We start from the raw sequence: 52,939 nt of genomic DNA on the forward strand, positions 1-52,939 counted from the left end.
GCTGGGGGAGCGGTGCGTGGCGGGCGCGGTGATGCGGTCCGGAGGCCTCGCTTCTCGAGGGGATTTGCGGTGGGAGAGGCGCTAGACCTGATTGAAGTAACCGGTACAGGCAGAAGGGCCCGGGCACAAGAGCCTTTTCAGCTGGTGCGGTTCTTCAGGGGGATGTCACTTCTCCTTCACTTGCCCGGTGTTCAGCTTTCTCGGTCAGTCCGCTGAATGAAGCACACGCGTGATGAGGAACTAAAGAGTTGACTGAGGCTGCAGAAACCCAGCTGGAGAATAGGAAGGGGCTCTAGTACATCTGAGCCTTTTAATGTCTGTGATGCTTCGACAGGACGTGCCGGTGCTAGTGGACTCTGCTAGGCTTTTGCCCCGCATCCTGTGGGAGATCACGGTGTGTTTATTACTCGTGCTGTGCACAGTAAGACCCAGCCCTCACCAGGATCGGTAGGATTTGGTAGGCATTTTTCTCTGCAATTTGGAGCAAACCTTTGGCCAGTGTAGGTGAGCTTTGGATTACCTACCTGCATAGCTGTCTGTTAGACTCTGAGTCTTCAGTTAGCTGAATATTCATGTAATTGTTTTTGTATCTGATCCCTTGTGCTTCCACACACAGCTGAATGGATGTGCGGATTTAGTAGCTCAGAGCTTGTGTTTTCTAAATGTAGATGAAGAGATAAGGGAGCACGTGGGAGGCACATAAGGGGTTCATGGCTCTAAAGGCCAAGGGAAAATGAAAACTTTTATCTGGGGAGTGATGAGCTGTGCTGCCGATGGTACGGCTGTGACGGGCAGTGTGGATCTCTGGGAGGATATCCAACGAATCATAGTGCTGTCGTTCATCGTGTTTCTCTCTGCTCCTGTGCGAAGGTGTTTTGAGGCAATATGTCTGTGCCTTATTGACAGGCAATACCCCCTCAATAACTTAAAGAAATAATAAAAAAAAGCCAGAAGATGTCTTTGGAGGTGTCAGGGGAGGGCTGTATGTCCTTCCACATGTGGCTCTGCCACCTTTGCTGATCTGCCACAGGAGATATATGCAGTGAAAAGTATTACAATTCAGAGTGCCAAAGAGCAGGGAATAAGCTTGGTGTTACAGACATTGTGATGCTTTAGTTTCATGAGCACCAAATTGTTAAGGTGAATTTAGAACCATGATACAGTTGTAGTATTAATATGCCATGCTTTACTGCTGTCTAATCTGAGGACTGTTTTAAAAAAAATTAAATTACCATTTGACTTGAAGAATTTGTTGGATTTGAGCAGGGATGAGGAAGCAGCTGTGAGCACTTGAGAGCACAAGGGGAACAGTGCACCTTTCGGAAGATGATGTCTCGCATAATGCTCCTTGGGTGCTTTGCTTTTTTCTGTTTTGCCTGAGATCCTAGTTTCAGCATCACTGCATTTGGGTTTTAGGGTTGGATTTTTCTGCTTTTTGGGTTTGTTTTTGCTGAAGATGGTTGACAGTTTTGTGATTTTTAGATAAGTTTTGCTTTTTCTATCTGTTCTGCATTAAACAGCTACACTTTATTTAAATGTGGTTTGTTAAGGCTAAGCTGTCTGCGTTGTGTTTGCTTCCACTGATAGTGTGCTTTTGGTAGTGCCTTGTTTTTACCTGCCCCCCTCTGTTCACTCTTAGAGCAGGATCTCCAGTGTTTGATTTGTAGTATTTTGCATGTTGGTGAGACTTGCAGTCATTTGGCTGCTGCTTGTATTCCAGGTTGTCACACATGAGGCTTGCTGGGTTTCAGAGGGCTTATTTCTCCAGCACTTAAAACAAGGCTAACGGCATCTGGGAAATCTTAGGTCAGTGATGCCAAATGCTGACACTGTTCCTGCCTCTCTCAAATTTGTGGTGGGTGGAAATTCATACTTGTGAATGGCTCATCTCCTTCTCGCCTTGTCTGTAGAAGATGTTGAGAAGGTGGCTGGGTTCATGCCCAAGCTTCAGTAGTGTGGTCAAAGGTCTTGATTAGGGGCAATCCTTACTCTGTTTTATGTAAGAGGAGACGGTGAGATGACTCTTTTATCACTTTTGTGTGTTTTGTTGGGTTTGGTTTTTTTTTTTTTTCTTTAAACAGGGGCTTCAGTATATTTTTCATGGCTAAGAGTAAGCACCCTAAAGTTGCCTGTAGATGCTGTTTTTACAATTAATAACTCTGCTACCTGAAATACTAATGAATATACTCAGCTGTTCATATGTGAGCAGTTCTATGTGGGACTGCTTCGCTAAGACAACTCTAAGCAGGCTGGAACCGTGATACTGTACTCTATAGATTTTATCTTCATTTTTTCAAAGCTTTGTGCTGTTGTACTATAGTTTATACTAATATTTACTTTTTTATTTTAGAGTTGCTACACAAGTTTACAAAACCATCCTGGAATTTAAGCAGTTATGGAGCTGGCTCATAGTTTGTTACTGAACGAGGAAGCATTAGCTCAAATCACAGAAGCAAAGAGACCAGTCTTTATCTTTGAGTGGTTAAGATTTTTGGATAAAGTGCTGGTAGCTGCTAACAAGGTAATTTAATGTTTCTTCCCATCCACTCCCCCCTCTTCCTTTTTTTTTTTCTAAAACATTTGTATTAGTTTCACGCTGGATAAAATTGGCAGGTAGTGGCCAGGTGATAACTGTGTGATTTCAGATTCGGCCTGAAGAGTCTCTGAATTAGTTTGTAGCTTTTAAGTCTTTGATGGGGGGCGGTATGACTGTTATATAACATGTAGCTTGGTTTGAATTCTCCATTTTCATAACTGTTTGGAAGGAAAAACTTTTCCTCTCAGAGTAGGGATTCTGGATGGTAAAGAGAATTAAAAAATGCTCTAGGCAGGTATTACTGTATTTTTAGTAAATATTTTTGAAAAGTAAAAATTAAATAGATGTTAAATGCTCAGAATTAGCTGTTACCCTGCCTCCGCTATTATTGAATGTATCTCAAATCTCTGCGAGACAATTAATTTGCTGAATTACATACAAGTGGGAGAGGTATAAGATTTACTTGACTCTTGTAGGTTTTTTTGTGTGTTGGGTGCAAGACACAGGTTTAAATGACTTTTCTTATTTTATTTATTTTTGGTCTGTTAACAGACAGATGTCAAAGAAAAACAGAAGAAACTTGTAGAACAGCTAACAGGACTCATCAGCAGTTCCCCTGGGCCACCTACACGAAAACTACTAGCAAAAAATCTTGCTGCTCTCTACAGCATTGGAGACACATTTACTGTTTTTCAGACCCTTGACAAGTGTAATGACATCATCAAGAGCAAAGATGATACTGCAGCGTACCTGCCCACAAAACTGTATGTTTAATATTATTACAGAAAAGAAGTTATTTTTAAGCAGAGTGAACCTGGATATTACAGAAGAATCTGCCTGCATATCTGCATGTTATGTTTACTTATATTTTGCATGCTTATTTGGAGTTTACATATGCTTGATATAGCAGAGAAAAGAGCAGGGTTGAAGATTGTGGAGGGCAGGACTGAAAGGGGACACATAGGTGGCAAGGGAGTATCTTACATTTCTTCACATGCTTATGTCATGGAGAGGATAACAGTTGATGAAGTAATGCAATGAAGAAATTCCACCGGTGGGATTATAGCTGATTGCACTCAGGTACCCCATTTAAGATGGAATCTGCAGATTGTCAAACAAGAGCATTATCTATGCCAAGAGAATTTTAATCAAACCTTGAAGTTTTTCTTTCCATTCAAGTATTGCCTGTTTATATTCCCCTACTGTGATACACCACACAGGTTTCTCAAACAGAGTCTGTATAACTGGATGCGTGTGTACATTATGTGGTCCAGTTCATCCTTATATATAGAAAGAGTCTCACTGGTAGGAATTTGGTTAATGCCACAGTGCTGAACTGTTTTTAGGACTCTCCCACACATACTGCTTCACCTGTTCACAGTGTCTAGTGAGCCCCAGTTTGAGCTTGCCTTCAGACATTATCATCACAATAGGACTGTTGAAATAATCACCATTTGGGCAGGTATTGTCCTCCCTTAATTTGAAGCTGTTGGAACTCTGTGAGGAACCTGTGTAAGCGGGAAGGGTTTTGTAGTATAACATGTTCTGAAATTTATGCTGCGTACTCAAGTGGTAGTCCAGAAGGGTTTTTTTACTGTATAATTTCAAACTTCAGTTTCTGACATTTCTGTAGAGGAATTGTGTAGGAGACATGCCCATTAAAGGATAGGCCGTAATGAGCTTGTAGCAAATAGCTTTGCTAAAAAGTCTTTTACCCAGGAATTTCAGATTTAGAAAAATAGCCTTGTTCCTGTGTGATGAAAAAGTGCACGTTTTCAGGAGCAATTTGTGTATAAAACTGCAGTATGATATTACTTCAAATATTTCTAATCTCAAATGGAGGGCAAGGAAAACATGTATGTAACTGTTTGAATCCAGTGATTTTTTACAGTGCGTATACATTTTCTTGTGTTATGCAATAATATATGCATTTTAAGTTCTTAGGCTTGAAAAAAAAAGTTCAGTATCTACAAAAATGGGTCTAGATATATTAAACGGTAGGGGTTGTCTTGCAGAAAAGAGACAGTTTATTGAAACACAAAGCTCTAACCTTGCTGAGATTTCAGCATATACTTATCTTCTCCAGAATTTTTCACTCTCTGTGTGGATCCTCTAATAATACCCATTCAAATACATTTGTGCTCTTAGAAGCTAATAACTTTTCTGTTACTTTTTTTGTAAACCAAGAAGTTATTTAAATACACAGTGTTAAACAGCCAGTGTAACTAGTGGATAATAAATAGATTTTTATTAATCAATGATGATTAAAACATACATTTCTGTTTAAGTGTTTGGCTTCATTTCGATGATACAGGAAAAGTGTACACTGATTAATGCCTTTTTTCATAGGGCTGCTGTGGCATGTGTTGGAGCATTTTATGAAAAAATGGGCAGAATGCTGGGTAGTTCTTTTCCAGAAACAGTGAATAATCTTTTAAAATCTCTGAAAAGTGCAGAGGTAAGTTTCAGATTATTTTATATATGTGGTCTTGATTCCATTTAAACTGAAACCTGCTTCCTCCAGAGGTGTTTCCCAAAATTCCAGGTTTGTTGCTTTCTATGTAGAAAAGTGCATAGTTATTATCTAAACATGTGCATGTATTGTTACTGCAGAGAGTTTATACTTTTGTCATATGAATATTATAGCAGTTATTTCTTTGTGGCATCAATAATTAAAATAATAAAGTGGTTGTATCTACCACTTCTAATACTGTGTCAGGATTTCTGCTCGTGTACCCTGAATAAATGTTCATTTGTTTGAAAATGAATAACAGATACTTAAGTTTTGCAACACAGATGTTACTCTGCATGTGAGCAGAAGACATTGTGCCCTGAAAAAAAGAGTGTGTCATAGTATCAAAAGAATATGTCCTGAGCTGTCAGTGGGTTTGATTGGATGCAAATAGCTCTGTTGTTGGGTTGGTTTGGGGATTTTTTTTGTTTTAGTTTGGTTTTTTTGACATCTGTAACAAGTTAGAAGGAGTACTGATTGTGTGAATCTTGTCCTGGCAGCTCTTCAGCTGTGTCATTGTACCTGTGTGATTTTTTTTTTTATGTTATTTGTTTTTTTTGTGCCCTCCAACTGTAAGTTCCTGCCTGTTAGCAGGCTGTTGACTGCCTGAACTTCCTGTTCCCTCATATCAACTGTTTTTTCTTTTTTCCTGAAGCTGTAACAGATAAATGGTGGGGCAGGACAAAAGTGGCTTGTCTAGGACCAATTTGTTGGATTGCCTGAGTTCATCTTAATTTAGCAACTGAGGCAGTTTTAGTAAATCTGTGTGTAGTGCTTATTGCTATCTATAACCAGCTAGGTTTTGGTTCTGTATTACTTCAGTGAACTATATTATTGGTGTTTCCAAAATATTCCTACACAGTAGCAGGAAAATGCATAATTATGCACCTGGTTCTTGATACAAGTACTGTGTACACATTTTTACTTTTTTTTTGTGTGTGTATGTGCAGTCTCAGGGCCGCAGTGAAATTCTGATGAGTTTACAGAAAGTCCTAAATGGACTTGGAGGAGCAGCAGCTTCTTGTCACCGTGATATTTACAAGAATGCCCGGTCTCTGTTGACGGACAGATCTATGGCTGTACGATGCGCAGTGGCTAAGGTGGGTGTGTTTCTCACTAGTTCTAGAAATTCTTTTGCTGTGACTGTGAAGTACCTATAGATGAACTGTGACCTGTTGATTATGATGGGAAATTTGATAGTTTCTTGGGCAAGGTAAGTCCTTAATAATTTACATGGAAGGCTCAGACATTTGACTTATTTCATGTAAACAGAGGTACAGTAATACTGTCTTCCTCACTTTGTAAACAAATATGAGATTGAATAGATTAACTGTGAGTGTCAGTGGGAGAGGTTTTTGGTAACATAGTTCTTCTGTTGTGCTTCCCTTTTTTGATTTTTATTCATGTGTTAAGCTGGTCCATGAGTCTTCTGGTTGTTTACTCAGCTAAGTTACTGGACTGATAGGAGAGTTGGGCTGAGAAATTAACTCTTAAAATATTAATAATAAAATATGTGCTGAATAAACCTGACAGTTACACTGATACTTAGATAAAAGGTAAGAATGGTCTCCATTGGTGCTCAGCAAGTCTCTTTTTCCTACAGTGTCTGCTGGAATTACAGAATGAAGCGGTGTTTATGTGGACAGCTGAACTAGAGAACGTTGCAACACTGTGCTTTAAAGCTCTGGAAAACTCAAACTATGGTGTGCGAGTTGCAGTGTCAAAGCTTTTGGGGACGGTCATGGCTACAGCACTGATACCAAAACAAGCAACAGGTACAGTCCTGGATTCCATTTTCAAGTGGACAAACTGCACCTTCAGTACCATGACGCATGACAGTGTTGCACGATATATTGTAGTTCTGGTAGATAGAAGCTTGTAGTTGGATTGTTTGGTTTAATAAACTCTAACATAAAAAGAGTCAAGAGCAGAGATTCCTTGTTGTAGTCATACAAAGAAAGAGAGGCAACTATCAAAAATCACTTGGGAAAAGTAGCTTACTTTTTAAGCATGAAAACAAGCTGTTATCTGAAATGTTGGCTAGATTTATGTTGGCAAGACAGTTGTGAATTGATTAAGTCTGACTTCCTGATTTCAAGATCATTGCTTATGTTTGTTGGAACTTTGGGAGTAAATGATTACTTTTCTTTTTGCAAAAGTGATGCGACAGAATGTGAAGAGAGCCACGCTTGAAGAGGTCTTGGAGCTCATGGCCACTGGATTTCTGCGAGGAGGATCTGGTTTCCTAAAGAGTGGTGGAGAGATGTTAAAAGTAGGAGGATCTGTCAACAGGGAAGTGCGAGTTGGTGTTACCCAGGTTTGTGTTAAGCTGTAATTTTTTTAAGTACCATTTATAGATAACTAACCCTTTTAGTAGGAAAAATAGACATGTGTTCATTGTTTACAAGTTTAGTTTGACTCGCCTATTTTGAGATGTATATGTGGTGTTACTCACCTAAGATACTTTCTTTTATTATCAACGTGCAGTAACAGTAGATTAAAATAGGTGCTAAGGAAAGCTTATTTGATCAGTGGATTAGCTCACAAAAATATTTGAAAACTTAATGTATTAAGACTTTAGCTCCCTATTCAAATTTAATTTTTTTTAGAGAGGACACAGTTTTGGCCGTTTGTATGTGCTGGCTCTCTTTGCAGTTGCTGGGTAAGGTTAGCAGCCTTAATTTGTTAAACTACATTTCTTCTCTCCATATCTCTATATAGAGTAGATGAAATCTGCTGAATGTGGAAGCTCCACTTGTCTCATAGAGAAAGGTGGCAGTAACATCTCTTCAAATTCAGGCATTCTCTTTCTGACATATATTTCAATATGCTGCAGTAACTTGCCAGAATGCAGATTTTTTTGATCATAGGTTATTTTGTGAAACCTTTTTATTTTTCTCATCCTTTTTTAGGTGAACTTGTCGAAAATGCCTGGTTTTCATTGTGAATTAGAACACATTCAAGTTGCTGCCGTTATTGTTGTTATATTCTTAAATTTTTTAAGAGGAGACATATTTATAGCAATGCACTGGGTTTCCTTACTCTCATCCAAAGTGTATTTTGCACTTCACAGTATGTGAGGCAGTAGAGGAGCTACTCTTGGCACTGGAAACAGTTTAGCTTCAATGACAAAGACCTGGCTAATGGATTGATTCATCCTGCTTAACCTCAGGGTTGATAGTTACCAACTGGTATTGCTACTATACTGCATTATGCATAAGTATAACTGTAGTCTTTAGTCTTTGGTGACTGAATATAGTCTTCTGTTTTTGTTTTAATTGGATCTGTATGTAACTTCTGAATCTGCAGGCCTACGTTGTCTTTGTTACAACATTAGGAGGTCAGTGGTTGGAGCGCAACTTTGCTACGTTTTTGTCTCATGTACTTGATCTGGTTTCCCATCCTCGTGCGACTCAGACCCACGTGGAGGCAGTTTACTCTCGAAGATGTGTGTCCTTTATCCTGAGAGCAACTGTGGGCAGCTTACTCGGAGAGAAAGCACAGATTGCAGCTGCCAAAGATATATGTCAAGCCATTGGTAAACAAATGAAGGCAGTGGGTGAGAACCATTTTTCTTTGAGACCTGTTGAAAGTTACTGTCATATACTGGGTCAGCTGTTTTTCAGCTTTCTTCTACTGTGAGGAGTAATTTTGTTATTGTAAAATATAAGCTGCTTTCTGTTTGAAATGCAATATCCAAAAATATAAGTTCTACTTGAAAAGTGATTGTGTAAAACTGCCTTGTTATCCTGTGAAGGCTTTTCACATTGCATTTGCTTAGAGTGGAAGGAAGTGAGGAAAAAAGTGTGCATTTTGCAGTCTGTCTTGGGATAGGTTGTACTGAAAGTCGCACAGAGTTCTTTTTTACCAGTGTTGAAGATCCTGTAGATTAGGGTACTTGTGTATCTCTCCATACTGATATCCAGTTTGATTTTTATTGTTGACAAATAAAAGATTTAATCTGAAGACTGGAATTAGAAAATATAAATATGGCCTCTTTGCAGAATCTTGTAGAATAGAATGTGTCATCATTAAGAAGACTGAAAAAACTGTTGGCATTTTTTTTTTTCCTATGGAGTGAGTTAATTTGAGCTCGAGACTGAGAACATAAACTGGAATTGCACAAGAATGCATTTACCAAACATCTGTTTCTTCTCTTCTGCTACCATCTAATTGAGTTTAATGTTTTAACATATGGAAATTGAATTGATTTTGAAACTTTTGAAGGTTCTTCTCATTACTATTTTTTGATAGAGTAGGTATGTTCTGATGGCATAGGTATGGAACCTTAAAAAGGTTCTGATTACAATAAGTATTACTTAATACCCTTAAATATTACTTCCAGGAAAATAAGTCTATTGGAAATACTACTTCTGAGATGAAATTGTTGCAGAAATTCCTTGTCCTGCCACCTTGTCAAAGTTGCAGGAAATTCTGTTATGTATTTAGATGATAGGAAGAACTGTTTCATTTTTGGAGCATTTCTGATAAATTTGAGGATAAATTGAGGGAATTTTTGTTTGGTAATGATTTTCTAAATTTGTAATGTAGACATATTAACATTAAGCTGATATTAAAATCCATTTTCTTTGAAATGACAGTTGCTGCTTCTGAGATTGTGTAGGAGAAGGAACTTACAGTGGGATCTATGAACTTAATTGGGTAACTTTAAGATGATTAAAGCTTGCAATTAATTATTTACTAAGGTCTGATATTTTTTTTTTTTCAGTTTTATTCCATATATATACCTGCAAATTTGTATGCAGAACCTAGATATGTCAAGATTATATTTTTAGTTACTGTGTATACCTAGGTGAAATACACAAATGCTGCATGTGTGTATGTGTATACTTACTTTAGTGTGCTGCCATCCAGAGTAACTGCTGGGCATCTGTTTTTCATGGTCTTTGGATGACTGGTTTTGGCTAGTAGCTGTAAAAATATTTCTCTTCAGAATGCATTTGCTTTGTGATTTCACACTATGACCAAACTTGTTTGTTTTAATATAGAGTTGATGTCAAAACTGTCCCTTTCTATCCTGTATTTATTCAGGTGTGATTCAGTGGTAGTTAAGCAAGATACTTTTGTTTTCTTTTCTGCAGAAGCAGTAGTGAATGATGCTAACAGTGAAAATAAATCAGGAGCTGCTGATGTAGCTGCAAGCCAGCATGTAATGGTGTGTGCCCTCCAGGAGCTGGGTAGTCTGGTTCAGAGTCTGAATGCCACCGCATCTCCTCTTATTCAAGAACCCTCTATTGGTATGCAAATAAATTTAACTAGATTTAAGTGAGACATTTGAGCAATTAATATGAAATACCATTAAATTTAGTTAAATAATAATTTAACTTGTAAGAAATAAATTGACAAAACTGGCCCTCCCTGTAGCACTCCTGATAGCCAAGATAGCTAAGTTTGTCCAGTTCATTGTGTTTAGTACCCTAAATTTAGTTCAAATTTGACAAAGTATTAAGCAACTGTTTTGATGGAAATCTGCCCAAAGCTCTTTTTAGGGTGAATAAAGTTGTGATTTTTAGCATGGATTTGTTTCCAATAATGGTTTTATAGGAAATGCATTGTTTTGGTCTATAAGATCTGAAATATTTGCTCATTGGAAAGCTGTATTGCCTTCAGATACCAAAGTTTTGTGGGGAGGCTAAGGGTATTTGTCAGAAGATGAAGCTGTGGATAGTCCCATTTTAAAAAGCTTGTTATTTGGCTTGAGTTGACTAGGGTTTGTGTGGGATTTACTTCTTGGTTGTTTTAACATCTGAATCTGTATTTGTACTGTAGTGTTGCAATTTTCAGTTTTTCAGTTGTGAGTACCTGTGCTTTTTTTCCAATGGAAGTACAAGCTCCTTTAGACATTTTATGGAGATTGTTGTCTTCATGCATATGACATTCTTCTCATGCTGATTTTGCTCCAACTATGGGGTGGGAAGACTGTGGTCATGTTTATTCCTTCTAGCTGCTACACCCCATAAAAACAGAGGAGACTGTGTCTCGGAGTTGTTTCTGCTAGCTGCTATGAAGTAGGAAGGTAGAGGCTGTTCACTGGCTACAGAGAAAGCAAAAGATTAGGGAGCAGTGGAGGCTTTGCAGTAGGAGTTGGTAAGGTGAGAGTTCTGGACTAAGGAAGGTGTTGATGTGGAGACAGGTTGAACTGCAAAGCTCACAGTTAGAGGTCAGGACTAGCTAGACGTGGAGGTTCAGAAAGTATAGAATAATGCAGGGGGACAGCACTGTGTCAAAAGCAGAGTACAGCAGACATCTGTGGCATGTGCTTGTCTACAATGTGAAGCAAAACTGAAAATCAGTCTTACTGTTGCTGTGTTATTGTCAGTCTGTGTAAAAGATGGGCAGATTGTAGGAATCATCTCATCCAGTGCCTGTTCCCTTATTGGATTTTTGGGTGTTCAAGTAGTAGAAATCAGGTCTGTGGCTTTGGCAGGTACAACTTTGGTGATAAAACCTGATGTGGAGCACCATAATGCTATTAACACTTCTGTCTTTCCTTAAAGAAAAAAGCAAAGTCATAAAATTCAAGTACTTTAATTTTGACTTTCTTAACTTTCATGTTGCCTGCCTAATATTGAATCAGTTCACTTGCCTATTTATATTAAAAAGTGCATAATAACTTTAAGATTGTAACCTCTTTTCTGTAGGTCTGTTGGAGACAGTGACTTCAGTTCTTCTTCATCCCAGCATGGCTGCTCGACTTGCTGCCGCATGGTGCTTGCGGTGTGTAGCTGTGGCATTGCCTTTTCAGTTGACTCCATTTTTAGATAGATGTGCAGAAAGACTCAACAATCTGAAGACCTCCCCTGAAGCTGTTAGTGGCTATAGTTTTGCAATGGCTGCTTTGTTAGGTGGTGTGCATCAGTGTCCCTTAGGTATTCCTCATGCCAAAGGAAAGGTGAGATAATGAATGTTTCGTCTGTGAGTGTCCTAAAAGATACCTTTTTATTTAGAAGTAATAACTTTGCAAAATGTGACATGGTAACAAGTTAAAGCATTATTGAAATTGAACTTGTGCCTAGCAGGAGAGCAATGACTAGAGCCTGTGCTTATAATATTTCAGTTGTAATATTTACCAGCTTTTTTCCACTCTCTCTTTCGAACTTACATTCTTGTTTGGCATATTAATAAATACTTGCTGAAGAGAATATCACTGTCTGTTGCCATACATATAACGCTAATCATCTGCATTAAATGTAATCTGCATTCATTCTTTATAGAAGGTCAATTTAAATTATTTGAGAACATCTTTATATATGATCTGTAAGGGTGAATGTGTAGCAGTAGCTTGCAGTGGCTTAATTTATATTTTTAAAATCCATTGTTTATTGTCACTGGTGCAGATGGTGGTCAGTATTGCTGAGGATCTGTTACGAACTGCTGCACAAAACAGCAGACTCTCCTTGCAGCGGACTCAAGCTGGATGGCTTTTGCTTGGAGCACTTATGACTTTAGGTTTGTTAAAACAGTTGCTTTTTGTTTTGTTTTAATGCCTCTCTGACATTTCTGATTATCCACTGAGGCAAATGTTCTTCACGTATAATCAATCCAGTATCTAGTATGAGAGTATTTGTATCAAGGGAAACGGTGTTAGTTTGTTTCAGCAGTGTTGTTTATGTGAGGAGACATGAATTATTAATGTTTATGTAAGCTGAAAGATAGTAGAAGGTGTCCTACCTAAAAAAAAATAAATCTGCTCTATTTTTGGAAACTCAGCCTTTAGTAATTTTACAAAAAGGGCAAAATTGCCCATAATCTTCCTTCTTTAATGCTGTGGTATAGAAGAAATGGACTGTAAATAAAATGTCATGAGCATTCCAACAAGTTGCATGTGTGCCTCAGGATAGGCAAGAGTACTGATTATAAATGTTTAAAAACCATTCAGTTGTCTCTTAAAAAACCTGCCTCATGTATAATTGTTTGGATCTGCCATCACAGAAATATCAGTAGCCATATTTTGAGCAAGGTTGTAAGTATACTCTTGAATTTTGCAGCAGTAGTGCTTTTTTGTTTGAAGTGTTTTATACTGGAAAATATGATAAAGTTCTGATGCATTCTGCAGTATTTTGATCTCTCAGCAAATGCCAAATACCATTTTGTTTTTCATTTTGCTTCTTTAAATTGTCTCTTTTTTTTACCAGCTTGTTGTCGTGTTTTTCTGACATTGTAGCACTATTTTGGTTGTCCTACTCCAGAATATTTTTAATGCACTTGCACTGGATCTTCTGGAGCTTTTTCAGATGTTTTCTTTAAACTTGACCATTAAACTAGTTACGTTATCGGTAACTCTCAGTTATTTTTCTACTCATTGTATGAACAAGTTAGGATAGGCTAAAGAGCTTGCAGTCAAAATAGTAATATAAAAAAATTAGAAGTCAGAAAAAAAGAATAGTAAAAAGACAGTTGGCAGTAGTATAGAATTTCCTATTTTTAGTACTGATATCAACAAACAAACTTAAGTATACTATTTATTTGCCACACTTTCAATCTTGAAATGAGAGAGAATTTCCTTTGTTTTTCATTGGTCAGGTAGGGAGAAAAGGAAGAGAAGTGATGTAAGAGAAAAATAGCTGAAAGAGCAAAAGCCTTCATGGCAGATTTTTCACACTTAATTAAATACAAGTTTTTATTATATTGTCACTTTATTTTTTTGCACAGGTCCTTCTGTTGTTCGCTATCATCTGCCTAAGATGCTGCTGCTATGGCGAAATGTGTTTCCACGTTCTCTGAAGGAGCTGGAGGCAGAGAAGGCAAGAGGAGATTCTTTTACCTGGCAAGTAACACTGGAAGGCCGCGCTGGAGCTCTGTGTGGTAAGAATCTCGAACTTCGAGATTACAGGTGTGCAGTAAACCAAAACGTGATGCCAGGTGTTGCAGAGAGAACTTCTGTAACTTCCCTGCTTTCTTTGAAAATAAGTAACATGTGTCAGATGTTCATCAGTATGACCTGGTTTTGGTATATAATTTTATGAGCATGTCACAGTCTTTGAAAAAACATTTTCATTTGCTGCTTTTTTCATATTCTTTTAGGATCTGTATCTTGCTTATGCTTTATATTTGTTTGTCTCAGTAAAATTTTAATTTAAACTATTTTGTTATTAGCTATGAGAAGTTTTGTTGCTCACTGTCCTGAGCTGCTTACTGAGGATGTGATCAGGAAATTGATGACACCCATAGAATGTGCCATGACAATGATGTCACAGTAAGTAGGCAGTTTTTGCTTTTTATTTGCTTTTGTTTTTTCACAGACCTGAAATACTAAAATTAATTTGTTTTAATTCATGTTCTGATTTAGTACTGCACTGTCAGTGCTTGTTCATGTTGAAAAAAACTTTTATGAGTATTGTGTTTATGGTTGTTAACTTTGTAAAAGTAATATATTGCATAGCCTGTGCTGAAGGGCCTACCATGGTAACTTTTGTTAACTGTGCTTTGGATTTCCCATTCAGTGAGCTTTTGACTTCATGATTTGCTTAGCTTTGTGCAAGAAACGAGAAAATTAAGATACTGGTATAATAGGCGTTAATCAATAAACTCTGCTCTTACGAAGTGTACTAATGAAAAAGCTGGAAATGTTTTACAGAATAAAACTAAAACCACAGTTTTGGGTTGGGTTTTGTGGTTTGATCTCTCCCTTCCTCCCCTGCCTTGCCCTGATTAAAGGTAGGCAATACATGTTTGGTTTACAGCAGTGTAAAAAAGTTTGCTCCATACAACTACTTCTGAAAATGTACTGATAATTTAGTAATGCAGCTCAGAGTAGTTCTCTGAACACTGTTTTCTTGTCTTACAGGCTAGAGACATATCTTGTGAAAAGAAATCTGAAAATACTCTTTTCAATAACTGCAATATTTCTGGCTATCTCTTTCTCTTTTGATTCCATAGCATTCCATCAGTAATTAAAGCCCATGGAGCTCATCTCAAAGCTAGTGCAGCTATGGTCCGTTTAAGACTTTATGATATATTGGCTTTATTACCTCCGAAGACATATGAAGGTATATAAATTTTTTTAAAATGTTATTAAAGTAAAAATTTATTTACTCCTTTTGATGTGTTTCAGGTGTTTGCCTTTGAAGCAGATCTAAGATTCAAAATAGAATACTAGAAATCTACAAGAGTCTTGTACTGTATTCCTCATCTTTGTGTCATCTTAAGAGTATAACTACAGGGAATGACTATTGCAAAATATTAGAGTAACACTTAAAGTATAATAAGTTACAGTCGTGTTTATAGGATTGAGAGGTATGGAGGTCATCCTGAAATCCAATTTAGGTGTTTTATGTCATTGTTACTTAAAAAATAGAGAACATAATTTCTTAGTGTTCTCAAAGGGCAGATGTGAGAATAAAGATTTAGTTTTGGTTTCTGGTGGTGTCTTTTAAAAAAAAAAATCTGATTTGATCTATTAGAGAGATTTATGCTGTTATTATTATTAAACTGCCAGGCACTGTCACATGATCTGACAGATTAGCTTTTTGGTTTTTGTTTGTTTGTTCTCTGTTCATTCATTAAATTTACATGATCACGTGGTTGAGCAAATTTTTGCAAAATCTGGATTGTCATCCTGTAAGGGATGGCCTGATCTGTTGTTTAGAACATTGGTTTGGGAATTGGGAGTCCAGGGTTCTGTTTGAAGCTTTGCTCTTAATTCTGGTCTTGTCAGGTTTGCTTCTCTGTTTGCTACCTTTTAAATCAAGGTAATGGTGCATACTTTGATTTGTAACTTCTGATCTCTAGCTGAAATCTTTTGGATAAGAAGTAGAAATGATTCTTTTTAATGCCCATCCTTTCAGGATCATTTAATGCACTTCTTCGAGAGTTGGTTGCAGAATTTACATTGACAGACAACTCTGCTAATACAACCACATCACTCCTAAGGTCTCTTTGTCATTATGATGATAGTGTTCTTCTTGGCTCTTGGCTGCAGGAAACGGATCATAAGTCAATTGAAGACCAGGTAATTCATTGTTCTTCTGTTTTTGTATTATCTATACTATCTGTCTGTGTGATGTGCATCTGGGGGAGAAGCCTTCTAAAACTCGAGCTTCATGCCTTGTTTTTAGTCTTATTTTGGAGCTTTGTTAGGTGTAAGTCCTTCCATCTACAGTCTACCATTTTGCTGAAAAACTGCCTGCAGCTGAGATGAGTAGTGTTATGCAATTTATATGGTTGTGGTTAGTGAACCAACTTTATTTCCTTAAAACAAAACAACACTTTCCCCTGCCCCCCTGATCTTCCTAGTCTAGCATTTGTTCTCATATATTCTTTTGAACCAGGAGAAATGTAATTTCAACTTAATATTAAATAATTAACAAGTTGTGAAAATAAGTTTTTCTTCAGGGAAAATAGATGATTGTTTAATTGTGTTTCCTGAAAGAATGATGGTTAGCAAGTATTTTCATGATGATAGGAATGTTAGTAATTTTAGTACTGTTTCTAAATCTTTCTGTGCAGGGAATCATTACAGCCAAAACTGATAATTTACTGTACTATGTTATAACCCAATGCTCAAACAGAGAGTGAATGAATAATCTTTTCTCAGAAATGTCACTTTATAGTTAGTGATTCAGAAGCTACTCTTAGTACCAGAATTAATCTGCTTTTCTTCAATTTCTCCTTCTTGCTACCAGGAGTGATAGTTTGTGCATTTATCCAGCTGTTAACTGCTTTGACCCTCTGGGATTTAGTGAGCCCTGTAAAGGCCAGTGTGCGTATGCAGGGGGACACTGCAGTTTCATTCAGGTGTTTGGTAGCTATTTTGTTATTCTAAGCTACCGCACACTTGTTTTGGTTATCTCTAGTTCCAAATTTTATATGTGAAAGTATATTCAGAGGTATTCATATTATGTGGCATTTTGCAGCTTCAGCCAAACAGTGCGTCTGGAAGTGGTGCTTTGGAACATGATCCTTCTTCTATTTATTTGCGCATCCCTGCTGGTGAAGCCGTACCTGGTCCTCTTCCTTTAGGAGTGTCTGTCATTGATGCATCTGTGGCTCTCTTTGGTGTGGTTTTCCCTCATGTCTCTTACAAACATAGGTCAGTTTACATCACTGTTCAATTTCAGAATCTAATGCCTTGTTTTCTGGATAGTTTTTTTGTTTGTTTTTTCCTTGTAATAAGAACTGTCTTTCAATTCAGAGTTCAGTATTTGGTGTTCATTCTGTCTCAGGATTCCAGAATGCCTACTGAGTTTAGAAATAAAAAGTGATTTACTCACTCAGTTTTATCAGTTTTGAAGATCAGTGTTCAGAAGTGGAGGCTAGATTCTTCTGTCCTCTTGCTACATTTAACAATAGTAGTATCTCTGCAACAGAAATTTCCTGCAAGCGTCTATTGTAATTAACTTCAAATCAGCCCTGAAAACATAGCAGTGACATTGATTGAATTTGATTTATACTCAGCAAATTATTTTATGCATGATGAAAAAAAGGGCATGGAATTTGGCTTATTTTCCTTTGTGTTCCACATACCTTTGCAGAGTTAGGAGTTGTCAGGTCTACTTTTGTCATTCAGTTTAGCTGATTTGTCACTGAGCACAGAGTAAAAGCAGCTCTAAGACACATTTCAAAGTAAAATTATCCTTCAGTGCAATCCTAACGGGAACAGTTTTTTTCCTAGCAGTCAATCTCATTTTGCAGTAAGTGCAGGATAGACTTGAGACCAGCTTGCAGTAATTCAACTTGGTCTGTATCTGTTGTTAGCTATGGTAAGATTTGACTGGGGAACTATGGAGTAGTTAAGAATGCAGATTATTCATTAAACTCCTGTTCCTGGTATCTTCTGAGGAGTACTCCTCCTCCCAGTAGCAATTTCTGTCATGGTTAAATGGGGGGAAAATGGAGGTTAAATGGGGAAAACAATAGGAACAATAATAGGCATATGGAGGGTAACACTATTTTGAACAGTAGTGGAGAGGCAGCGTTTTTCCACTCTTGTCTTCATAGCTTTCTAGTTACACAGCCAAATGTGTCTGAAGACTCACTTCTTCTTGGTGGTGTTTTGTTCAAAAGAAATAGTAAACATTTGTGGATGAGCTAAAAGAAAGAGCAAAGGGACGTTCAGAATAACTCTACCCTTTCTAAGGTGAATGCCTTCTGCAGCCCCTGAAGCATAAACTCTGTGACTGAACTGAAATGGCTCTTTTGTTGTGTGTGGTTTTTTTTACCTGCTGTGTTTTAGTTTGTATTTTGAAAGAATATCACTTAAATTAAGTTCTTTCCTTTGTTTTAGACTACAGATGTTGGATCACTTTGCTGAATGTGTTAAGCAGGCTAAAGGTGTTCGCCAGCAAGCTGTGCAGCTTAATATCTTTACTGCTGTGCTTAGTGCCTTGAAGGTAAAACTTGTAAACTTGTAATGTATGCCAAAGTTCAGCAGTTTGATTCATTGTGATTTGTATTTGATACAGAAGGCTGTTAGAAGAACATTGATAAAGTTACCACTTAAACATTCGAAAGTTTGAAAATACCAAAATTGAAGCTTTTTCAGATACTAGCATGAGCCTCTTGTCTACATGTATCAGTACAGAGAATAGCTGAGGCTCATGTAGTCAGCATTCTGTAGTATTCAGACTTGGGGGGTTTTTTTGTCTTTTTCAATCCTGTTGCTTTTTTTGCACTCGTGGATTTAAGTACTTTGTCATATATACTAAAAAACCCCCTCATGTCATAGAGTGTTGTGCAGATGAGGCTCATGGAAATAAAAAGAAAAAGTAGATTTGGGTTACCATTTTGGGTATCTTAATTTTTTCTTTTTAAGACTCCCTAATATTGCATAGAATTCTCACGTTCAGTTATGGCTTTGACTTCAGTTATGGCTCCGTGTTCTCTATCTACACTTGGAAATTCAACCTCGTGCTATCAAATCAGGAAGCTAGACGGCAAGCCACAAATCTGAGAAATACTTGGTTTCATTGACTGGCATTGCCTCAAGGCTTTGTGGAACAGTGTCTTAGAGTGTAGGATTTTCTTTCTACTAGTCAAATTTCTTAAGGCACTTCTATTTTTTTCCCCGATGCTATTTTATATCATTCCCAATTCATGAGTTTGTCAGACAATATCTGTCATTGTCATCCTTGTTCATCTTAAGAACAACAAAGTCCTGTGCACCGAGAGAACTACCGTCATAGAAGTACCAGCCTGTAAATCAAAGATTGAATTAATTTCTTCTTGTCTGGCTTTTGCCATGCAAAAAAAAGTCTTCCTAGTTTAAGCTAATTGTTACTGGGGCTCCTTGTCCTTGGTTGATGGGCAAAATACATTGGCAAAACAGCACATCTCTTACTCACTTTGTTCTTAGAAATATGAACCATGTTGCTACAAGTTGAAAAATAGATTCTGAAACAGATGCCTGGAATTTCCCATGCCATACCAAATCCCAAAGAATTATCAAAATTGTAAGAGCTGAATGAGGATTTCAGAACAGGAAATTAGAATCTGTGGTAAAGCCATCAACTTGTTCCTATATAATACATGCAGTTTTTGGACTTCACTTATGTTTAATTATTTTTCCTGAAGTAAAAGACTTCTCGAAAGTTGTAGTGAAAGGTGATGTTCTATTAATGAAATATGGGAACCAAAGAAGCTGCAGAAGCAATGTTTAGTGTTACTATTCTGTAGAATGTTCATATAACAGGCTGTATAAATGTTTGCAAAGATGTGATTATTTTCATGTACCTAAAATGTCTTTGATTTAAGTGATTCTTGCAGAAACATAACTGAGCTGTGGTTTTTCTGTCTGAGAGAAAGAGATGTTGCAGATTTTTTTTTTTTTAAAGCGTCTCTTTTTTTTCTGGGGTATCCTGTGTAAAGCTTACTCAGATTCAGTAGCACTGGGGTGCATGTAGCACTGGAATGCATTTGATAAAAAGACTAGTGCAATGGGCATTCCTTTGTGTGAAATAGGTACAGTGTTGGCAAACATAAGACTGTGTTGTTGATTTTGAATTTTAAATATTTTCAGTTCAATATTTTAGGATAAATGATCATAAATTTAAACAAAAGTGCATCACTTTTATTTGAAGGTTACGAATACAGTAAAATTGCTCTTATAGCTTCCCTTTCTCCTGTTTTGGAATTTTTTTCTTTTTTTTTTTTTAATGTAGGGTTTAGCTGAGAATAAAAGCACGTTAGGACCAGAAGAAGTCCGCAAATCTGCTCTGACGCTAGTAATGGGTGCCCTTGATAATCCTAACCCTATTTTGAGATGTGCAGCAGGCGAAGCTCTTGGCAGAATGGCTCAAGTGGTTGGAGAAGCTTCTTTCATTGCTAGAATGGCTCAGTACAGTTTTGATAAGTAAGTTGGCTTTGATTCAGAAAAGGAAATAAAAATATAATTTAATGTAGTTTGGAAGATTCCTCTACTAAATACCATATTAATTATTCTCTTCTCTTCATGCTTGAATGCTGTGATTATATAGATCTAACAAACCTTCAAACGAAGTCTTCTCTTTTTGATTTATTTCATGATTCTTCCAGGAGTAGAAGCAGAGTTGTTAAACTACTTGGAATGTGAAGTGATACCATGGAATAGTTTTTGATGAGTTACTTGAAGGTGACTAAACTGCTTCAGATAAATTAACGCAGCTTATACTAAGTGTGTCTACATTACGAATGGTGCAGTAGGGGTTCTGTTTAATCAAAACATCTTCTTTATGTATTGATTTAACTTACCTACTGGCCCATAATTTTTATGCATATTCTGTTGTTAATCTTGGATCTGTAGGAAGATGTCTGGTAGATATAACAAGACAACGTGTTTCCCAGTTTTCAGCTTAAATTTAAGACATCGACCTATCTGTGAATTAGAGTGCACCTGCCTCAGGGCTGCAGCCCATGTTTTTGGCTGGGCAGGCTGCATGTGCATAGCCTCAGTCCAGCTCTCCTACCTCTGGGTAATTCAGTTTTTCCCATAATTTCATCTTGTAATAAAGTACATAATCTTTACTGTCTTTCCTTGAATTTCTATTACTGGGACTATTTCCTTGGCTTCTTATCTAGGATTGAAGTTGTTAATGGTTGCCAGTCTGACACTGTCAAGTAATTTCTTTATTATTTGAGATCTTCATTTACTTTGCTGTTCGCTGATGCCTAAGAGCATACTTGCCTCTCATATACAGACAACCAGGGGAAAAAAAAAAAAATCTTTCTTTGTTCTAATTAGGATATCCTTATTTTCTCTCTCTTCCCCAGCCCCAGAAGAGGTTATAATTAAAAAATTATGTATGTCACGTACATTCAGAAGCAGTAGTATTGTGAAAAATGCTCAACAAGTCACTGCTTCATACAGCTAGGTCATTCAAAATGCTATTCATTCTGTTTTAGTTTCACTAATAAAACACTATTAAAAAAAAAAAGCTTTATTGGAAAAAATCATAGAACTCAGCTGTAGAAGAAAACAGCTGTATTAAAAGCTATTCAATTGACTTTTCATTGGAAGAAGTCCTGGCTATGGATTTCTTTGTAGTTCCTCAATACGTGTTGTCATTTTTCCATTCCTGATTCCTTTTCACTGCAGTGGTCTAGCAATGACTTTTCTGCTTATCCAATTAGTCTACTGTGAAACATTGGTAAACACTAGATGCTTTTCCTGAGTTCTTTCACTTCTGAAACTCTGTTCTTCTAAAATTTCAAGTTCTGACAAGGAAGAAAGTATTAAAATATCTTTTTTTTTTTTTTTTTCCTCTTGCCTTATATGTAATCCAGTTTAATAGCAATTTAAATTAAGTACATTGGTTTTGCTTTTGTTTTTCAAGGTTTCTGAAGATCTTGTAAGGTGACCTGCAAAATTCTCTTAGTCATTTGCACTTTTACGGTACTTAAGAGTTCTTTGTAACAAACAGAGTGAATTACATGATTTCCTTTTATTTAAACATTGATAGGTTAAAATCTGCTCGAGACGTTGTGTCAAGAACAGGCCATTCTTTGGCTCTGGGCTGCCTGCATCGGTATGTTGGTGGGATAGGTTCTGGACAGCATCTGAAAACTAGTGTCAGTATTCTCTTGGCTTTGGCACAAGATGGAACCTCTCCTGAAGTCCAGGTAAAGAAAAAAGCAATCACCACAAAACTACTTTAAAATTTTCAGGATTAAGATTATATTACCTGTTCAGATGTTCTTTAATAGAGATTGTCACATGAAAGCCAGATAATATGGATGTAGCATGTGCCCAGGACCATGAGGAAAGTGGAACTTCCCTTATAAACTCTTACGGTACAGAATACCAGATATGTACTGCAATTAAAATGTAACCTTACTGTTAGTTAAGGAGGCAGTTGCAAGTGGTCACATTAATTCAGACTGACAAGTGTCTGCTTGTCACCTGGGCCAGAGTAATTCACTGTGGGCACGTTTCTATCTGAACGTAATTGGAAAGCAAAATGTGTTAGTGGTACCTTAGCTGCCTAAACTGAAGCTTTTAAGAACTGGCTGATGGTTAATGTGTGATCAGTTACTGGAGTCTCAAGGTGATGAGCAGTAGTTCGTTCTCTTTGCTCTCTCTCTCTCCATATATGTCATACTGTGAACACAGTATGGCAGTACATCATCTTTGGGGGGTTGTATTATGACAACAAAAATCTGTTGCAAGGTAAACTGCAGTTAGGGGAGAGAAGGGGAACTAGTAGGAGCCAAGTCAAGACAAGGCAAAAGTAGGGAGAGGTTTCTGTCCACTGTGGACTGTAGACATGTGGAGTCTCACAGGAGGACAACTTGACAGCTAAAAGCTGCTGGTAGACTAAAAAGGGGACTAGACATGCTGCTGAAAGAGCAATGCCTTTGGGGTTGCTGAGTATGTATAAACCCTACACAGTTTAGAAAGTTTCCCAAGTTGAAAATACTTGAAAATTGTGAGAATATGTTGTCTTCACTCTCCCTTAAGCATCTGATTGTGGCTGCTGCTGTGAAAAGGAGAGGACTAGATGCAGATGGTAGCTAGATGGACTGTCTTTACATTAAGTTTAATATTATAGGGAAAAGTGCTGAATTTTTTTTCTCCAGCAATTAAATCTATCAAAGCACTAAAATAAAATAATTCTTTCAGAAGGGGAAAAAAAAAAGACATTTTTTGAGTAAAAGCAAGTGTCTTGTGTGTAATTATTGTTCTTCAAGGATTATTGTTCAATTTCATGATATAACCGGTAATGTTTTGAAATTTTTTTCACTAGTTACTGCAAGGAAATTGTTATCTGGAATAGTGACTATTACGCTTTAGTAGCAGGAAGTTGTGTGCCACCCATGAATAGGGGCACTTTACACCCACAGACTGAGAAGCTGAAGCCCCCAGTAACTATACAGAATCATACACCTTGGTTTAAATTGTTAACTTGGTAGAACACGTAACAAGAGTACCTTCATATTTCTTTTCCTCAGGGCAATAAAAAAAATCAAAATAATCAAGCTTGTTATGTGAGAAAACAAGTCTAGTTTCATTTGGAGATAATGTTTAAAAAATAATAATCTGTAGCACAATTTCAAATATCTTTTAAATTTACTTAGTTTATTTAAGGTAAGAGAAAGTTCAGTTTGCATATGTAACTTATTTCATGTATGAATAAGTAATTTTGAGGCATATAATTGCGTACCATTCATTTAAAAGCCAAAATAGTATGTGTTACTGCTTCATGAAAAAATATGTACTATAAAGGGGGAGCCCAGGTGGAATTTTCATACCTACCTTATTTTCTTTTGAGAGTATTAACACCAGGCCACTGTGAAAAGCTAAACTTTTAAACCTCATCCCTAGATCTGTGTGGATACACAGAAACTGAGTAAGGGTAATTTGCAGGAATTAAAGGATAAGCTGTAATGTGCTACCAGGTGGTTAGGACTGTAGAAGTAGTTACGTGATTGGTAGTGCTAATGGTTTTTGGGTTGCATTAGAGAGGATTAAAAAGGAGCAGTTTTAAAGGCAGGTTTTTCAGCTTGCTTCTAAGAGTCTAGCTTTGTAACAATACTGTTGTTTTAACTTGGTCTTTTCAGTGCAAATTGCATCACTTATTTCAGAATTCTCTTCCATTAAATAAGGTCATGTAGGTAGGATATTATAAAGAGATAGCTAATGTTTTCAGGTCTGTCAGGGAAATTTATTTCTTATGAAATGTCGGTGACCAAAAAAGACTTTCCCTTTGCCCACTTCTTACTTTGACAATTACAATAAGTTATTTTTACTCTTTTGTTACTTACTTGTAACTGAAACAGGTTGATCTTTCAACTGTTTTTTTGTTTTTTGGTTTTTTTTTACTCGTATTACACTGGCTATGAACAGCAATGCTTTCTTCTCTTGCACCCTCTAATACGAAAATTAATTAGAAAATGCATGTGAACCTTTCATCTTGTCATGAAAGTCAGTTTCTACTGGAATGTCAAAGATGTTCCCCACTAAGGACTTTGTCAGCTGTCCCTTTCAGACTCCACATCCAGTTTTACAGCAGAATGATTCTCTCTTTCCCCTTGTCTTGAGTCACTCTTCTTTTTTTAATTTTTTTAAGTGGGTGTGTTGTTTGTTTGTATTTTTCTTCATCAAAGTGCTTAACCATTTTTTGCTCAAATTCTTTGTCATCTTTGTTATCCCCAAAACTGCTGGTAGCCAAAGAGTGCGCTAGAGATATTTAAACTCCCAGGTGATAGCTTGAGATTCTGGGGCTTTTGAAACAGTTCAGGAGTCAGAGTAGCTAACCAGACATGTGTAAGCAAGGATGTACAGAGCTAGGCTCAGTCTGCATTAAAAATTGTTTAAATTTCCTAAATGTATTACTGAAAAATATTCCTTTGTTTTTTTGATAGACCTGGTCTCTCCATTCACTCGCCTTGATAGTAGATTCTAGTGGGCCAATGTACCGTGGATATGTGGAGCCAACGCTTTCTCTAGTTCTCACTCTGCTCTTAACTGTTCCGCCATCGCACACAGAAGTACATCAATGCTTAGGACGATGTCTTGGAGCTATAATAACTACTGTTGGGCCCGAGTTGCAAGGTTAGTGGGAATTTGAAGAGAAAACAAAAAAAATCTAACTTGTGTAAAGATAGTATATTGCAGTCTTAAATGGAAGAAAATAAATCTGTTGTAATTGCCGTTGGGGGGGCTGGCGAGAGGGCATGTGTTGACAAATCCAGTTACCGTCCTGCAAGCAATCTCACTTGTGATCCTACTTATGACTACTTGGGGCTTTTTGCAAGACTGCAGTTTGAGATTTGTACAAAGACATTGCAGTGGTGTATAGTGTTATAGCTAATGGCAGATTTGCATTGTAGGTAAAAGACTAGAAACACCCTTGGTGCATATTTTGCTGCTTATATTTTTGTGTATAGGTATGGCAAGAGACAAGACTTTTCCTCCACTTTTTCAACGTGTGACTTTAACTGATGGCAGGAGCTTAGGTTTGACATTGTTGATAATGTTGTGAACTATAACTCATTTCCACTCATTCTTGATATTCTTAGATCACTGTACTTTACTGTAGAGAATAAGATCTTGTCACACCAAACACTGTATCTGAAATTCTGTTTCTCAGATGGCAAACCCATGGATTTGTAATTTTGTCTAACTCAGATTTTTAGGAATATTTGTAAAATGGTCTTTGATGCAATGCCAGAGAGCCATCCACTAGTGAAATTTTAACTCTAAATAACTGGACTTAAATTTCTAGTTATGAAAAATTTCTGGATGGTTTAACTGAACTTGTGTATCTGCTTATTGTGTGTTAACCTTTTAATTCGGAGTGTCATTAACTTTTTAAATAGACATCAACTTATTTAGAATGTCTTCTGCAGGTTACATTTTTCTGTAATTCAAAATTTTTTATAAACCTGATGCAGGTTAATTCTTAAAATACAGAATGGGATTATTTTTCAAATTAAATGAAAGTTTTTGGAATACTTATCCTGTTAGAGCAGTGGAGCTAACAGGGCTAACTAAAATCACATGCATACATCTTTGCTAGCTTATGTGTTAACCTGATATTTTAGTAAATGGTTCTGTGCGTGAGATGTTGCCCATCTGTATAGAATGAAAGAGACTTTAAAAATTGAAATTCAGATAATTTTACTGATTTCATGTCCTGGGAAGATGCTCTCAAAATGTTTCTGACTGAAGGTTGTTGATCCAAAATTTCATTTGGACGGGACATTGTTTACTTGAGCTAAAAAAGAGATATTGAAACACTCTGTAGTGTTTCTTTGAAGCTGTGTGGATACCAATTTGCATTAGGAATTCAGAAAAGTTGCAAGTTAACCAGTAAACTTTGAAGCATTAAAAATTGTTGTTTCTCAAAGATTTAAAGTCTGCAGTTGTCATGTAAGAATTTTGCTGTGCTAAGCATATCATGTTACATCATTAGGTAATGGAGCTACAATTTCAACAATCCGTTCTTCCTGTTTGGTGGGATGTGCAATCACACAAGACCATTCAGACTCGCTTGTTCAGGCAGCTGCCATATCCTGCCTTCAGCAGCTCCATATGTTTGCACCACGGCATGTCAACCTGTCCAGTCTGGTTCCCAGTCTTTGTGTGAGTACCAGCTACATCCCTTTTGCTCCTCATAGTTTTATGTACGTGCTTAGCAGGGGACAGGGGAGGCACTCGGCAACATGTCAAGGATATCCATGTGTAATAAGCAAGCCACATGTGCAAAAACACTGGAGTGCAATAAAAGAATGTCTGTCCCTAAGCCATTTTGCTTCTTTTCAGAATGCCATCCAGCGCAAAGTCATAGGGTTTGATTATTTTTCACCCTAGACAGCACAAAAGAGCAAGCATTTATATATAATATGACAGAGTAAAAAGGTGCTGAAACACTCAGTTTCCTACAACTAATTGTGTGCATAGAGGGAAGTGAGTGAGTTGGGGAAAGGTAGGAGATTTGGGATTTATTTTACCACTGCCAGCATAGCAGATGCTGATGTTCAGATTCTTGTGTTGCTGTTAACATTGCTTTCTCCCATCGTTACTGTTCTGTCAGCACATCCTGGCTTAAGCCTGACTGGAACCCAACACGTGCCAAATACAGCTATAAGAGGAAAGGTGGTGTGTGTGCATTAGCAGTCCAGTACTGAGAAATTTGAAATTTGAAAAGCTCTTCCTAATGTTTGTTGGATGTTTTGCAAAGTTCTTTGTGTCATTCTTTGTGGAACCGGTGGTTCTGTGTTAACTGAAGGCGTGCATTCCTACTTAACATCAACACTGGAACTCTTTCATAGTCTGCCATGCAGACTTTCCCTAGGGCATCCTCTTATTGTTGTATGCTTTCCCCCTCTACTCACTTTTGCTTCCCTCCTGGGGATGCAAGTATGTTCCCAGAATCTGTGACTTGTCCTTTCACTAAATTTTGCATGAAAGAGATACAACGTACCCAAAATACAATGTACCCAAAAGTAGGTAGGCCCTTTTGTACAAATACTATGTACAACACTACAAACGATCCCTATAGCCATTTGCTTTGTAAGTGCCAGTGGGTAGTATCACAGACAATGAAGTTCATTAAAGATTGAGAGTTTTGGAAACTTTTCTTAGGTTTTTCTGCTCTTTCCTGTTCCTTTATGGTCTTCTACTAAACAAAAGCTATTTTCCTTCTCCTTTCTCACATTCCTTACTTTCAAGTCATACTTAGTTTGAGAAGTTGTCTCCTGAATTGTCTTGGATGTTTCTTAATACTGCAAATACATAGATGTGTAGGCAAGGTCTACCTTACCTGCCCCATTAACAAACTTCTCATTGCTTTCTAACTCACTTTTAAATGGAATTAATATCAGGTATTAAAATTAAACCACACGGTTCCACAATCTAGTTTCTTCCTCCTGCACTGGTTTCATAACCACTAGTTATTTGTTTTGTAACTTAAAATGGAGAATATTCTTTCCATTAATTAAGTTCCCAAAATATTCTGTGTTTTAGTTCTGTTAAAACAACCTTAGTGTGATATTTAGAGGTTCTTTAAAGACTGCTTGTTTTTTCAGGACTAAAATCTTGTATATTCATATGTTAAATAAAGATCTACTGTTAAAATGCTTTATAAAGTATACAAACCTTTCATTTAGGAAAGCAATTTCCATCCACATAATAACCTAATACTGAGAAAGCAAATGTGTATTTGGTTTATTAGAAGCAAATTCCTCGGGGTAAATAAAGAATCAGAGTTTCTTAAAGAGCACTCTTCATCTCTTCCACTTTGGAAAAACATACAGTTCTCTGTGCAGCTACTTCCTCTCAGGAAAGTAGGGACCATGCGTAATTCTTCTATAAGAAAAATATTTGCTTGTACTTGAGGTGATTCAAAAAGAATTAGAAACTAGTGTTGGTTAGCAAAGAAATCTGAAGCTGTCTTATTGAGAGGCATTTATAAAAATTTATGCAATAAAATCTGTTAGAAGTTTGAAATAAATGTTTTTATGATAGCTGTCGTGTGATGCATTTGATGATGGCTTTTTGTTTGAAATGATTTGATTTACAGCTGTAGCAGAATACAAAGTTGAGTAGTATCAAAGAGTGTAACTGATTAATAACTATTAACTAGTCTAAAATCACATGGGCACAGTAGTTCCAATATTTAAGCTCTTACATCTTTAACCAGGTAATAGCTGTGAGCTCTATATATGTCAGCTTTATTTTCACGGTTGTACATTATAAAAAATGCTTACTTCTGAACTCTCAAGGTCTTGTAAAGAGCTTGGCACCCAGCAGCTCACACTTAGGCATATAAATGAAAACTAGAATGCTGTTAGTCTTTAGTGGTGCTGATTTATTGATATGAGGGTGCAGCAGTTCACTCACCTGTAATGGTTCTGATTTTAGGTTCATTTGTGCAGCTCCCACTTGCTGCTTCGCCGGGCTGCTGTTGCATGTTTACGACAGCTTGCTCAGAGGGAAGCAGCAGAAGTATGTGAATATGCCATGAGCTTAGCAAAAAATGCTGGAGATAAAGAAAATGGTGGCATCAGTAAGTATTTCTTTCATGTAGCCTTTTTGTAACAGTTGAGCACCCACACACATGCATATGTGTGTTTTGCCTTCAGAGAGGGGGGAAAAAACCCAACAACCCCCCTAACAACAAAACAAAAAACTAAAACTGTCCCTTCCAGCTCTAGTAACTTCTGGCCACACCCCCACTCACCTCTTGAATGTCACTTAAACTTTACATAAGGCTAAATTGTAGACTAAACTTCTCTGCCCCATTGAGAGTGGCAATCAAATAGGGAATGCAGAGTATATACAGTGGAAACACAGGTTTTTTTGGGTATTTTACTTCTTGCTCTTTTGAAAATTGACTTAATTGTATGCTGTTTGATTGAGTTATCTGATTGTGCTATACTCTGTTAGCAGCACATCTGCTAGCCTGTGGACTTTGGCTGGTTCAATTCTTACATGTATCATTTTATTCTGAAAATAGGAGACTGAACACTGTTGATCAGCACAGTCTTTATATGCACATAAAATCGTGACCTTACTGGTATTGAATCACACCAGCTAAGTCTGTCTCTGGAACGATTGTTTATAGTCCAGTACTATTAAGTGTTTTTAAAAATTCGTGGTGTGGGTACCTTGAAGAGAGAGACTTTTTTGGGGGAGGGGGTGGGGAGGCAGGAATAATACTAGGAGGTATTTGTCTTGAAGAAAATAAATTAAATGAATTGTTGTATTAAAATCTGTCTAGTGTTAATTCAGAAGAAATTCAGTAACATTTTGGTGTTTCATTGCCTGGACTATACACAGAGAAATACAAAGTGTCCAATTCTAGTCTGTTATTCTAAATTTTAAAACTGAATTACTGATTTCAGAAAAGATTTCTCATAATTTTGCAGATATCAATCCTTTTGCACCAGGAGCTGGTTCTCGTCGAGATGCTCATTCCCGGCATCAGGGGGTTAATATAACAGAGACAGGCCTCGAAGGTGTCCTTTTTGGAATGTTGGATCGGGAGACTGATCGGAAGTTGTGCTCAGATATCCACGATACTCTGGGACATATGCTTTCATCTCTGGCAGTAGAAAACCTTTCTCACTGGCTAATGCTTTGTAAGGATGTTCTTGCAGCTTCCAGTGGTAAGTGTTCTATAGTGTTGGCATAAACAACACCGTGTCCTTAGTATTAACATCTTCTGGCAGTATTTTTTGGAGCTTGTCTTTTATCCTAGTTAAGATATAGCTTCTGTTGTATATAGAACTTTGATTATAGTGCATTAAAACTTGATTAGAAAAAACAAATCAATGTTGTGTTAAGTTTTATAATACTGCTTTTAAGATTAAAAAGTTAGCTGCTTTATAGAATTTCCAGCAGAGAAGCAGTATCATTATTACTCTGACATTTCAATATCTTAGTGAAAGGAGATGTTATTTTTAGCCTCTATGTATCAGGACCATACAGAAGGAGGAGTGCTGTACACCCTTTGAACTTTCTTTTATGAGGTTTTGTGAGTTACTAATATGATGATGGGTTACCATGGTGATGCAGCTTTTGCTTGTTCAGCTTTCCATACTTGTTTGCACAGATCTTGTCCTCTGAGACCTTATTCCTGTTTTTCAGCCTGTAGGATGGTTGTGACGCAGATTATGCTTGTTTCCCTTGCATTTGTAATTGTTTATTGGCATACTGTTAGTTCATCCTGAAGCTCTTTCCAAATGTTGCCAGCTTTGTTTACTGATGAGTAATGCTACCAATGAGTTCTTTATGCAATCTAGTTACCGTATATCTGCCCAATGAGAAAGACCTTGTTTCCTGAGTGTGAAGTTGAAGTGTCCTTTTCTCATTACATGCAGGATGGGTTTTAAAGTTTTTAACATGGTTGTCCAATCTCTTTTTTATTTATTAGTAGATGAAATGATCTCTGAGAGAACCATATTTAAATAAATTTCTCTCAGCTGTACTTTAATAAGCCAGGAACTTCATGTTGAACTCGTTTGATCCAACTAACTGGCATATGAACAAAATCTGGTTTGCTTTTTAAGCAGAAATTTACAAATCAACCATATAAGGTCCTGGATGCCTTCTCAAAACACCCTTGTTGTGGATTGGCTGCTTAAATTTAGACTTTCTAAGAAACATGCCTTGGTTGGGGTGGGTTACCCTTGCAATAATTTCTTCTTATTCTCCTCTGATTATTGCCAGAGTAATTTTTGTCGGTATCTTGGCACTTTGCTAATTTAGACCTTGTTGTTGAGGTTTTATGTTCTCATTTCTGATTAGAAGCGTATATGCTTGTTTGGTGAGTTGTTTGTTGTCCCTGTTTGTATTTTGGGTTTTTTTATGTGATCCCTGAAGTAATTTTATTTTCTGAAATGAAATCTCACAGCCACACAGAGAAAATAATTTTTTGAATGTTAAACAGCACGTTTGTGGATGCTATAAACTGCCTACGTGGCTGCATACATGTCCCAAGGCATAGAACTTTGTAGTTTTGTTTCAGTTTAATATGCACTCTAGCTTTTACTTGAAACAGAAGCTGAATAGTTTGAAGCTAAGCTGATTCTTTGATTCTGAGCCTGGTAATCTCCTTACCCTGTTTACTGGCAATTTAACAGGTTAGTTTTCAAAGCTGAGAAGTTTAGATAGGGGATTCAGCTATGTGGGGAATTAAAGTAACAGGAATTTATTTTATATCATTTAAGCCAAATAAAGTGTAATATAGCCCAGATCAGAGGTGAAAAACATTTCTTCTACTGATATTACTATGCCTTTCTATATTTTTCAAATGTTACTGTTTCAACAGAACAATTAGTCTGTTTTGAATCTGAGTGTGAGGAAAGGCTTGAATATGTCCTTAGCTGTCTTCCGTGGATTGTAACAGTGGGATATTTTTTTTAATTGTTCTCTGTTCTAGACATGAGCACTGCTGCTCCCTTGGGAGGAGGGAAGGATGAGGAATCAGAGAAGAAGGATGAGATGGATGACGATACAATGTTTACCACCTTGGGTGAAGAGGATAAATCCAAGCCTTCTGTAGCACCTCGTTGGGCAACTCGCGTGTTTGCAGCCGATTGTCTGTGCCGAGTTATCATGCTGTGTGAGAACGCGAACAAGGCACATTTCGATTTGGCGCTGGCTCGTTCAGCCAGACTTAAAAATCCAAAAAGTAATTACAGAATGTTTTGGTTTTAATTTTTCTGAAATTTTGACACTTCTTTACAGCCTAAGATTACACAACCAAGGAAAAAAATATAAGCAGTTATCCTTTCATTCCAGTGTTTAAAACCAAAGGAAGTGACCAGCAAAAGTCAATCAAACTGTAGTTGTATAACCACTGTAGTTACCGTACCATGAACACAGAATGAGGTTTGCTGGAGGATATAAATTCTGACACTGATGTGCTTGAAAAAAAATTCCCTTAGATTTGCAAGCCTTTTCTCCAGTCTGAAACAAGCAGTAAACTTCTAGCTAATGGTGAGCTGGGAGCAGTTTCTGAATTTAACATTATGACAGCAATGGATTAGACTTCAGAGATTATTTTAGCATCTCCACACTGAAGGGATGCTAGGAAAGACGAAAGAAAGAAGGCCAGGTAATTATTGCTCTGACATTGGTTGTGGAGAGAGGGATGTGGGAGGGAGTTGTAATAAGACACAGACCCAGCTGCTTTATGAAGTTCATTCTTTTGTTATCTATGAGAGTGATGAATATTAGTTTTAAAGCTAATGTTTTGAAGATACTTTTATGAGTTAGAGGATCAAAATTGAGAGGTCAGAGATGACATAGCTATTTTGTAAAGAAACATTTTTCTAATAGGTAGTGGGAGGTTTCTGTCCTTCAGTTGTCCATGTGTGTTGGTTCTGGTGCATAGGGATTGTTTGCTTTCACCCATGTAGTGCTCATGAGGACTTTGTGTACATAGAATGAGTATCATGAGCATCCTAGAATGCATAGGATTAATGGATTTTAGTATCTGTGTTGTTGAGGGTGTCTTACGATATGAAGATATATCAAGTCTTTGCTTGTGTTGCTTTGATGCAGTCTGGTTCCAGCACTGTGCTTTGGTTTTGTGAGAATCTTGTTTCTGACTTGATTTGAGGCCGAGGTCACTGTTTGAGGACTAAGAGGGAATACTTACTTTGAGATGGTGTTGTATTGCAGAGAAAATTATGAAATAACTGCTGCTCATAGAATCCTGCAGAGGACTGCCTCTAGTAATACTGAGAATTTACATCTCTGAATTTATTTAAAGTGAACTTGGTGTGTTTGGTATCACTGTAAAAAAGGAAAACTCAGCAAACTTCTACCCCTACAGCTTCACCTTCCAAAATATTTAAATTTTACTAACATCTGTGATGGTCTGAAAAAGTAAGCGCAGACTTTTTACCACGTTGTAGTTTTTAGGTGATCTCTAGTCATTCTTTACTGACATGCTCTGAAAGTTTCAGCTGCAAAGTAAAGTTTTTCTTTTTTACCTTGAGACTTGAAAATATGTAAGGCTTTCATAATTTGTGGGTTTTATTAGTCACCCTAGATATTATATTTTTAAATAATTTATTTTCATATTAGTTGTAAAACATCTGGTAATTTCAAATTAGGAGTAAGGAAATAAATAAAATAAATAGAGAAGAATAATAATTTCAGAGATGTAACCGAGTTATGTATAGTTCTTTCTGCATGTTGTCTGCCGCTTACTTAACAGCCTTGGATGTGGCTTTTGGAAGCAGAACTAGAGGCATGCTCAGTTTTTAGGTGCTTAAATTTGACATAGTTTTCCTTAATCAGCAGAGGTCACTGTAAGCATAGGACTCGAACAGGAATTGCCTTGAACATTTCATGTAGGTTTGGGGGGGGATCACTAAAATTAGCTTTACTAAATGTTCTAATCTATTCTAAGCTACTAAGCCACATTTACATACTCTATTCAGTGCAATTTCTGTATATCATATATTTAGCTTTGTTTCAAAATTGTGCTTAATTTTTAAGGTTGTTTTGGGAATAAAAGTCCTTGTATCACTTTAAGGTGGTGGAGGGAGGAAGAAAAATAGGTTGCATTCTTACCTGCCTTCTTCCATACCCTAAATGTGGACCTCTGAAAAAGAATAGGTAAAATTTGTACATGTCAACAAGGAAAACGTTACAAATACCTGTCATGTTAGCTGTCTTTTAAGTTACTAAATGCTTCTTTCTGTTTTATTCTAAGATGACTTCTTAGTACTGCATCTCTCTGACCTTATTCGAATGGCATTCATGGCTGCGACAGATCACAGCAACCAGCTACGAATGGCGGGTCTGCAAGCTCTTGAGGACATTATCAAGAAATTTGCATCAGTTCCTGAGCCAGAGTTTCCAGGCCATGTGATACTGGAGCAGTATCAAGCTAACGTGAGTTCTCCTTTATAAGTTCAGGAAATTGTCTTCTTGTGCAAGTATGCCAGTGTTACCTTTAGGAACATTTTATAACTTCAAAAGACCTGTGAAGAGATTTTTGTGTGTGAAGATGTACTGAAGAGACTCTTTGATTTATCTCTTCAAAAATATATTTTTGGATCTCTTCCTATTTATTGTAATTTAGTAGCTGATGAAAGTAAAAATTAAGTAGCTATCGATTCTTGAAAGCCAAATATTACAAGTTAAATTTAATTTTTGCAAGAATAGCATTTCATTTGTAGAATTAGGATCTGGAAAATAATGCTGATTCAGTTCTACACAGAATCTAATAAATCAAATTTCTTGGGAATTAATGAATATACTTCTGTTTAAATGAAAACTACGAAAGTATAGGAATGGGATGTAGACGGTTGAAGATTTATTTTAGGGTATTATTGCTTTATTTTGTTGTATAGCTTAACAATTTCCCCTCTTTTGTCTTCACTGTGTCTTCGGGATCTTTGCAAATACTTTTTAAAGGCAGGCTTTCATCCTTTTCACTTCCTACCTTTTTCTTCTTCCTTCTGTAGTGCTGTAATGATTAATTCTGTCTCTTTGACTTGATTCCTTTCGTTTCAGAAAAATGCCGCCTTATAACAGCTGCCTAAAAGGGTTTTTGTCAGTATTTGTCATTTTGGGAACTCGATGCAAATCGAACCGTAAACACTTGATTTCACGTGCCTTTCAGACATCAATAAGTCATTGGCTTCTTGAGCCTTAGCATAAATGGCACTTGTACTACTTTCATGATTAAAAGGATACTCATTAACAGAAGAAAGATGCCACATGCTTGACAAAGGTAGTTGAGCCTTAAAAAGGCAGTGGGCAAGTAGGAAAAAACTGGTTTAGAACTTTGTTGTTGTTTCAGAAATACTATTGCAAATGTCTACTAGGCAGCAAAAATAGGTTTGGGGTGTAACTATAATGCCAAAATTGACAATCTTGTCTTGCTTGTTCTATGTATGTGGTTAAGCCTTTAAACAGGGTGAGATAAAGAATGTTGTATCACTGTTGTTTTAGTTGGATTGTTTAATTTTTCTTCCTGTCAACAGGTTGGAGCTGCTCTGAGACCAGCTTTTTCCCAAGATACACCATCTGATATAACTGCAAAGGCCTGCCAGGTACAGAGAAAAATGTTCAGATAGTAAAAGCCAAACTGATTTTCCTTCTCTTTGGAAGAAGGATGCAGAAGAGAGGCAGTAGCAAATGACTGGAAAATTTTGTAAACCTAAGTGTGATGTTTTTACAACATCTTTTGAGCATCCTGGTAATATATTTTGCTCCTCAGAAGTACAGAAGTCCTTTTAGGGAGCTACATCAGAAAATATTTAGTTTTTCTGAAACTAATTATGTCTTCATGTCAATTCTGCATTTGTTGTTAAAAAAAAAAAAAAAAACCCCAACAAAAAAACCCCTGCTTGATGAGACCGTTAGTAATGATTTTATTGACATACCTTTCAGTCTGATCAAATACTTTGATTACTTATAATTTACCCTTAGACACTAAACTTCTGTTCAGGTTAATACTCTGGTTTAGATTTTACAAGATCTGGGCATTCTCATTACAGTCATAGTAACAACCCCTCACTGACAATTCAGTGAAAGTTGTGTGTGTGTGTGTGTGTGTGTGTGTATCTTTTTCTTGTGTGTGATCTTGTGCTGCTCTAGTTTAAATCGGCTGTTGGTGACGTAGCTGTAGTAGCATCCAGTACATGGTTTACACAGCTAAATTACTACTGTAGTTTAAAGCAGCAGTTTAATTAGCTATGACATCAGTCTTAATATGATAACTTTGTGTATATGAGTTTTGTTTAGTAAATCTTGTTCCAGCAGGACTATGATTTTGTGTTGTTGTTGTTTTCTACTCATAATTTGCAGCAAAATTTGTAAGGATAGATCAAATATGGCATAATTTAGTATGCATACATAGGAAAGAATGTGCTCATCTTACCTTACAGAAAGTTTCTGTGCATTTAAAGCTAGATGAACAGGCAGTTTATGTGAGAACATGTAACATTCCTTATAACTTGTCAAAATCTTCCCTAGTCAACCAGTTTCAAAGTGGATGTGTGCACTTACAGGATCAAATGGTTGGAGATTAGGTTTGGATATTTAACTCGCTCTGTAGAAGTTACATGGACAGAGTTGAGCTGTACTGAATGAGTTTGATGTTGTTATAGTTTTATGTCATTACTAAAACAGGTGTTGACTTGCCCAGCATCAGGAGTGAAGCTGGTCTTAGTCCTTCTGTGAACGAATTACAGATTTGTAGATTTTCGGCAGCCTTGTCCTTGCACCTTCGGGGCACTTTTTGTGTTTGTGTTTACTTTAAATGTGTCTATCTTTCCAGATTTTTAATTTAATTTTATTTTATTTTATTTTTTTTTTAAGAAAAGCAGCTGCACCACAATTCTATTGCCTGCGTTATGTCACACTACGGGTGTGAATGTGTTTCAGAGGATGAATGCCAAAGTATAGTACTAGACAGGAGCAGCTGATCTATGCGGTGTTTGGATTTTAAGTACCTGTTTAGGTCCATTTAATTCCCAAGAAAAGTGGGGAGACACCCAACTCTCTGTGTACCATGTCTGGTGTTGGTTATTCTAGAATGTAGTACTGTTGGTTCCAGATCAGAACCCAGTTGTTTAAAGATTTTGATCTCACTCATTTCTAGGTGTTTTCTTGATGTTAAAGATCTTGAAAGCTTCTCATTAGTATGGAACCTTAATATATGATTTGAGAAGTGTGGGATTTTAAAGATGTACTTTTATTGATTGCTGTCCATTGTATTCTTGGCAGGGAATGCAATCACCCTTACTTGAATGATTTAACCAGACATTTGGGAACAGAATAAAAAATTTGTTATTACCTATTTATGGAGGATAAAAAAAATATTTTATGCATTTTCCATGTATCTATTAAGTTTCATTGTAACATGCTTTGCAAATACAGCTTTTGTAACCATTCACCTGAGCAATTCTGTTATGGTGGGGGGGGGGGAAGGAAAACCTTGGGTTTTTTTATATTAAGCAGGAAGAGAGCTGCTAAGTTGTTTTTTTTTTTTTTTTTGTGGTGGTTGTTTTGGTTCTTGTCATAGTTTGGTTTTGGTTTTTTGGGGGTTTTGTTTTTTTCATTTATAATGTGGCTGGGTTTTTGCTAGCTTAGAATGATTCTAAACTTTGTTGTTTAGGTATGTAGCGCTTGGATAGGAAGTGGGGTTGTAAGTGACCTGAATGATCTCCGCCGCGTTCACAACCTTCTTGTCTCTTCCCTGGATAAAGTGCAAGCAGGAAAGGGATCTTCTAGCCAGCTTTACCGAGAGAGTGCAACTACTATGGAAAAACTTGCAGTTCTGAAAGCATGGGCTGAGGTAAACATTGACCATTAAATCTTTAAAAGTCTGGAAAGATTTTGCAATGTAATAGCAGCTTCACACCTTGCACCTGCCCTCCTCCTTACCTGGTGCAATTCCAACCCTGGCATGTTTTCATCTCTATATCTTTCTCTCTTCCTTTTTTGATCCACTTTACAGTGATGCTTGATTGTTTTTTGTTTTACTGCACTTTTCTGTATTAAGGTGTGTACTCATACCCTATCAGATTTTTATTTTCCTTCCATCTTATTGCTCTTAAACTTTAAAAAAAACTAAAAACCATACAACCTTAAATTACATTCTGATAAAATATTGCAATGAATTAAAAAGGAGTTTGTCAAATTGTTCATAATAAATTTCAGGCTTAATGTAGATATTGTTGGGGAATGGCTGGAATATGAAAAATCTTCAGCTGTTTACAAAAGACAGAGTTAGCACTGCTTACATTACTTTGCTTCCTGAAATATTATTTGCATGCTGTAGAGCTCTACATATAATTATGCAAATGGTATTTTGGTTTCTTTTAGTGTAGTACTTCAAGGTTTGAGTTTTTTTAATTACGTTTTCTTGGAAGCTACTTTTGAAATATCAAAGGAAAGTATTTACATTTCAGCTGTGTCATGTTAATCACCCCATACTGTAATTTTTAGCTTTGATATGGAGCATCTGTTGTGTGAAGACCCTTATTTCTAGTCTATTTCTTTTCTAAAAATGATTATTTTTAGTCTATTTTTTCTGATAGTTCTGCTTATTCCCATATTTATCTAAGTTTTTGGAAATCCTTTTATCCTCTCATAGCATTTATCAAAGACAAACATATGAATGTTCTTATATTCATGTAACACATTTAAATCCATTTACATGTCTTTATTATACCTAATCTGCTCCCAGAAAGTGACACTCTAGTTTATCTAGTAGCTCTTAATGTAGGTGAAAGAAATCTTTGCAGTAAGGATGCAAAGGATTGATTTAATAAAATTAGTTATTTAAATCAATATATCTGTGTAGAGCAGCAGTAATTGACTCTTCTTTAGGAAAAGAAGTGTGTAGCCAGATTGTTTTAGGGACGTGCCATTTTTGCCCTTAAGTGTTATATACTGGTAGAAATAAATAAAAAAAATAAATAAAAAGTAATTGTATTGAAAATATCTTTTTTTCCTTAGTCACTTTCCAATGAGTCATCTGTGTATGGCATCTGTTACTTTCATGTGGGAATGGCTGCTGCTTTTTTTTCTTTTTAGGATCTCACAGCATGTACTTTCATACCCTTTTTTCTTCTAGGTATACGTTGTTGCCATGAAAATTAAGAAAGAAGCAGAGACCAAACCAAAGCGTGTTTTAAAGAGCACAGAGGAGGATGAGGATGATTTTGGTACTGTAGATGAGTTGCCACCAGACAGTTTGATAACACTTGTGCAGCCTGAGCTGCCTGCACTTAGCCGTCTCTGGTTAGCTGCACTGAAAGATTACGCTCTTTTAACTTTACCAGCTGAATTTGCTACCCAGCTTCCACCAGATGGTAAGCACTGGAATTTCTTTTTGTGGTGTTTTGACAAACAGAAAGAAACCCTTAGTTGAGACTTTACAATTATTCTATAAATTATTTGGCAGAAGTGGTTATTATGCAAGTGATACATTCCTATTACACATAGGCAGAAATTTATGTTTGAAGTTTGAATGTGCTTTTTTCCTTCAACCTGCAATGAAGATATTCTTTACCTGAATCACAGAAAACATTAAAACCATTTATTTGTAGAATTAAGAATGGTTCTACACCTCTAATACTTCGATATCAAATGCAAAAAGATGTTCATTATGAGAAAAACATGAGATTAAAGCTGATACTGCCTTATAATATTTTACTGAGTTAAGAATGAGTGTTCTACATGAAAAATGCTGCAAGATCCGATAACTTTGCCTGCTTTTCTTGCTCTCTGCTTACTGTTCCATCGTGGCCATTGCACTTTCTTATGAGAGGTACTAATCGTGCTCCTTTGCAAGGAGATTTGGGATGCATTGTCACTAACAGGGATTACATCTGAATATGTACATGACCAAATACACCCAGAGTAAACAAACTAATAAATTTAGAGCACGTGCTCTTTGTCTATTATTTGCAGAGAATTTCAGAATTTACCGTTGCTTTGCTAATTTAACAGGTGGAGCTTTTTACACTCCAGAAACAATTGATACAGCTAGACTGCATTACCGAAACTCCTGGGCTCCCATACTGCATGCAGTGGCGCTTTGGCTAAACAGTACAGGATTTAATGCTTCAGAATCAACAGAAGAGCCTGCTGCAGCAATGCCCAATTCACAGAAATGTGCTACATCCATTATGTTAAACCAGACACCTGGAACTCCACCTACCACTAAGTCTTTACCGGAGATAAACAAAGATCGAATGCACTTAATTTTGGGTAAGAGTTACAAGCTTAGAATTCAGTACCGGCACATAGTACTATGAAGTAGTATGGGAATAAGAAAAGATACTTTCTTGAAATCTGGGAAGTTTAAAATGGATATATCTGAACATATATCTGGACAGTAATGTTTCAAAATATCTTTGTCTCCTCCTCTCCATTTCTCTCTGCCCCCTGTGTTTATAGCTTTAACAGAATATTTTTGGTGTAATCAGTGTGATTCTTAGTTTATTTATGTAATTGAATAAAATGAGTAGGAACTGTTCTGTTATATGCTCTAATATAATTCAGATGATACAAAACGTTATGCTTCAAAGACACAAAAGCTGTAAGGTTATTAAAATACACACCCTCATAAAAACACAGTTCAGTAGAGACTGATACTTGACAAGTCACATGGAATAGCTTTTGCATCAGTTTTTCATCTGTGAGTAACACTTGCTGTTTCCCTTTGTTGTTATCTAACAGCTTTAAGAGGTGGATGTGATTGCTTTTAGGAATGCCAGCAGTTTGCTGAGATACACAGATAATTAAAACCAGAATTATGTGCAATATATAATATGAATATTGCATAATTTTTGAGGCTTTATTATTCTTCCTGGAAAATTTTGAGGAAGACATGATGCAGAAGAGAAAGTGAATACAATTCTGCTATTTATAATAGATAAACTCTTTTGCTTTGAAGGAAGAATTGAGAAAAACATGTATCTTTATGAAGTTTTTAAGAACCTGCTATACTAATAAAGAAATTTAAAAAAGAAAACTTTGAGTTTATGATGATATGAACATTCTTTTTAATTATTGCTATTTTCAGGTGTTAGTATACAGTTTCTGTGTTCCCCACGACCTGAAGAGCCTGTTGAACATGTTACATCTTGTTTACAAGCACTTCATACTTTATTGGATTCCCCTTGTGCCAGGATCCATATTGCAGAGGATCAGGTACTGTATGAGCATGTTGTGACAATCAGCTTTTTCTAGGTCTTGGTCTTTCATGTGTGATGATTACAAAAGCTGTAATTATTTTTGTGTGAGAAAAGTATTTGCTCATCATAAGCAAGCAACATAGCAATTAGGAATTGTTAAGTCCTAATTAATTTTTTTTTAATATGTATTTTGTTTTACTGTAGCTCCTTGGTGTTGAACTCTTGAGTGTGCTTCACCGGCTCCTCCTGACCTGGGATCCTCCTTCAGTCCAGCTACTGGTTACAGGAGTTGTCCAGCAGATAGTAAGAGCAGCTCAAGATTATTTGCAGGAAAAAAGGAACACACTAAGTAAGATTTTGAAAACATGGCTTGCTTTGCAGAGTAAATAAGCAACAGTTTTCATATGGGGAAATGAACTCAAATACATTAGAGTATGGTTACACTGAAGTGTATTCCACAGATAATCTTTATGTATTCATAATCTTACCTACTGATTTCTTAACTTCTGTAAGGTGTAGTTTTTCTTCCTCTCATCATTCTAGCAGTTACTCTTTTCATGTCCTGATTTTCATTCATTTTTCTTGAATATGAGCAATGAAAATTATAGCCAGCACACCACTTAGGGTCTTACTAATACCTTGCTCAGTTACATTAATATTTCTCTATTGACTGTCTTCTAGCACTTCATTTACCTTTTTTTCTGAAGTTGAGTGGTTCAGCCCACAATGTAGGGTCTTACAGTGCATCCCTGGCACAACTGGCATTCACAAGGTGAGTGAACAGCTACTAGAACCAGCATGAAAAGTTGCTGGCCCAGGAGATCTTGCCAGGAGTGGAGCAGACTTGCATCTGGGTTCTGACGTTACTGACATTCAGGGTGTGTCAGCAACCAGGAGCTATGGGAATAGGGTGTGCAAACAGGAGTAAGGCAGCTGGCATGGAAAGGCGTGCTCATGCCGCCCAGAAGTGCTGCTCAAGACTGTACAAGGCTGCTAGAGTCAACGTAGTGATGTCAGTGACATACAGCAAGACACAGTCTGTGTACTGAGGAGCAATCAACCCTGGCACATCAGAGGTCTAATGACCTGACTTGACATTCACATGGTAAAGATGAAGGTTAATGGATACAAGTTACTCTTGGGGAGATTCCCATTGGAAACAAGAGGAAATCTTTTCACAATGAGAACAGTTAACTGTTGGAATAGACTCCCCAGGGAAGTGGTGGATTCCCCAACTTTAGAAACTTTTAAGATTCAGCTGAACAGGGTGTGGGGCCATATTGTCTAGACTGTGCTTTTGCCAAGCAAGGTTGGATCAAATGATCCTTGAGGTCCCTTCCAACCTGGTATTTTATGATTCTGAGATTCAGCCTAAAGTCCTGATGGGAATGTCTTCCAGGTGCTTGTCTGTGCAGCCAGGGCTGAAGGTGACATTGGTCTCATGTGTGAGATGTGAAGGAAATACATGTGAAGGTGAGCAGGATGTGTAGTGTCAGGAAAGGCAAATGGGAGAAAGATACGTTCTTTGCAGAGATCGTGCAAGTGCAGGAGTCAAAGCCCCATGTGTCACAGGAGGGTCGGTCATAGGCTATGCTGGAATATCTCCCTGGAGGATAGGACTCCCATGAAGATGGAGGTTGCAAGGTTGTGTCAAGAGGAGAAGAGGAACAAGCTGTCAGGGTAGGTATCTGGGCCAGCCATCCCCCTTTGACAGCTTAGAACTGATACCACTGAGAGGAAGTGAAGGGTGAGGAGAGGTGGGAGAGTTCCAGTCAGGAACTCTCTTCTTGTTTGCCACAGACTGCCTAATGAAGAAGAGGAGGTGGGTGAAGCCACATTAAAACAACTGGAAGAAACTTTGCATTCACAATCTATGGGATTGCATTTGCAATCTAAAGTCTCATGAGAGACTTTAACTGTCCAGACATGTGCTGGTAGGGCACCATGGTAGGATGCTAATAATCTGAAGCTTTCACAAGCATATGAGGCAGTTTTTTTCAGTGCAGGTGCTGGACATTCCAAATAAATAAGAGAGGTGCTTAGTGGATGTGCTCCTCACTAATACAGAATAAATGGTTATGAATGGTAATGGTAGCTGTGGCTGTAGCAGCCATGAGATAGTGAATTTCATGATCTTGAGAGAAATTAAGAAAGCAAGTAGCAGAGCAAAAGATTTGGGCTGACTTAGCAGACTTGGGCTTGCAGATGAGATCTTGCGGTATGCCTCCAAGAAGAGCAAAGGAAAGAAAGATGGTTCATCTTTGGTGACAAAAAATAGATCATCCAAAAGTGCAGGATGACAGACAGACACGGCAGGAGGCTGACTTAGCTGAACAGAAACTTCTGACCGAGCTCAAATGTGACAAGGACGTGTATGGATAGTGGAAGTGAAGGCAGACTTCCCAGGAAGACTACTGAAGATGTCTGCTCAGGTATGGAGGAAGTGGAATTAGGAAAGCCACGATTTGTCTGGAGCTGAGACTGGTGTTGAATGTTAAGTGTGACAAGAAGGGCTTTTATAGATACGTTGTCAGCAAAAAGACCAAGGAAATTTGGACCTGCTGCTGAATGGATTGGGTGATCCAATGACAAAGCACATTAGGGGAAAAACTGAGCCACTATTGTCTTCTTTGCTCAGTCCTCCTGTGCTCCTGTGCCTAGTGAGCAAGTTTAGGGAGAGAGTTGCTACCTACTGTAGATGGGCATCAGGTTAGGGACCACTTAGGTAAAAGATGGGATGCATCTGAGAGAGGTGGCTGACAACATGCTGAGGCTGCTGTAGTCACCTGTGAAAAGCTGTGGTGCTCAAGGTTGTGATACCAAGTTGTGCAAGTGGTGGATACACTGGAGGGCAGTGCTGCCTTTCAGGAGAATCTTGAGCTGCAGGACTGAGAACCTGCTGAAGTTAAGCAGACAAGTGCAAAATCCTGCATTTGAGATAGAGTAGCCGTGTGCAGTGGTACAGGCTGGTGGGCTGACAGACTGGATAGCAGATCTGCTGTGTAACAAGTTGAATGTGAATCTTTGGTGTGCCTGTGCCATGCTGAAGACTACAGGTCTGCACTAGATAAGCATGGCCAGTAGATTAAGGGATGTGATTTTCCTTTCAACTTGAGCTTGTGGAGATGCATCTGGAGTAGTGTCTAGTTTTCTTCGCCCTTCCCCCTTCCTGCTTAGGATGATGACGTACGTGACGCATGAGGAGAGGCTGAGAGCTGAACTGGTTTAGTCTGCAGAAGAGAGGGTTAATATGGGATAGAATAGGAATCCCCCTTCTTAAAGGGGATTTAAAGCCAAGACCAATCCAGGTTCTTCAGAGAGGCACATGGTGGAAGGACAAGAGGCAATGGACACAAGTTGCAACAATGGAAATCTGGATGAGATACAAGGAAAAAAAATGTCACCATGGGAGCAGTGAAGCAATAGAACAGCTGCTCAGGGGTGTTGTGGCATCTCCATGCTTGCAAATATTCAAAATGACTGGCCCTGAGCAACCTGCTCTAGGTTTCAAGTTGGCCCTGTTTTGAACAAGAGATTGGACATGGATGATTTATGGAGACCCCTTTCAACTGAAGTTTTTCTGATATTGTCTGATGAGTTGATAGACATGAATCCTCTTCCTCTACTTTGCCTTCCATAGATTTAGTAAAATTAATTCTTTCTTTTTTTTCCCTGCTTCTTCTAGTATGATATTTCAGCTTTGGTGTTTTGCTTAGGCTTTTCATCAGCATATTTTGTTAGTTTGTTTCTACTTTATAGAAGAATATCCTTGGTAAGGGTATTGGCATCAGTCCAAAAGCTAATTTCTGAGGTAATTTTAGTAACGTCTTCCTTTTAACAGAGCATCTCCCTGTTCAATCATCCTTTTACTATTTCTTTAAAAAAATCTTGTACTGTTGCCATCTTTGCTAGATAATTAGTTTACAGGTGGCAACCTGGCAAATAGGTCATTAATACCTGGTTAGGTTAGGTCTGCCATGTTTTCTTTTACCTGAAAAAAGTAAAGTAAAACCCAAAGAATATTCTCTTACTAAGGAAAACTACCATCTTAGTCTGGCACAATATACTGCTGAGGAAAAAAAACCAAAAACCTGTTAGCTTTTACCCATTTTCCACATAAAAACAGAGAGAGGATTTTGCTGGAACTTGAGGAACCAGCACAGCTAAAAATACAAGCTCTGTTCCTTCATATGAATTAATTGAATTGTCTACTATAGGCCCAGTAAGTTGCATTTTTCAAATCAGTGGATGTGATAACACTAGCAATGATTTTAATTCATAGGAGCTCCATAGGGGTAGTTCAGGCCAACTTTGACTTACTGAATCTCTGTCGCTGTTTAATGGGAGAGGGAAAGACTGCAGCTGGCCAAGCTGCCATTCAAAAGAGAGACTTTTTCAACTGAATGCTCTGAAATAATGAACTCAGACATAGAATCCTACAATGCTTTTCAGTTCTCTTATTTCATAATCAATTTAGGCTGAAATAAGGCTTTGTCAGGGTGGAACGTTTAATTAATAGCTATTAAATGAAAAAAAATATTGTCATGCCTATTTATTTGGCAGTCATTGCTGTTAATTTTATAAAAGGTTTTATAAGAAGCAAAATCCTGCATTTTTATTTTCTTTAAGTATTAGTACTTTTTCGTAGTTCTGGATGGATTTTTAAGTATTATTGCAATCAGAATACTTATAAAGCATTTTAAACACCTTTAAGTCTTTCTAACTAAAAATTAAGTTTGATATGAGCCATATTTGTCATATCTTACTGTGAAGCAACTTTTTCCTGTTGATTTTAAACTTTTTTTTAAAGAGTGTTTCATGTAGTCTTTGGTATAGGATCCTTCTTAACTGTCTCCTTGGATTTTTCTTTCCTTTTTTCAGATGAAGATGATACTGAGGAAAAAGAAAATCCTCTGGCTTTAGGAGAGGGAGGTGAGAGTGGTGGTCTTGTGCCTGGAAAATCTCTAGTCTTTGCAGCCATGGAATTGCTCATGTTTATCCTAGTAAGGCATATGCCTCATCTGAGTTCAAAAGTGTCAGATTCTCCAAGTCACATTGCTGCCAAATCCCACCTCTCTGAGGAAAGTGCTCGTCTTGTGGCTGCCACGGTTACTATACTGTCTGACCTGCCTTCTCTGTGTTCTCCAGCAGGTAAGATATTGTTAAAAAGTACATATTGAATGGCTACTCTAGGGAAGCATAGTGAGCACATGATGCTAAAAGTAAATAAAATATATTTTCACAGGATACTTTAACGGTCATCTATTAAAAATTACGTTTAGGTTCTAAAATAAATTAAGAATTCAGGCTTTTCCAGTGAGCACCGTAAAGGAAATTATTTGATTTTAAGTGCATGTGTGCTGCAAGTTTGCTGAGGAAATGAACTCCATATCGCTATGATTTTATTGTTGTTTTTTTCCCTTCCTTTTTTCATGATTTTGAAACCTTTTGTCCAAATTTAATCTTATTATAAAAGAACACAGACATCTCAGTGATAAGTAAATTCCCAAGACGTTGATAAAAAGTAGCAGCTGGATGAAAAGAGAATCCTCCTGAGGAAAAAACAGCACAATGCGTCTGTGATACACTGGGATTGCAGCCGTTGGCTGTCAGTCATCCCAAATGCGACTCAAAACTAAATGGAGCTTTCTTCTGTCCAGGGAGACTGCCACAAAGGATATGTGTAAACTGGGGTAATTGCACTGAGTGGAGTTCGGGGGTAAAGGACACAATTGCTTGGGAAGCTGTGTTCTTTGAGTTTTGTTTTTCAGAGAACAAATTGCTGAAGAGTTGTCTCTGGATCTCTGGGAGATTTCGCACACTGACGTAGATAAGACATTTTCAAGGTTGTTCCCTTAATGAGATGCATCGTAAATAACATAGTTGGACAAAGTCATACTCAGAACACAACATGGGATGTCTTCAAATGGACAATTTGTGTCCTGCAATTCTTTAAAAAACAGTAGATTTTGAGTTGACCTGGAGTCCTGCACTGTTTTTATTTGATTCCTGGTTGCGGGTTTTTTTGTGGGTTTGTGGTTTGTTTTTGTTTTTTTTTTTTAATGCCAGGGTGTGGAGTGGGATGGGCCAAAAGAGTAATGATACTACTTCTGTGTTGACTGCAGTGAAGGCATGACTCCCTTCACTTTCAGTGGCCACATTTGGCAGGTGGCCACTGAAAGTATCTCAGAAACTACCATTAGTCTACAGAGACTGCTAGAGTTGTTTTGTTGTTTGTTTGGGTTTTTTTCCTCATCCAGAAGATGTTGCCAGCTGATAGCTGTAGGGAGCAGGGAGGGTAGTACATGCACAAACATTTATGTTTGTTGAGTTTTTGGATGTAAGGAAAACTGAACAAAGAGAATTAATCACTTTCTGTGATTGAGTACGTTTTTATATTCCTTCCTCTTTCTTTAAAGCATGAGCATCTTGCAGTCTCCATTGGACAAGATCCTGGGCAATCTGGACTAGAGGAACTGCAGCTTTGAAAAAGGGAGTTGGAATAGGTGATGTCCAGCAGTCCTTTCCAGTCATTACTCTAATTATTCCAGCCATTATTCCAATTACTCAACTTAATGTATTTATCCTCACAGCATTCCCAGAAGTAGGAAGAGGGTGGGATTTGTGTTTCCAGAGGTGTGGGAAAATGAGGCATAGAAAAGATACAGAAAGAGACTTGACTATCTGAAGTGAGCTGTACGTTGATATTACATGCCTAAAATTAAAAGGACCCTTCTTTTACAGGGGCTTGAAGTCTATGTGTTTTACTGAAACTCTTTCTAATAAAGTTCCCATGTGTCTAAAGTCAGGTTATATGTTACTTGACCAATATTTCTTGAGTATGTCAAACTTGCATCTGCAGGACTGGCTACACAAAGCATACAGATAAATGTGGATTTCTTCCGAAAAACAGTGTAGTAGGAGGAAGATAATTTTTATCTCCTTTGTAGAGTAGCCAGACGGCTACAGCTTTTACCCAGGATGAGACACCCAGATAACTTCCTTACTTTGCTTCTGGGGCTTGTACCAGCTTCCTTGGAAAGTGCCATAACTTGGTTTGGATACCTGTTTCCAGATCTCTTATTGTTGTTAATTTATAGGACCCTAGCAATATGCTGATCCTGTTTTAAGATATTTCACAATCTGGATGTGTTCGATATGATACATACCATGTATCACATGCCATGTAGGGCAGAACTTTAATAGCTGAATCATCATTCCTGAATTGACAGCAACATTTTAAGTGGTGGCTTGTATGACTTGTATTATGATACACTTCAGTAGTACTGATGAATGGATTTGGTGATAAAATATTGAATGACACATATCACTTGTTACCTGAATTGCAGATTATCTTGACGTCTCCTTTGTCTCCTAGCCATATATATCCACACTGAGAAAGCTAAAGAGGTTATCTACTACACATGTTGGAATTAACTTCAGAAATTGTATTTTGTCTTGTTTTTGTTTTTTAGGATGTATGACAGTCTTACCCACTATCCTGTTTCTGATTACAAGAGTATTGAAAGAAACAGCAGTAAAATCGGCAGATAATCAGGTCCCACCTCCAGTCAGTGCAGCCCTTCAAGGGATAAAAACTATTGTTACTCTTCCAACAGTTAAGACTGATGAAACTCAGAAACAGTGGACAGGTCTTATCCGCAGCACTCTGGCATCTATCTTGGAAGACTCTCAACCTGGTAAGTGGCTTCACAGTGCAGGAGAGTTAAAATTAGAGAACTGAGTTTTGGTGTAATGAAAAGGCATATTGTATCTGCCTGTGATTTAATAGGCTTCATGTCTGAGGGTTGGGGATTAAAAGTGGTGATGAATTGCTTGTAAAATTGAAATGGGAGAAAGACCCAAGTGCACAGAGCATAACTAATCAGAGTTATTTAGTAGGTTGGGTTGAAGACAAAGACAATATTTGCTTTAAGAAAGTACAGTCACATCTTGGGAGTTCCCATCCCAGTTTTGTCCTTGTTGGTCTGTTTTCTTTGACAGTATTGATCATAGAAATGTTGCTTTTTGCAGCTCCACACCCCCCTCGGCCTTTTCTGTAGGGTGGGTATTATTTTATGCTTTAGATTTTTCTCAGGTTGACCTTACCAGTCTTCATAGTTTCAGCTAGTAACTTGTTTCTCAAATTTGAAAATCTACCTTCTGATATTGATTAGTCTTTCTGATATCTACTGAATGACTCACAAGTAAAACCCAAAGGAGTTCTAATCTGAATTCATTTCATTTCCTGGACCATGCCTCAATTTCTGTGACTACTGGCAACTCCAGACATGTTGGCAAGGCCTGAGCAAACTATCATTTCCACTCCTCCTTTCCTCTTTCCACAGAATACCTGCTAACTTAAAGGAGAGGTGATTTTTAGTTGCCAAAACAGTGTTCTGTAAACTGATCTCTTTATTGAAACTGTAATTGTTCAGTACTGTACATGGGCTCGACATGTTCTTGAGGTTCTTGAATTAAACCTCAAGAAAAATGGCAATCAGTGTGTATTTTAAGCGTTTACTAACACGATTCATATAGTCTTAATGACAGTGAGTGTTAAAGTGAATGAATGTGAAGACAGCAAGGGATCATTGTGGCAAGGTTCAGACTGTAGTAGGGTATTCACAATACCCTACCCAATGTTACAAGCTTTCAGTGATGAGAAAAAATCCTACTCCTGACAAAAAAATCTGTTACCCATCAGCAGGATGTCTATTGTGTCTCTTTAGAGAACCGCAGACTATTTTTCTTGGTAAAGCAAAAAATATGTACAGTCTCAGCTGCATAGTTAGCAAAAGAGAGACACAAAGATTTGTCATTTGCATAATAGTAGTTCAGCCAAAAAACATCCCGTTACATCCCCAAGGAGCCATTTATAGAGACTGAAGAGGGGCTTGAATGGAGTTACTCATGTGAGAGATAAAGAGCGAGTAGGTAATTGCAAACAATCCTGAAAATGTCTGAAGGGGAAGGATCAGTAGATTTGTGTTAACCAAGTCCAACTTCTAATTTGATTTGTCGCATCAGTTCTTGTCTTCCAGCCTCTTGTTGCTGTAAAGATTCCCCAGTCCCTCTTTCCAGAAACATTACTAGCTTTAGGCTTTTTTGCAGACTTCAGAAACCTTTCTTGGTTCCTTGCAAGAGTGTATGTTTTCTTTTTTCTTTCCGGTCTTCTGTGGTGTTGGGCACATCACGCACACAAGAATCTAAGCAAGATCCCACTGCATACAATTTCAAGTCTCAAAATTCAATAAAATTTAAATTTAAAAAAACCCCAAACTGTCACTTAAAATGCTTGGAGTAGTTTTTTGAAGTGAGGCTTCATATCATGGCTAAGTCAATTTTTCATTTTGCTGACTATATCTGCTGTTTCTCTGCCCCTCAAGGGAGAGCAGAACCAATCTGGCCAACAAAACCAGCAGAACAGCACTTTTTATATATATGTCTATATAAAAAATAATATAATAATTATATATATTTTTTTTTCCCTGTTGATGTAAATTCATGAATGAGATCCATGAAGACAGAGACTGAAAAATAAAAAAAGGATTACAATGGCAAATATTAACTAGTTGAAAAGCGGGAAAGGTTAAAGTAGGATTTTTCTTATTGATGATAGGTAGCTGTCAGCTCAGCTAGTCTGTTATGTGCAACCTCACGTTAAGTAAAAGTTGTTGCCGTGCTGGATATCAGTTTCGTACTCTGCTGTATCAGCTGGAGAGAGTAAAAACAAAAAAAAACGAAGTATATTTTTAATGGGGAAAAGATCCAAAAACAATTACATTTTTCCTCTCTTGTTTACACATTGAAAACAAAAAATATTACTTAGAGAAAGTGTGGGTGATCTGTTTTCCTTGATATTTAAGTTTCAAGAAAGTTTGACTTACTGTATTAAAACTACTATTAGACTAGAGTTGCTCAGCTTTTTGTCAGTCACGATCAGTAAGGATACTTTTTAATAAGTAGATGCATATTTGTACGCAGTTGCAAATAATTTCAAGTACATTTGTTTCCTCTTCATAAGTTTATCTGTGTTCACTGGCTTTTACTGAAAAACTCTAAACCATTTTTGGAGTAAGTTAACAGCATGTTTGGTTTTATTTTTCAGAAGCCTCTAAGCCTATTCTTGATGAAGTAAGCATACTTACAGCTATTGCTCTCTTCCTTTGGTCAGCAAGCACTGAAATAATTGGAGTGCAGTCTTTACAAAATGGGTGTATGAACAGATTCAAAAGTGCATTAAATTCCTGCGATCCTTGGGTAAGGTCATGTTATAGGAATGTGAATAATGTATAGCTGAGAAAAACTAATCCTGATATATTTACTATATTTCCTGAGTACTTTGTGATGCCTTCACTTCAGAGACAGATAGTGCTTGTCAAAGTAACTAGAATTTTCAACAGTACATTATAGAAACTCTTTAGTGAGCAAAACAACCCAAACTAAGTGCTTCTAGATAATGTACATTCATGGCCTTGTGCCAGGTTCTTGACTCACAGCTTTTTAAAAGGGAAAAAGTCTTTGATATGTGGAATTTTAGCAAATGAAAAGGTTAATTATCAGAGTGGTGACATTTGTACATTAATGCTGATCTTTTATAATACAAACTAAACCACTTTTTCTTTAGATAAAATTACAGCCCACATTTCTGATGAGTTATATATTTATTTGTGCAAAACCTGTACTTACTTTACATGTTCATACAAAACTCAGTTGGAGTGCAAAAATGAAGTTTTGTGTTCACCATCAGAACATCTACAGATTGTCAGTCATCTGTCTTCTGATTTCGATTCTGCCTTTTGGTTTGTCTTTGTGAATGAACTTCTAAGTTATTTTCTTACTAAAGAGGGAAACTAAAAGTTGCAGACTGACTTTGTTCAAGCAGCCTAACGTGCTGTATAGTTCAGCTTAACTGTTCCAGCCATGTATACATCAGTTTGAGTGGGTATACAAATCTGCAGGTAAGAGCTTAAGAGAAGTATCTATAGTGTTTCCGAAACCAGTATGGCAGAGATTCCTGAGAAGAAAAACACACAAAAAATGCTGGTGTGTTTGGGCTCACAGTGAGGCATTTGGAATCCTTTTAGACTGATAATTCTCTGCAGCAGGACTGGAGTTTTCTGGCACAGACATAAAACTCATGTTGGTTCTGAAGCCTGACTTAGGGTGGAAAGCTTCTTAAAATTTTTGTGTATAAATTGAAATATCAGTTGTATATTAAACAGAAACTTTTATGTCATACTCTCAACTCTGTATAAACACATGAAGAGTGAGAGAAGTATATCTTTGCCCACCATCCTGCTGGAAGGCTGTCAGTGAGCTGGAACTTAAATTCACACAGAATGCTTTGACAGCAGCCAGATTGTGTCCACTCTTCTCACTGATGTGCAGAACGTATACTCTGTAATATTTGTGTGTTCATTCTAGTTTTCAGAATATAAAACACTCGTTGTTGGGGTCAAGTAACTAGACACCTGTTTGTAATAAAAGCATTATACTGATTGTACTAAAAGCATTGAACTGATTATGGAAAAAAATCTGCCACTGCCTCATAAGAAATACAGGAGTATTTTTGAAACTGTTACCACCTGCAAAAGTCTGAAGTGTTAGGTATCATGTATAGTAATAACCAGAAGGCTGGTGAACTCAGTTTCATTTTGTCCCACCAAGGGAACTCAGTTGAGAGACCCTTGTTTCTCAATGCTAATGGGTAAGCTTTACAGAAGAGCATGCCTTATACACTTTGAAGCAGCCCCAATTTTGCCTCATGGGAGCTTTTTATAGACTTCTGTGAATGCAGAATAGTCAATTTATATTATATTATATTA

At 37.2% G+C, this 52,939-nt stretch overlaps 1 protein-coding gene across 1 annotated transcript; it reads left to right on the top strand.

The window, feature by feature from the left end:
- Positions 1–2,395: 2,395 nt before the first annotated feature.
- On the top strand, positions 2,396–51,407 carry HEATR5B (HEAT repeat containing 5B). Its single transcript, XM_010175867.1, has 33 exons — positions 2,396–2,521; positions 3,089–3,300; positions 4,886–4,994; positions 5,999–6,148; positions 6,652–6,823; positions 7,208–7,365; positions 8,358–8,607; positions 10,151–10,306; positions 11,711–11,961; positions 12,407–12,518; positions 13,722–13,874; positions 14,166–14,265; positions 14,949–15,058; positions 15,857–16,020; positions 16,925–17,100; positions 18,295–18,400; positions 20,168–20,358; positions 21,944–22,103; positions 24,846–25,035; positions 26,399–26,568; positions 28,849–28,993; positions 29,856–30,095; positions 31,871–32,122; positions 34,160–34,341; positions 35,439–35,507; positions 37,577–37,756; positions 39,041–39,278; positions 39,919–40,179; positions 40,997–41,124; positions 41,313–41,457; positions 45,990–46,259; positions 48,584–48,808; positions 51,220–51,407. Exons 1-33 carry the CDS (start codon positions 2,396–2,398, stop codon positions 51,405–51,407), a joined length of 5,739 nt encoding a protein of 1,912 aa, XP_010174169.1.
- The last annotated feature ends 1,532 nt before the right edge of the window (positions 51,408–52,939 follow it).

The sequence above is a fragment of the Antrostomus carolinensis genome, unplaced genomic scaffold (assembly GCF_000700745.2).
Source record: "Antrostomus carolinensis isolate BGI_N321 unplaced genomic scaffold, ASM70074v2 scaffold20649, whole genome shotgun sequence".
NCBI lineage: Eukaryota > Metazoa > Chordata > Aves > Caprimulgiformes > Caprimulgidae > Antrostomus > Antrostomus carolinensis.

Coding starts and splice junctions, on each gene's coding strand:
- HEATR5B (XM_010175867.1), top strand. CDS start 2,396: ATGGAGCTGGCTCATAGTTTGTTACTGAACGAGGAAGCATTAGCTCAA. Junction 8,608..10,150: donor TAAACAAATGAAGGCAGTGG/GTGAGAACCATT, acceptor TCTTTTCTGCAG/AAGCAGTAGTGAATGATGCT. Junction 41,458..45,989: donor GGAAAAAAGGAACACACTAA/GTAAGATTTTGA, acceptor TCCTTTTTTCAG/ATGAAGATGATACTGAGGAA.